The 63,757-nt window shown below is 33.1% G+C and overlaps 1 protein-coding gene across 2 annotated transcripts; it reads left to right on the top strand.

Annotated features, from left to right (window-relative positions):
• Nucleotides 1-3,377: 3,377 nt before the first annotated feature.
• Nucleotides 3,378-48,762, top strand: LOC123699517 (thyroid transcription factor 1-like). 2 transcript variants are annotated; one of them, XM_045646483.1, is made up of 6 exons: nucleotides 3,378-3,629; nucleotides 11,591-11,790; nucleotides 24,001-24,149; nucleotides 25,927-26,022; nucleotides 45,036-45,122; nucleotides 47,065-48,762. In XM_045646483.1, the coding sequence occupies exons 1-6, from the start codon at nucleotides 3,403-3,405 to the stop codon at nucleotides 47,296-47,298; spliced, it is 993 nt and encodes a 330-aa protein (XP_045502439.1). In that variant the 5' UTR covers nucleotides 3,378-3,402; the 3' UTR covers nucleotides 47,299-48,762. The 2 variants fall into 2 exon arrangements, with proteins under 2 accessions (XP_045502439.1, XP_045502440.1); XM_045646484.1 differs by lacking the exon at nucleotides 45,036-45,122.
• Nucleotides 48,763-63,757: the final 14,995 nt, after the last annotated feature.

Here is a 63,757-nt window from a genome sequence, read left to right as displayed (position 1 = left end):
ATAAATGTTATTTTAAGAAAACAAGAATTATTAAAAATATTGTCTGCACTTCGACTAATCTATTCTGACGGTTCTTACAGCGCCAGCGGCACATACCTAGATGGTCGAAAGACGGAAACACTTTTGATAATCAGGCAATTCAAAAGCTGTCACTCGCCAATAAACGCTCACGTTCGACAAGAGCTAGACGCTAGAACATTTCTTATACCTACTAGGTACCTAGGTATTTAGGCACCTTACTTCTAACATCTATTATACACCTATCTACCGACTACGTTTTAAGCTAAGCAGATTGGTATAAGTACTATTATTTAACATAATATAAGAAGAATGGTTTACTTAGGTAAGTACATAATATACCTACATAAATCGCAACCATTATATCACAGAATACTTAATAGTATAGCTAACGCTAGTCGCTATCTAGGTAGGTACCTACTAATATGACACTTGTAGCTACAATCTTGATTATAAAAAATAAAAAGACCGGCAAAGTGTGAGACGGACTCGCGAACCAAATCTGTTTTTTATTAGGTAGGTAGGTATGTTGAAACTTTATTTATATTTTTAATAATTTTTCCTTTATTTGTGCTTGCTTTTAACCAAATTTCAAGATTCTGTATTCACGGGAAGGACCCAGTAGGTTTTGATTCCCTTGTGAATGTCAAAATTTTCGAAAATTTGCCGCATAAACTTCTGTATCTTTTGATTGCGTTGGCTTATAAATTAGATTTTTTCACAGTTTCAAGGGACCGTATATTTGAGTATTCAATATAAATTTCACCTTGATATCTCCACGCGTTCCTCAGAAAAAGGGTCTTGACTCTTGACAGTCAGACAGACGGACAAAAAAGAAAGGGTATCATTTAAGCTATCACCAATTTAATTAGTTTTGTGTTTCTTAAATAATAGGGTTTGTCCTCAAAATAGTAGATCTGTCACCAAAATGTAGTCACCAAACAATGTAAAAACCAGTTCCACAATAAATCACCTAAAATCCTGAGATATAAGGTCTAGTGCCAAATTAATGTTTCTGTATGTAGGTATTATAATAGGTGTGTCCTAATAAGTATTTAAGCAAACTAATTTAAAGAGATCACCAATAAATCATATTATGTTACTAAAAGTTAAAATAATCAATATTTAAGTATTCTTAAAAATAATAGATAACCACTGAATTATCAGCTCTGGTTTAATAGCTGGCTAATGGTTAGCATAATTGTAGATAAAACACTTAAAGTAAAAATAATCAAAATTTATTGTTAAAAAACAATAATCACTGAATAATCAGCGCTGGTTTGGATTTCGAAGGGCGCCCCCTTTTTCTTTTCTGGCCGATAAGCACATTTTTTGCTTCTGGTTGGCCAGCTTTAAGCGTATGGCTAATCCGATAATATGTTTGCACATGTCAATTTTTAAAGCGCGCCAATTTGTCTCCGCCCCTTAGATCATTTTTTGACTAAAATTATATATTGATGTATTAAATTGACAACGAATACTATTAATTTAATATCTGAACGAAATAAAATGTTACTACTGTATTGGTGACAAAATATCAAATAAAAAGGAGTCGCAGTCAGGGATCGATAATCGATTTATTTGGTGACAGATCTACCATTCTGAGCACAGAGCTATTATTTAAGTAACAAAACTGTTATTATAAGAACGAACTTTATATTCATGTAATGCAATATAAGTAATTTTATTGGTTATTGATCTCTTATTATACACATATATTAACATTAATTTGATAATTCATACCTGGGAACAATTTTTGTTTATCTGAGAACGAAAATATTTCGTGGTGATAGATCTATTTATTAGGTGATACAACTTGATGACAAATATAAATTTTGGTGATAGAAAATATAGTTCCCAAAAAGAAACTACACTTTTTAGTTCGTGCCCGTGAATTATGAAAGTTAAACCTAATAAGTGCTTAATATTGCAATTTCATCATTAAGTAACAAATACCTAAATATAAGTAGGTACCCGTTAAATAAAATAAGTGCAGCTAGCTAGGTAGGTACTTAGGTACTAGGTAGGTACCTACTTTGGGCTGCAGTTTCACACTATAGGTGCCTAGGTCGTAGGCACCTAATTTGGAGATATTAATTTGGTTTTACTGCACGCTATAGATATACGAATAACCAAAAAAACATATTTAATCACAAACACAATTCCAATTTTATTTCAAAATCTAGCATGTAGGTACCTAAGTAAGTAGGTACCTACCTAATGTAAAACTTACTGAAATTGCCTCTACAATATTTATATATTAGTTTTTATTTTTTTATTATTGTCAGCGGAAGAATAAACTTCAATGAACCAAAGTAACTTCGCGTTAGTTGCCTGGTAGAGATCACTTGTTTGTGATAAGACACACACTTGCACTTGTCCAATTCACTCTTTATTATAGGGTATGTTCTGTAGGTAAGTGCCTCATTATATTTTAATTATATACCTAGGTAGGTACAATTTAAGAACTTACTTAGATGTCAAACTCCCTAAGGTCACATAGTAGGTACAAAACATTTAAAAGCTTTTTACAACGTTTACTTAGGTAGGTACCCACACAAAAGCTAGATTACTATATTTTTTAAAGCCACATTTCCAACTAACAACATTTTTTTAAATAGGTAGGTACCTAGATACCTATCAAAGAATTGAACAAATCAAATAATTTACATCGAAAGTTGTCTATGTAGGTAGCCTTTTTAAGTTTATTTATATCTATACCTAAATTATTGATCATTTAACTTTATTTACCTACAACACATAAAACTAACTGAAATATGTAAATATCTAAGTCGTTACCTACCGACTTACATAGGTACAATAGGTAGTTAAGTACATGATATCGAAACACCAAACATTATCTATTATGTATACCTAAAAGGTACTTATTATACCTAATACGTATTCGTGTCATATCAATATTAATAATTACTAAGTTATGTCCGTGATAGAGCTCCAACACAAAAACACAGAAAATTGTAATATCACCATACATTAAATACCATAATCACAACAACAATCTATCCCTGCACGTCTACGAACTCGATTCTCATTGTCAGAAACCGAAATAGCAACAAAAGTTCACATGAAACACCGCAGTGGATGTAATTAGCGCGCGGGGCTCCGAGCAGCTCGCGGGTCGCAGCGGCAGCGGCGCGCGGCACCCCCACCACGCGGCCGGCGCGCACTGCCGCTGCGGGCCGGCTGCCGCGCGCCGCCCAGCCGCGCCGGCCAATGGGCGCGCGCTCCCCGCCACGGGGCGGCGCGCGGCGCGCCGGGCGGGGCCCGCTGAGTGGCCGCGGCCCGCGCCAGGGGCTCCGGCGCCACTCTCGCCCCGAGAGCCACTAGAGGCTGAGCCGTCGAGTGGCGTCGAGTGTCGATCGGATGTCCGCGGAGGGCGGCGGCTACTCGCCGTGTCCGGCGGAGGCGCTGCCGGAGCTGAGCGCGGCCGAGCTGGCGATGAGCTTGTCGCCCAAGTCGGCGCTGCTGCAGCAGAACCTGTCCCAGCTCCAGCTGCAGCATTCCACCCCGTTCTCCGTGACCGACATCCTGTCGCCGATCGAGGAGTACCGCAAGTTGGAGTTGGCGAACAACCCGCCGTCCCCATACAGGTGCGTAGATCGATTCGGAGTGGGGCGCCCTCCACCCGCTGATTTTTCGAGTGGGCCGAAGGTCTCGAGAGCACTCGAGCGCGCCTAGTCGAAGGATATAGTTGGTGACGTTTGTTTGTGCAGCTTTATATATTGTGATCGGTCAAGTGATGATGCGATGTGATGTGAGGTCAACGATGTGCTCGCTGCTCGTTACGTGTGGACTTGGACTTGAATGTTTCGCGTTACGTATTGTTAGGGAATGCCACTCGAAGCGACAACGTAAACAAAATATTAACGTGATAGATAAGGAATAGTAAGGGACTTAGGACGCACCCTTGGAATACCCCAACCAGTTACCGCCTACCTAATGAACCTAAATGAATATTATGTATGTATCATCCATTCATATTATTAATTTATGGATTCCAGTTTATTAAAACTTAAAAGCATAAGTTCTTTTAATAATAAATCTAAATTATTATTTTCCTTTTATTTTATAATTTATATTTCAAAATAATTTAAACAAATTACTAAACAGTGCAGTTTTTCAAGATTAACATTAATACAAATATTAGGTATTACCTATTTTATTATTACCTCGCAATACAGAAATATTACAGGCCTAGTAAATATTTTACTTATTAAAATAACAGTAGGTAAATAAGGCGACTCTACAACTCTTAACTTAAAACTCTACCTAACCAAACGGTACCACTTCATCTTAAGTTACGCTACGGCTAAAAGTGTTATGTATTCTAATGGATATATCTACAGGTAGGAATATTTTTCATAATTTATTACCTAACGGCTAACAATAATATGTGTCGGTTTTAAACTCTAACTTAGTATTATCTAATAAATTACCATTTACCTTTTAAAAGAATAGGTTTTTCAATCATAATTTTTAATGTAACGCTTTAGGCATCTTTTTTTATGATTGTAAATAATATAATCAGTTATTTTTTTTAATAATCACATCCTATTACACTAAAGAAACATTCATTCCCACATAACGAATAGGTACCTACCTATACCTAGTTAGAATTTGAAATAAGGAGAATAGAAATAATTCGACAACTAGGTAGGGTCATTGCGCTGGTTTTCGTCCAATTATAGGAGTTGCCAACTTTGTGATACGAAATAAATATTTTGGAGCACCCTTCCTTCAACATATTATATTTTTCTTAAGTCCTTATATAGTCTTCTTTAAGATAATATTAAGTGAAAATAAATCATTTTGATGTATCTTTTAATTTAAATTATTTTCTGCAAAAGTAGGGTAAATGCTAGTTTTCGTCCAAAAAAACTGGTTTTCGTCCTAGTGTAAGCTAGTTTTCGACCACCGTGTAGAAAAAGGAGGGTAGGTCAACTATTAAGTTAAAAATCAATTACAGGTAAATATATACTTTTTTTATTTAACATCACAATTTCTCACTACCTTACAGGTTTAGTTTTACTTGTGGTTTTACTAATAATAATCAATATAACTAGTCAACACTGAGATCTATGTAGCACTTGGCAGTCCTTATAGGCGTTAGTGATGACTGTATAATCATTCGTAATAGAGAAAGGAATGCGTTCCTTACAATGTAAATGAATCAAGTAATAATTACAGGACTAAGAAATAACATCAAAAAACAGAAATATTCATTCTAACAACAAAAATTTTCATTCTAATACTTTGTTTATCAGATGAAACGTACTATACACACACAGCCATATTATAATAATAAGTTTTTGCTACTAAAATAAACTATGCTGCCTTACTGATTATTATTTGGCATTAATAATCGAGAGATCTGGCCCACGTTTCATTAAAATATCAGTTGTTTTGCCGTGTATTCTATCGAGGACCATAGATTTAGGAATCCCTTAATCTCTACAGACTTGTCTTACTGATGCCTTATTTTTCCGAATTGCCGTTAAAGCCTTTACTAAAGATTCTTCAGTGTACGCAGCGTCTTTTTTTCTAGATTTCTTAGACTCCTTCGAGGACATCTAAAAACAATAAGATCTTTCTGAGGATACGTTGAGTACCTAAGTATAATAAAAAAATACTGCATTGGCAAAACAGACCTAGAATAAAAGATGATACTCAAGTGAATGATAATCAAGAAAAATACAGTGTAAGTATTATGTCTGACCTACCCCCATTTATGCTACGAATAATTGACTACTTCACATAAGGAGAATGATACATGACTGAATGAATGACAATATTAGGTACCTACAACACTCTGGCCCTCACCAATTATTTATTAGGAAGATACTGAATAGAAAACTTTTCAATACGTAAAAATAGACGAAAAGTAATGCAAAAGAATAGCTATATTTAATTTTTGTCTACTCCAATACTCATTCATGGACGAAAACTAAAACATTTAAAGCTAAATTTAGTTTTCGTCCACTTCTTTAAATATTTTTTTATTTTGGCAGCACTGACAAAGCAGTGGACGGAAACCAAAAAATCTAAACTAATAGCAATAAAGATCACTTCGGGAGAAACTATTCAGTATTTTAAAGGTCCGATAAAATAAAATGACCCTAACAAATATTCAAGTAGCTGTTTGAGTTTCCGTCCACTTGGACGAAAACCAAATATTTTGAGAATTTGGTAACCTAGTATCCGTCCACTTAATATTTCGAAGAGTATTAAAAAAAAGTATGATAAACACTTATAATTGCGTTTATTATGCTTATAAATAAACATACGTACCAAAAACATTACGTAAACTAGCTAAAACAGTGATTTACATTACCATGAACTTTTCTCGCCGGCAAATTTTTCTCTCGCGCGATGACATCTGCAAGGCACGGATGCGAAGCGGCCACATTTACGTTAATTTTTTGAACTCTCTTCTTGTCAAATCAAATTTTCATGTTGATAGTACTGTTGCTTAAACATTATGGACCGTAAAAAGTGCAAACTTGCGCGGGGAGGTAGGTTTGTATTCAAGTTTTACGCACGTGATTGTAGCAGGTCAGTCAAATGGACGAAAACTGAAGCTGGACGGCAAACCAGCGCAATTACCCTACCACTGTTTGGAAAAATAGATTTTTCTGATTCTTATGAAAATGTCAAATAATATTTCCTGCATTGCTAAATATTTCTAATAAGTAATTTTAAATTCAAAATGAATGAAGGTTCAAAGACCCGACGGGTTTAATTGTATTAGGTACCTACCTACCTGATCTAATTTTAAATAATATCGAATAAAGAACAACGAAAAACATCGTGTTAAATAAAAGAAAAATAAGATAATTTTATAATAAACGAACCGCGTTTAGGTCCTTGATAAAATATTTCCATTCAAAAGTTAACCAAAAATTGTATGCATTATTATATGTTTTATAGTCTGTAGCTAACTATAAACCTAATGGTTTTCTTTTTAATAATGCTGGGTTCCGTTAACGGTTTTATGTAACAAGATGGATGTTTACATTCTTATACTTGTTGCCTAATTGCCTAATGCCTATTTATTGGAAGAGTTTGAAATTCTAAATTGTACATAACTAGCCGCTTGTCCAGACTTCGCCCGAGTTGAAAAGTTAATAAAATAAACTAGATAGAGAAGCTTTGTACCTAATTGTAGGTAATGTATATTTTCTGATCTGGAAGTGCTGATTGACATTTTATACAAACAAACAAAAATTCGAATTGTTCCTCATTCTGATTAGTTTCGAAACATAAATAAATTAGGGACCTAATAATGAATAAGTATTAAGTACTGGATAATATTTCTGGACTATTTCTTAAAGAAATTTTCTTTAGACTTTTCTACTAACATCACCCGTAGGTGAAAATTAGGCATGATTAGGCCCAAAATAATCTTTTACACGAAGCTATCAACATTTCACTAGGCAATTTCTTAAACTGTGTTTAATGTCGCAGGTGGTCTATAGAGTAAATAAAAAGTAGGTACCTAGGTAATAGGAGAAGGTCCTTAACTTAAGAACAACCAATAAAAATAAATCGGCTTGGTGTTTTATCGTGAAAGAACAGACATCCATCGCTTAACTAGATTTGTCAGTTTTCTGTTGTTGTATTGGATTATGGATTACCTACTAGCTTTCCGCTTGCGGCTTCGCCCGCATTTTCAAAGAAAAACCCGCATAGTTCCCTATCTAAACCTATCCTATGTGTTAATCCAAGTTACCTTCTATATGTGTGCGAAATTTCTGAAAGAGTAACAAACACACACACATCCTCTCGCAAACTTTCGCATTTATAATATTAGTAAGAGGTTTACTCCGCCCGCAGCTTTGCGTTATCAAAGAAAAATACGCACAGTTCCAGTTCCTGTGGGATTTCTGGGATACCTAAAACCAATGTGTTTATCCAAGTTACGCTTTGAGTGTGTGATAAATTTCATTGTAATCGGTTCAGTAGTAAGTACATATTTGCGTGAAAGAGTAACAAACATCGTATTTGTATTCTCTTTGGTAACAAACACACACACACACACACACACACACATCCTCACAAACTTTCGCATTTATAATATTTTTCATTCCATAGGTACAAACCTACTTATATACCTTACAGCAATAAACAGCCACCAAATTCTAACTCTTCCTAATACACGGGCTAATTAGGTATTTACCAATACCTAGGTACTATTTACTCAATAGGTAGGTACATATTATTATAGTGAAAATTAAAACGGATAAGAATTGATATTAGATATTGTCTGGAGAAGAAAGTCTGTCTGTCTGTTGTGCTTTGAATTGAACACAAGCCACATTTGGTTCAAAATTTAACCGCTAAGGGCTAATAAGCTTGTTTATCTCGTGGCTATGTATGAAACCATTCTGTCTTTGAATCTTAGTCACAACTCTCAACCATTTAATATTCAGACACAACGTTCCGTACGAATTTTGAATTTTAAATGAGTGTAGTTCTGCGCACGAGTGTGCAAACACTACAAGTGGTGATGGACTCACGCCTGCGCACTATTTGGCAAATGTAGATTTACATCTTGACAAACAAATTTTTTTTTCTGTAGTTATTTACCGGATAAATGGAGGGAACTACTTTTTACCAAGTTTTTGGCTGTACTAAATGATGTTCGCTGTATGCTCAACAGTTTTTTTACGATTTACTTATTCGAATTTTTTTGATACAATTCGAATTTCGTACATTTATTGTAATTTTATGCATTTTTAGGTACCTACCTATGCTTAATAATTTTGTGAGTACATATTAACCTGTGGTATTAACAAAGTCGCTTTCTCTTTTTTGGAGAAAAATATTGAACTGAGATCGATTTTTAATTTTGTGGACTTTAAACCAAAACGCTAAGTCAATAATTTGATTGAATTGAAACACATAATTTTTATTCCATATCCAAATATCTTTTTAATAATTTTCATACGTAGGTACTTTTACTACGGTAGATTCGCGCCGGTCGAAGTTCCCCGATCCCGCCTTCAGTAAATCACCTAGCATGGTCGCTAGCCCCTAAAGGCCTTAAATCTTTAAAATTTTTAGGTTTTGATACGGTTTTTTTTAGATATAATTTATTAGGCGTTAGACAAAGCGGGCGAAGCCGCTAAACTAGTAGGTACCTATAAAATATATTCGGGTTGTTATGGTTTCAAATGAGTCCTCAACAATGATTTAATAACATTAGGTATACCTATGTATAGGTAATAATTGAACTTGTATCAGTATCCCGTACTTGGGTCTTGGTCTAGTAAATAAAGTACCATTTACCTTGTTATTTCATTTTACTCTAGCCGCATGATCTGAAATGAAATAGGTATAGGTATGCCTAATATTAGATAGGTATAATTTACCTGTGGGCTGTGATATTATTATCTACGCGGAAAATATTTAGCTTATTTACTGTAGAGTACTACAGATTCTTTCATTCTTATAAATAAATATTCTGCATATTTAGATAACTCGACACCTACCTACGCTCGTTTCGTCTCGAAAAAATGTAAGAATGACAAATATATAAACATAATATAAAAAGTTACTTACTTCCTCACTGACACTGTTTCTTTTTACAATTCGACTTCTAATAATTTCGACTACTAATAATTAAAATTCGAATAGGAAAATAATACTAATTTATCAAAATTAACACTCCACAATATCAAAGATAACATTTTCACCCAATAAAATTACACACCCAATTAATTCTAAACATTTCCCGCCAATTACATTACGTCAAAATTTCATCACCTAATGTCTATGACACCCCGTCACCATAGATAATAATTATATGTCACAGACTATAGAGTTATCATTAAAAATGGCAGTAAAGCTTAAAATCCTGTGAATTTATCAATTGAATGAAGTGAAGATAGGGTAGCGAGGGATTATATTGTGTAAATAGGGATTAGGCAGATAATCTGGGGTTTTGTTCGGAAGTGACGTGTTGGCGCCGTTGCTTGCGGGTGGCATATTTGGGTCAATTTGCGATGGAATCATGAGTACCTAAAGACAAATGACTGGGAATTTCCTGATCCTTAGTAGATAATTTTTTTTATGAATTAACTTTTGAAAATTGCTGTGGTATTTTTTGATAAAAAGGTTCAATTATTTAACTACACACAAGAGTCGGATAGTTGGTATTTTAGTTTCATAAGCGTAGTCATGACCGAGGATTTCCTGCTCTTTAGTAGATTTTTTTTAATGAATAAACTTTTAAAAGTTGCTAGCATTTTTTCTTTGTGATACCTATATATTCAGGCTTAGTTTTATAAAATCATTTATTCACTATGCATCACCATGGATATGTTATGTGGTTTGTAAAATACCTCTGATTATTTTTATGAATAATACTATCATACATAATCTACATAACATATAATATAATCTCATAGGTGATCTTACAAACCATCCGATATTGGGATTCAACTACCTACTATGAACTCGACCTTCAATAACATGAGAATATTCCTATTCCGTCAGATCTAATAGCCCTATTATTACTTTAAAATCTATATTTGTTTCCATTTTTACTACGAGTATGTTATGAGATCGCAACTCAAGCTTTATCCATTTTTCATTTAAAACTTTAAAAATAATGTGGGTTCACGTTTGATATGCCAACTTTGAAAAACTAACTACCTACCTACTAATGATTTTAACAAGTGAATAGCCAAGATAAATGGCCTGTCTATAAAATAATTTATCTACCTATACCTACTCAAATCAAAATGAAACAATCTTGAATGGATTTTTTTATGACTACTTTCCTACTAACTTCAACATGTTGCAGTTATGTACTTAAAAATAAGTCATTATCCATACTTCTGTACTAAAGGAAAATATTGTAATTATGTATGTACCTATGGTTTTCACGCATAAAGCTCTCAACCGATTTTGATTAAATTTGGCAAAGACAATCTTTAGACCCTGAGAAAGAACATAGGCTACACTTTATTGCAAAATATGTACCACGGGCGAAGCCAGGGTGGACCGCTAGTTCATTAATATAGCACAGGAATAATGTAGATCCCAATACACTGCCCTGTGGTACACTTAAAATGACCGTAGAGTTTGACTGTGTTGATTGTCATATTATAAGTTTGCGAAATGGCAAAAGTGATAGTGTCGAAAGCCTTCATCAAATCAATATCTATTTATTGTCAAGTAATTTATTATAAAGAAATGGCTTACGCGACTATGAACTGCATGTAAGATCTTATCTACCTAGCCAATAACCATATTGCTGAGCCGAAGACATTAAACTTTACGATTTTAAATAAATTTGCAGTCTTCTAATTGTATTATGATAACTTAGACTTAATAATATGGAAGTAGCAGGGTTCCCATGCAGTATATTAGGTACTAGATTTGATAATACCTGAGCTAGTTACGTGAACGTGAAATTGATTGGATAGGATTGAATGGAAAGATCGCTCATTTTCATTTGAGTCTCTGCACACTGTATAGTTATGGTCCATGGTTGCAGCTACCAGAAAACAATCAATACCACATTCTAACCCACAATTTCTTCCAGATCAAACTCATCGGGTAGCAGCATCAACTCGCCGCTGGGGCCAGCAGCCTCGTGCGGGATGGCTGCGAACCCCTACGCCGTGCCGCTGTATGGGGGCGCGCCCGTGCAAGGCTACGGCTGCGCCCCCGCGGACCTGCCCCACTACGGGGACATGCGGGGCGCGAGCTGGTACCCAGCGTCCAATGACCCCAGGTTTGCCAGTGAGTCGGTATTCTTTTTTCATAGATGTATTTTTTTGACACGTGACATTTTTTAGGTGTATATGAATAACAGGTCTAGGACGGAAGTTAGTATAGATTATTTTGTGTATTAGACTTTTATAACGAAAATATGGGGTAAAAGATATGGGTTAGGATCATAAATTGTTTACTTACCTACCTATATGTTTTGTCTTTATGGGAATACCGAATAAGCAAATTACCATACGGGCATTCTGTACCTTCTCATAGCAGGACATAGGCAGATATCTAAAAATTATAATTAATAGGTACATAGTTACATGGTTAGTGGTTACCTATGTTTAGATATCTATTAACTAAATAAATTTGGAACAAAAACAGTCTAACTACCTATGTAAATAATATAAAAAATCACGATATGTAGTAGGTAGTACCTAAGGTTCTTGTTTCTTAAGGTATCAAAATGTCGAACAATTTAATTAAAAAAATATTAAAACAAAAAAAACAAACTGTAAAATTATCAATTTGCCTACCCTATCCAAGAAGATATACATTTAACATTGTTCATTATAATGGCACCATTAATTACATTACAAAAGACAACACCGAAAATTAATGAAATAATGAAATTAATTTTCGCTACTCGCCTCCCTGTCCACGCAAAATGGCGCCGCGTCAATAAATGCGCGCGCACGGAGAGGCTCCACGCTTCTGTAATCACACGTCATATCGTATTTTGTTGCGATGTGAGACTAATAAAGCACGTTCTGCATTTAAATTTTTTTTTTTTGAACTTTTTTCTTTTTTGCTGCCTGCTGTTGCTGGCTGGTAATGACATAATAGATATAATTTAAAAACGGAACGTGAAACGCGATAGAAAAGAGATTATTAAAATGTTACCTGATAAAATTAATATGGGATAAGATTATTGCAAATAATGTACCTCTAGGTACCTACTACTACTACTAAACGGGTTCAAGGTTAAATAAAATGCATTTATTAGGAGGTCTTTTTGTTGGAGGGATAGTTGAAATCCTAAAACATTTCTAACGGCCCAAATACTTAATTTAATACGGGTTTAAATTATCTAGATTTTATTACATAGGTACTACTACTATAATATCTATCTACTATAATATTGTGGGTAAATATAAAAATACAAAAAATCCTCTCTCATTATGACTTCTCTTTCACGGTCAAGCTTTTTCCGTCGATGACGCACGTCGGTACCGGTTTCCAATAAAACAAATGTCTAGATTTTCTTTACTATCGTTAAAGTTCTAGATATTTTACCGCATGACGCAGTTCAGAGAATTGGTAATACAAATGATTTTCCCCATTAGCTAGTAGGTATCTTATCTGTGCCATAAGGCACCTAAAATTTGTCAAATTTTTATAATTCTTGGAAAAGATTATACAAGCAGACACTAGGTTGCATGAAAATTATATCTAGGTATATAAATTTGGCATAGGTAACATTAGAGCTACAAGCATCTTACTATCTGCCTTATTTTGACAAAAACTTCCAAGAATTTATTAATTTGAAATTTTGACAAAAACCCTCCGAGAGTTTATTAATTTTTTGTTAAATAGAGATTTAAATTATTTAAAGCATTTTCAAGTTCTCGATATAATCTTAAATGACGCATACAGCGTACGGTATTTAACAAAATAAATGTCTCAAATTGCGGCTTACCTTTAAGCAAACACCATTAAGCATTAAAATACTACGTGCGGAGCTTCCATCACAGCGACTTTGTAACCTTAGACTAGCCATTCCGTAGATGTAGCAATACAAACATTTTAATTAAATCTCAATGTTTCATTTTTTATAACTTTTCACCGCTGCTTCATTGAAATAAAGATTTAAGGTCACGAAAGCTTTTTAAAAAACGGAGCATAAAGTATAGTAGAATATATTCTAGGTAATTGTGAAGATAACAAAGATTGTACGCGAACAAAGCCGCGAGTTAATTCTAGTGTTCATATGTATAAAGAGAATGCCTAATCGATGAAGTGTCAAAATCAATATACCTAGGTATTATTTGCTTTCAATAAGTAAAGGTTCAACAAACCACACCAAATATATAAATCGGCCTATCGTCATTACTAATACCTAATAAATAGACCGTATTAATGTTAAACTATTGAGAAAATATTTGGCCTAAAAGCGCTCTCAGAAAATCTTAAATATACTAGACTTCTATTCACTTGATAAGCCAAATTAATTTCAGTTAGGAAAAAGGAAAAGTCATACTAAGTTCTTAACAAACAATTTTGATATGAGAACCTCTGATCTAAATAAAAACGTAAATATTTTGTGTTAAGTGATTTGATATGGATAAAAGTAGAACCAGTAGGTACAAAGGAACATAATATCTAAATAACATAGAATAAATAATGTATATTTATTCTATGTTATTTATATATTATATTTTTTAACCTCTATCCTTATAATGGCGCGGTAACTTTATAATAAATGCTTGATGCCACATCTATTCTTTATTCTTTGATCGTAATTTGATATAACTGCGCTCAGTGGGTACAGGTGGCATGGCATTCATCTAATTGATACATTGAGACCCGACGGTGTTTTGTTTCTTTTTTTGTATGAAACCTACTTGATTTTATGCAATTTATCATTACATAGGTACATACTTACCTATCTTATCTCCTACAGATGAGTTGAAAAAAGAACGTGTGTGCCGAGCACACGTGTCAGAAGTGAAACTTCTTTGGCAAGTTTTAAAGTGACCAAAACCATCGCCTTATTCCATGATTTGACGGTATTGCCACAGTATTGCCATGACGCGACCTTGAAATTTCTATTAAAAATACTGTTGAAAAAAAACTAAGTAGGTACCTAGGTAGTCGTTTTTCAGAAAGTTAAAAACCAGTGAAGTTAAAATATTATAATTCATTTCGCCTACTACTTAATCATATGACGTTTACCGTTCATGGTCTACCCAAATCAGAATAGGTATAAAGATGAAGTTGTTGTTTTAAAAGATAAACATTTACAAAAACCTTCGCGGAATAAGATGGAATGAGTTTCATTAAGAAAACTTTTAGCTTCATGCTTTTCTGACTGTCTAGTACCCACTTATGAAGTTATAATTCATCGTAGAGATTTTCTTTAAATTTTCACATAGTGATGATACCTACATATTTTTATACTATTTGTTATGAACTTTTCTCTTATGGTTTTCCTTGCGTTACCTACTCAACGTTATTTATCAGCTGTGAAATCATTTTCAATTTCGTAGGTATTTCAACATTTTTAATTATTATTTTTACAATGATAAATACTTAGTCTATCCTGTCCTAATTTCCAAGTAGTCATTTCTGTCTCTACATCGTTAAAATTTTCAGAAATCAGTTCACTCGTTTGATTATTATATAGGTAGGTTACATAAATACCAAATATTTATTGTGTTCTTAAAATTTAAGAAGCATTAACAAAGTGGATAGACTAGGTACAAATAACTTGTATTAAAATTGGACATGACCTAAACAATACACGAATATTCCGGTTCATTTGTTTATTCTGTTATTATAAAATTATGTATAAACCGTGATGTATTTACACAAATCAATAATAACTTGACAAATCAATTATTACTCACCACTCAAAACCGAATTCAAGATGGCCGAACTCAATACATCTCAAACAAGTCGAAACTTAATCTAAATTTAATTGTACAGAGCACCAGTAGCCAGAGAAAGTTCAAATACACTTATACAAACAATAATCTTAGGTAAGGTCCGAACAGTAAGGGTCGTAATTAGATGATTCTCAAATGTAATAAGTTTTTAAGGTTATTCAAGAAAAAGCCGTTTATGGCCATTGACCGCTGTGAACTTGTGTTCTATAACTAATAAAATATAAATCCTTAATAGAATATGATACTAGAATGAATACGTACTCTTTACACATACAGAGAAATAGAGCGGTCTAGGTATATATATGATTTACAGCTTACCGCTCGCGGCTTCGCCCGCTTTGTCTCAAACCTAATAAATTAAATGCGACTTTGTTTTATACTAAGTATGTCCTAGTGATAGTGAAGAACTTAAATGTTAAAGATACAATGGCTCCTGAGCGATTTCATCCAATCGATCAAAAAAATTACGTATATTCTATCTGTTGTCATGGCTATGGATATCTAGTTATTTATCTAAAGAATGCATAAAAATATGAACTGGATATACACTATTATGCAAATATTATTTTGAAGGTTATAATTTCCTATGAACTAAATAATATCACAAATTACTTTTGATACAAGCAGACTAACAATTTACAAGCGTGATATTACCTTAGATATTACAAACTGAAGGGTCTGAAATAATGTTTATAGTCTGTTTTCTATCTGCCAATCAAATTAGATATTAATTATCTGTACAGCGTTACCAAAACACCGTTGTTTATTACGCCTATAACATTACGAGACATATATAAATATTAGCTATAAAGTATTTTGTTTGTTTAATAATTCTGAGACTATCGTCAGAACAAACACTTTAAGTTTCTTCAAGTTGATTATTTTACGTAATGACTCAAAGTCAGGTCATTAGGTACCTACCTACAATGATATATGAATAAGGTTACGAAACCTTTTTGCTGACTTGGATTTTTTTTATTGTTATCTATTTGTAATTTTGGCTTTATTATTTTTGCTGGAATTTTGTTGATAATGTATTAGGATAAAAGCTTCGCTAGATCCATTTATTGTAATCAATAAACGAGGGTACCTACCTATTAAAAGCTATAGGTACTTTCCGATTCCAAATTTATTAATAATTGAGTAGGTATTTACGATGTCTAATTTCTATTTATAGTTTGTATTCGCTAAAAATTAAATGAGCCTCGTATTCACTACGCGTGCGTTAATCAAATACTTACGAACTCTCTGTATGCAAATCGTTAGTCAATAACACCTCATAAAATCATTTTGACTATAACGCGAACAACAATGAGGTGATAAAAACAAACATCATACTCAGCTCCCACTTATCCGAAGATTAGAACGGTAAGCCAGAGCTAACAAAAAAACAAGCGCTCGAATACCGTCCACCGAATTATTACTACTCGAATTGTTTAACCCGGCGGTCCGAGAGCGCTTCCCTGCGGCACGCCGGACCGCGCCCGGTACCTGTTTATGGGAGTCGTGTAGGCAGAGACAAAATAAGCAATTCCGAACGATCCGTCCTATGTTTGTCCACCACTAGAGTCTTGGCTGAGTAAACATGAGGCCTCACGTCCGCAAATAACTAGAGGTCGATGCAGTCGAAGGCTCCGGGTAAAATTATTCTGTAATGCGATGCATGTGAAATATAGTTGGGCAAATACAACGCTCTCCACTCGAGATACTTCTAACGATCCTTGTATCGGATGTCGACACCTAAATATCGGTGAATGATTGTACTGACACTAACGTAACCAATGTGTTGTGTAACACTAAAAAATCAAGTGAAATTTTGATAGTTATTTAGGTTGATATTTATTTTAATTATGTAATAAGTCTTCAGAGTGCTCAGCTCAGAGTCTTCAGCTGATTATAACTTAGAAGATGTACGTAAAAGCGTTTTAAACTTAGAAACATTTAACTAAATAAATAATCACATTCGCGAAATTTTTAATATTTATTTGTGACAATTAAAATCACCCCTAGGATAAAAGCGTTAAAAACGATTTTTAAAACATTTGAAATTAAATCTGGACCAATTTAACTTTACCTGTAGTATTGCCATATATCAAAGCGTCGGACACACGCCTCGGCTAGTTGAGATTAAAATTGCCAGAGGAAAAAATAAAATGTGTGACATACTTAGTTGCGGTGTAGGCGCGGTTAGAGTGGACACGTCAGACGCAGACGAACGCAGTTTATCTTTGCGGGCTACACTGAGGGAATAGTCCGAATGTTTACCGTTCCATTCCTCGCCCTATTTTTGTATTTAATTTAATATAATGTGGCGATATAATTTATGAATTTTGTTTTCCTCAATTGCTGAGTAAAACTAGTGACGTTGCGGTTTAATTTTTAAAGCTTAATATGTTAGCCTACAAACTTGGAAAGAATGGTACAGGGTACTAAACATCATAAACCATTAGTAAATAGTCAACAGGCCTTGCATTGTTACCAATATTTTTAATTACAACAATAATTGATATCCTCCGGTTTAATAATATGATAGATATATAGATCACTACATAGTATGAAACAAAGTCGCTTTCTCTGTCCCTATGTTCCTTTATATGCTTAAATTGAATCTTTAAACTACGCAACGGATTTTGATGTGATTTTCTTTTAAAGAGAGAGAATCAAGACGAAGGTTTTAGTACCTATGTAACTTATTAGTTATTAGGTTTTAGACAAAGCGGGTGAAGCCACGGGCGGTAAGCTAGTCTATTTATATGACAGTAATTTGCAAAAAACGTGAGCATCCGATCTAATCGTATTAAAATCAGCCCCCGATAATGTGTCCGAATGTTGCCAGTTAAACAAACGTGTCTGGCAAATTGTGCGTGAGCAAACATGGGGAATAATAGATGTATTGTGTTTCACTCCCCCAGCGGGTAACACTCGATCCATGCATTTTATGAGGGCAATTCGGTTATTTTTATAAGTAATTGCATATTTTGTTAAACGATAATCATGCATGTGTGATACTTTATCCAGGTAGTCTAACATTTAAGTGCGTTGTTAGAAATAGATGCATCAGAATATACCATTAGATTATTTTTTAGTATTTACATTTTCACCATCACATTATGCGAGTCACATTATTTGTCAATAATGCAAACAATACACTAAACAGTAGGTATACCTACAGTAAAATGAACTAAATTTTGCATTAAAAAATTTGACGTTCTTTACCCAATTCAAAATAAAAGTTTTATAAAAAGGAAATGTTACAAAATGACATTTACAACAAGCTACTTTATTTTCTCGAGATTTAAGAATACCTGATTTATGATAACTTCTTTCGAAGTCAAGGTTGCATCTTACAAAGTGTGAAATCAGATAGAAGCCCTATCAACTCTCCCCAATGATCTAATCAAATGATATGAGTCAGCTGACAACTTTCCGACGCCCATTAGCTGTAGGTCAATATTAGGCGAAGCCGGGAGCTCAGCTTGTCACGTTCAAGTGGTTACTTATATTAAAGATGCAGTATTTGACACTATGTCGTTTGTGGTACATTTGATATAGGATAGAGTTTTGTAATTATTATTATTTATTGGAGAGCGTATGAAATTCGTTTGACGTGCATATAGGTAGGTACCTACTAAAACTTGCCGTCGGACCCGGTTCCATCCGATGCCATTAGGTAAAATTAATCCCTGAACTTAGGTACTAAAGTTGACATGATTTTAAAAGAGCAACTATGGAGTTTCTTGCCGGTTCTTCTCCATAGATACTACCTTCCGAATCGGTCGTAAATGTTAAAAACTTAGATTAGTAAAAATATGATGACAATTCAATAGTGCTTCTAGAAGGAATTTATTTATTAAACTAGCTTTCCGCCCGCGGCTTCGCCCGCGTTTTCAAAGAAAAATCCACATAGTTCCCGTTCCCAAGGGATTTCCGGGATAAAACCTATCCTATCTCTCAAGTTGGATCGAACTGCACATGGTGTGCGAATTTTATTAGAATCGGTTAAGTGGTTTAGGAGTCCATTGAGGACAAACATTGTGACACGAGATTTATATATATTAAAGAAGATAAATGCTTGAATTTGTTTTTTCTTTATAATCATTGCATACTAGTTATTACTTACTACGCATAGGTAAGTACTATACTAAACGCAAATAAGTCAGTAGGTCAAATCGAACCAAACCACCAACCAACGATCACGATTTAATGATGATCAATCTAACAAAAACATCAAACAGATAACTCGAACAACTAAAAATTCCAAACAAGGGCTACTAAAACTAATTATCCATTACGCATAACGATTAAATCACGCTAGAGGCTTGCTAGAGGGTGTCCAAGAGTGCATTTGATATCAGTGACCAATCGCCGTGAAATTAGTCAGTCGCCCCACAGCAGTGGCTCTGACGTGACTTCGTATTTTATTGTGATAATTCGCTTTGTTGTATTTATTTTACGCTTTAATTGGAAGAGATTTAAAACTATCAAACAATTTCACTATCTTTGGCTTGTTCTTGATAGGCTGTTTTAATTTTTAGACGTTGTTCATACCAAGATATACCTACACTTTTTGTGATACTGACAAGCGAAACGGAACATTTCAGGAAACTGTGAAAGCGCCAAGCGGTCATAAATTTTAAATTAATTGTTATTGATAATTCTTATTCCTTAGTAGGTACCTACCATACCCCTACATGCAAATTTCAAAGTAACTTCGTCCGCGGTCCGTGTCTGTTAGGCTTTCAAAAATCAGCGAAAAAGGAATTTTGATGAGGAACAAAGATGGACCTAGAAAGTATACCTAGGCTTTTTCTAAGTGCTTTTAAAATCCTACAATGTTACCTATGCAGCTTTTCCTTATATGGACCATAATATAACGTTAGGATGATATCCAAAAAAAATATACCTAGTTGTCAGTGCACAGACCCCTGTCCGACCCCATTCCAATTACAGATCTATTTGTTATGAAAACAAGATTGGACCCGAACTGTCCGAGCCACTCTGGAGGTGACGACAGACGAATAAACTGAATACTTGTTATATCATGGTTAGGGAGTAAATTTGATTCGAGGTGCATTTGATTTGAGAAGGTTCTGGGCATTTTATAATACGTGGTTTATTAAAATTAGGAATAGCAAATCAGGACTCTTTCTATTTAGATGTTGCATTCGAAGATGAAGATATTGAGATTTGTAAAAATGAAATTTTGCGATTAATGGAAATAATTATAGATGAACTTTTACAACCTATTGAACTAAATTTACCTCAACAATTTGACCACAATTCAAGTATTGAATGTGTACTTGATTAGTTCGTTATAACGAACAAAACAAGCTAGTAAATGAGGAATAAAGGTTCTTTGAATTAAAATAATGGAATATTGCATTCTTTTGCTAGAATCAAAGTTTTAATTTACGAAAAGCTATTGTCTTTCCAATGAAAGCGACGTACAACTAGGAAGGTATTTCGCATTATTTTAATTTAGTTTTGTTGATACAGTTCTGTGATTTCCTTTTTTTCGTTTTTGAGTAAACCGGTGTTCATAATATCAATTTAAATGTTTGTAAACATCCGTTTACGTATCATTTAACGATTTAACCAACCTCGTTCTATACAAATTCAATTAAATATCCATTAAAAAAGATCGCCAACGATAACAAAATGTCCGCTGCTTCATTGACGTTTCAACAAAAGTTCCACAGAGTAAAAAGTTCGATGCACAGATAACATTCTATACAGCCAAAACAGCCGTGGTCGAACAATGACGTAAGACAGAATGGGGAGTTATATTTTATTGATATTGAAAAGACCCTTTTCGATGCTTGAGTGTTGTGTAAATAGAATGAGAGTTGAATTCGTCGGAGCATAATGTGTGGAATATTGCTGCCGTGCGCGTTTCGACGTTACAATAAAATAATATTAGATCCGTTTAGCAAATATGTAAAACGGAATTTTATTATTTTCACGTTCCTTTTACAACGATTCGGCACAGATACCTAACAAATATTTAGTGTGTGAGATCGTGACGAATTATTATGATATCTCACATATTCGATTGTTTTGGGTGTTCTATGAATATTTAGTTAGACTGTTAGAATCACATTTAAATATACGTTTCATGAATGTGCAAAAATTATGGTAATATCTACATTTGCAATTGTTTCTATCGAAGTAGGTAGGCTAGGTACCTACTTCGATATTATTTGGTTAAGGACCCTAGGAAGTTAGGAACTGCTGTAGCCAAATGGCTTAGGTACTGGACTTAATAATTATTCAAAATTATATTATAGTTTATATGGAATATACAGTCATCAATGAAACTTACAAAAAATCGATTATGATAACATAATACTTCCCTAAATAACTACATAAGTACCTATGAAACGGGTAATAATATCGCAAACCGTAGATAGGTACTGCATCTTCTATACATATAATAAATCTGTAGAAGGGTCAATTCTGTACATTGAAAATATTGAAAAAATAAATAGCAGGGGGTGTTAGTGGATCGATACCAAACCCAAATATGTGATTAAAAAAATTTTTGTCTGTCTGTCTGTCTGTCTGTCTGTCTGTATGTTCAGGCATCACGTGAAAACTAAAGGTTCGATTTCGATGAAACTTGGTATAATTATACCTTATTATCCTGGGCATAAAATAGGATACTTTTTATCCCGGAAAAATACGTACTTATAAAAAAATCTTAATTTTTCTTAATTTTTCCGCGCGGACGGAGTCGCGGGCGGAAGCTAGTACCATTAAACTACCAAAAAGATACAATAATTCGACAGCAGTCACTACTAATTTAATTATTATTAGTCACATATTTATTATTGTAAGTATATCTCCTTACAACAGTGTGTATCTTGAAGGCTGTAGCCGTCGGATGGACGGATCGGAAAATTATTATTTATTACTATAATAAAAACATCACCAATCACCATCAGAATAGAATAATCTTCGTGTTTACAAAATAATATTTGAAATTTATAGAAACAGCAATTATTAACTGGGAATAATATCGCAGAACTTTATAATTAAGCTGTTATTCATTACAAAATATTTTAGCGAAATATCTTATGTTTTACAATCATTAGGTAATAATAAGTAAGTAAGTAAGTAAATAATGGACAAAGTGTTAATTAATACCTATTATTTTATATTTGCCGATATATCATATATCATGCACGTGTTACAAATATTACCTATTTTTATACTTATAAGATGAGCTTGTAACAAAGTTGGTTCTAACCATAAGAATTGTTGGTTAAAAGTCACTTGAATTGCAATACCTATCTATCAATCTTAATATGAGGTAGGTACCTAATACGTATTAGGTATACACTAGCTTCCGCCCACGACTTTGTACGTGCATCCCCGTTTTTCCCCGTTCCCGCAAGAATTTCGGGAAATCCTTTCTTAGGGGACGCCTACGTTATGACATCTACCTGCATGCCAAATTTCGGCCCGATACGTGAAGTGGTTTGGTCTGTGTGTTGATAGATCACTATACCAGTCACCTTTGAGTTTTATATATAGAAGATTAGATATGTAAATTAGATAAGACTTGATGAAAATACAAGGTTACACATACCTGGAATTTCTTGCTTTTTGGTTCATGTAGGTAAACAATAGGTACTTTTTAGCCGTCCAACTAGTATCATGCATTATACATAATATTATTATGTATTGAGAATAAGACGTAGGTATGCACTCGACCGATAATTTTTTTTTTTTATAATAATGTTTGCGTATAATAAAGTATCTATGCAGGTAGCTGAACCTGCCTATACGTACCTATTGTATTAAAAGGCCGTCAACCTTTATCGATTAGCTTTAAACATTTAAAAATACTTATTCAAAATACATATTATTTTCTATACAGTACAACATTATTAAAAACTTATTATGACATCGAATTAAAAAAGGATACCTAGTAATAGAAAAATAGCGGGAAGACACTCTAGTGTCATTATAAAAAATGGCGGAGCATTTAAATGTTGCCACGCGACAATATTAATTTCTACCGACCGTGTTAATTATTTTTTCATTTTCCAATTACTAGGATGAAGTCTTTAATTAAAATGTATTTTTTTATAAATTCGCTAAAAGTTTTAAAATGTTAGCATAATTAATTCTTTGACTGTGCGTTGCGTTTGCAATATGCATAGATAGGTACCTATTTATTAATTACATACTTTTTATGAAAACTGGTTTACGTTATAGAACAGAAGTTATAAGTATCTACTACTAGATAGGGTTAAAAATAGTGCAATTTATTATTTTTTTTGCTATTACATTACCGATTCAGTGTAATCATGGTTGACTGCTGCATTAGATATAGGTTATTATGGTTTAAGTTGGTTGAAGTAGTTTATGTGGAGATTATAAAGAAACAATTAAACTAGGTACAGAATGCTGATAACATTGTCAGTGTATAAAATCAATCAGAGAAACAGATTTGAAGTACATATTATATGTCTTATCTTAGTCAACTTTCCTTTCGTTAGCTTTTCCACAGCAAAAATAGTTACCAAAAAAAGTTTGCGTACCTGAGCGGCTGCTTTAGTTTCCAGGCTGATGACGTCCACCTCCGGGGGCATGGGGCATGTGAACAATATGGGCGGGCTTGCGGCGTGCGCGGGGCCGGACGCGAAGCCCATGCAGTTCCCTCTGGCCCAGAGACGCAAGCGGAGAGTGCTGTTCACGCAAGCTCAGGTGAGGTTATTTTTGCACTTGGTGACGTCACGAAGACGAGATTAGAGGGCTTATGATTGTTAGAGTGCGCTTGTGGATTTTAGGCTACATGTTACAGGTGGCTCTCAAGCTAAATGAATCTACTAACATTTTATTTTTATTTTTTTATTAATGAATTTGATAATTTAATATTTAATAACGAACTTTAGGATTAAATTATTAATTGTAATTCCTTATGCCTTTACGTGTAGGATATGGCTGGACCTCATTATTGTATAACACCTCGTATTGTACCCATGTTCATGGAATAAAATATTTGAATTTGAATTTGAACATGCAAAATCCGCCGTTAGATTTGACAAAAAGCAATAGAGTTAGGTGTTATTTCTTCGTGAAGTAATTTTATATGGAAAACAGAATACTTACTTAAATTTATAAACAAAACAATTAGATACTCATGGTTTTGTTTATTCTAGTCTGAGAATGTTTTTTTTTATAAGCATTTTTAGGAATTATGTATTTTGTGATATTGAACATGCATTCCGTGATAATTTTATTGTTTTGATTTAAAACATAGGTAGACGTAGATACATAAGTACTTAGTAGAAATAGGTACCTAGGTACCTAATAACGAATGAATTATTTACGTTCAATAAAATGTATAAATTCGTGTAATAGGTATTCGTGCCAAATACTTATGTTATTACTTTGAAAATTCAGCAAATGTGTGGGATGGAGCGTGTCACGGCTATAAAAACAGTAACGAATTGTCGCATAAGGTTATAATCGTGCAGTTAATAGCCATCTTTATGTGAGGGGAAGTTTGCGTCATATCTATCGAGTGTAATGCTAGACAATATGCATTATTTACTTTCAATTTTCGTATTTGTGAACCTGATAACATTTTGGTCAATTTCAACAGCTCGAAAATATGCATAACAACAATATTATAAACAATTTGCCACGAAAGTTCACATAGAATGTCGTTATATACCTACGTAACAAGCATTTGTACCAATTTACATTATTAAAACGAGAACCAGAGACAATAGAATATAAAGCGAGTAATATAATATTCAGTGTTGCCTTCAAATTGCGTTAAGTCAGTTTAATTTCCCCACCCTCTACCGCAAGCCACGCCTCTTCAAAGATATACTATATTTCGTGTAATTAATTCTCTTCCCTGAATGTTGCCCGCGTTCCCGCTTCCAGTGGGGTGACGTGTTGCCACCTACAAAATATCTACCTACATTTAGGTAGGTTTGTAGTGTTGTGGAATCATTTGCGATTACGATTGTGGAGTAATGGGTTAAGAGATTTTCTAACAACGAATTGCGAGCGTTAACTTTATTTAAAATGAATTGTATTTCGGATCAATAGTCAATAGGTATCTACTATAACGTCAATGCAATACAATACATACATAGGTACTGAAATTTGCACCTTTTATAGGTCCGTGTTAATAATAAATAACTATTAGGTATTTTATATTAATAATAATTAACATTTTTAAATAATTTAATCTTCAAAATTTAAATCATTTGGTAGTGTAAAACGTATTACACATATCGAATGATAACTGAAAAGATTTCAATGTGTCTCTTGTCGTATGTTGCGCCCATATATTATGGACCTAAGTACTAAAATTGAGTTAATTATTTACAAAAAAACTGATCTAGTCATAATTCATAAAGAATTTACCGTTCAATTATAAAAAAAAAATTCAAATTCAGCACCATTGAACATCCCTTAAAACGCGTAAGCAAAATTAGTTTTTTCATTATTATATTTTGCGCAGGTTTACGAATTGGAGAGGCGGTTTAAGCAGCAGAAGTACCTGTCGGCGCCCGAGAGGGAGCACCTCGCGTCACTCATCCACCTCACACCCACTCAGGTGAGTGATATCGATCAGGGAGCTTGACCTCTGAGTGCGTGACGTCATTGGTTTTGCGTGTTTGGTTTAGTTTTATTAACAGGTGGATCAGATATTATGTATGTTGTCATATCCTAGATATCTTGTACCTTCTATTAATATTAATAGAAGAATTGTTAAAATTATGAATTATGCAAGTTTTCATACCGTATATACAGTAACCATACCTACTATCAATAGATGTTGTATAATATGAGTTTATTTGCTGTTTATAACATTATTCTATATCACTGACAATTATTTGCGAGCGAGAATATCGTATCCTTGATCGTATCTAATTTAGAGGATGAAATATATTTATTATTTACCTACCTTCTAGGAAATTGTTTATGGAAAATGTTCGTTAATTGAAAACTCTCAAATGCACGGCCAAAATGTTATTAGAAAAGTTTTGTTTCTCGTTTTAGAAAACTTTTCATTTAAAAAAATAAAAGATGAAGCAAGATGTTGCGATGAAAATTTATTCATTTAGGTACGTAGTAATAATAGCTCAATGTAATTTATAGGAAAAATTCAAAATTCAAACAAAGAACAGTTTTATTTATTTGGGGTAAATGTATAACTTTTTACCGATTGTAGATAATATTTATTTGTATTAATGTCCCGAAATATTTATTTATTTTTAATTCAACTCGATTGCAATTAACATTCAAAACACCTGAAACGTTATAAACATTATTCTAAATAGTCTATCATCTAATCATCATCTAATCCACCTACACCCTGACAACGCAACTAATTTGTTTTCGCACAATTTGTCACAACCACGAGGGTGCAACAGACAGACAACATAAATCACATTACAATCGCTTTGATAACGCCCGCGGCTCCAATTACGCGATACAAAACATCGATATAACAAAACGCCTACAAGGGCGAACACAAACGCCTCGGGCACAGATAGCGTATGGGGTGCCGCGGGCGCGGAACTTGGGAAACCAGTGTTGGCAACACCGTTATGTCAATTGACACGACATTTTTATTGGCAGAAACAATGAACTAAGTATAGTTAGAAAGGCGAATTTAAATACGTTTGTTATTTTTGAATTAATTAATTTGCTAATATAGGTAAGTTTTCAATTACAATATTAAAATTAGGTATGGTCTTACTCGTCAGCTATTTGTAAGTTATATAAGTAAAGTATAAAAACAAGAAGTCAAGATAATGTTTTAGAATACCTACCTACAAACATTGTAGGTACCTACAGGTCTTATAGGTACAAAATATCTAACAGAAATAATCATTGAATAACTTATATCTGACTAAAAAGAGGGTGTGTGCCTATAGCACCTGTGTCAGAAGTGAAACTTATTTGACTAGATTCAAAGATACCAAATTATCGGCTTACTCCATGACGTGACGGTTTTGCCATGACGCGACCTTGAAATTTTACTCTCAGCGCCTAAATCTAATATACCTACGAAAATATTTGCAGTATAAAATGCGTAGGTAGATAAGTCCTTATTATGCAACAGGGAAGAACCCTTAGGGAATTTTCGCTACATCGGAACATCATTATTATGATATGAAACAAATCTTTTAACTAAATAGGGGCGTTACGTTCAATATTCATGTTTATTTTCATTTTATAATGCTGTTTTTTTCCTTTTAATATTTTACCGTTCAGTGATTTAACCTAACGCTTTTTTCATTCATAATAAATAACTTAGGTATGTAAATAATAATTATGTCTGAGATTAATGTGAAAAGAAAACATTTGAAGTATTGTTAAGCTCTGAAAATGTCCAATCCAATTATAAATTCAAATATTGTAAACAACATTCGAACGTAAATTGATAGTAGATACATAATCAAAATGGACTTCCTTCAATGTAATATTTGAAAGTTGGCAACACATAAGATGCGTTCAGGTTAGCTCGTTATGTTGGGATCTTGTTCACGCATCGCTTACAACACGAAATCTGGGGTTGCTTTGATTCTGGATATTTTTCCTTGTCTGAAAATTTTCGAGTGGTGTCTTCAAATTAGTGAACACATTCCTTTGAAGCCTGCGAGTTGAAATGTGATGTTTGTTGTACGGAACAGTGTTATGGGCATTTCAACGACGTACTTGTAAAATCGATTATATCTAGATATTTTTCTACAAATTTGGTACTTGGATACCTTGTTTATTTTGGTGTTTTTTGTATGTTGTTACCTTTCGTATAAAAAGGTAAATATGATCTCATTTTTATTGAAAATATTGCTTTATAAGAATGGTAATTATAATTAAGATGCGTTATCAAATAATCCGGCTCAACAAATAGTGGGAAATAATGTTTTATTTATCGAACAAAACCAAGTTCACAACCTCCGTCGGAGCGCGGTAGCTGTTATTAATATCTGTCACCGGCACGCGGCCCGATTTCCCACATCGCGCGACCGAAATTCAAATCCTTCATAACAAAGACCCGATAATCTCGGCCGTGTCAATATAAATTTCATAAACGCCGCGCTACCCCAACAAAGGCCGCAAACATCCATGAATAATCTCCATTTTGAGGGTGTCAACACCATTTACGATTTGAATGCGCGCCAAAACAAACGTCAAATGTCAAACGGTGAAGTTAGACAACGGTGGGGTGATGTAATTATACTAACGCTTTGTTAATGTTAATTGTTAATTAATTCACACGGGGATTTGGAGACAGGTTTTATGACCAACCTGTATCAATGTAACGTGAAAAAGTGACAATTACTTCCGACACACAGTATTTCGTACAAATTGCTTTTAAATATAAATAAAATATGTATCATGTAATATAAAAAGAAGTAACAACGCATATTATTTGAAGACCAAATATTACAACAATCTATAATTATTATTCTATGAAATACTTATAACCTACTTTCAACAAAAAAAAGGATAATAGTTGCCATAATAACAGCAAATCATTGCCCCCATTGCATAATCAGCATAAATTAGCCCACTGTAGTGGTCAGTCGGCAACCCTTCCAATCTGTCATAAACATTTGCCAGACGGCAGACCCGACCTCATAACTGTGTTTAATATTTAATATTTTAGATTCGGAATCGGAAATTAGTTTCATATTCTGTGAATTTGATCTACATTATTAGCAAATTATACTATCGGCGCTGGCAACACAGCAGATAAGAAATTATCTCTATAGTAATATTATAAAGCTGAAGAGTTTGTTTGTTTGTTTGAACGCACTAATGTCAGGAACTACTGGTCCGATTTGAAAAATTATTTCGGTGTTAGATAGCCCATTTATCGAGGAAGGTAATAATAGGCTATATTATACCTATCATCACATTATGAAAGAGCGGAGCAATGCGGGTGACACCGCGAGGCACAGCTCACTAGCTGTGCCTCGCGGTGAAGAATAAACATAAAGACTTTTTATTTATGGTAGGTACTAGGTACGTACTTACTGTAAATAAAATGAAATCAATCATCTATTTCCGTGTTTTACCGTTTCCATGGTTGGTATAGATACATATTTTTTAACTACATAATACAAAATTACTATGTAGTTTGTATTTCTATTAAGTTAATAAAATTAAAGATAAGTACATATATAATCCCACCAAAAACATTTTCATGTAAAATGTTACCAAGACGAGCCCATATGACTCGCACGGTGAAAAAGTTATCAGATCTCATGTAGAGCCAAGCTTCTAACACTACACGCCCTAACTCTATAAGGCCTAACTTCACAAACTCTACACCTTAGTCAAAATATGTGGCTTGGCCATTTCGCTACATTCACATCGGCGTAAGGTGAAAAATTAATTCACTGTTCATTACTTTTGTGTTATACAATAGTTCTTGTAGTAACGAACGGCCAAGCCACATATTTTGACTAAGGTGTAGAGTTTGTGAAGTTAGGCCTTATAGAGTTAGGGCGTGTAGTGTTAGAAGCTTGGCTCTACATGAGATCTGATAACTTTTTCACCGTGCGAGTCATATGGGCTCGTCTTGGTAACATTTTACATGAAAATGTTTTTGGTGGGATTTCATTTCTTTTTGTAAGTTGTTTGTAACAAAATTTTATATGTCGATTAATTTTTTTTTTAACAAGGAGTACCTATAGATATATTATATATCTAGGGGAACCAAGTTTTAGATTATTAGATTAGACCTCTAGCGTCATCAAAATTTAATTTAAAATTACAGGTCTCATACAAACTCCCATCCCCTAGTTTAAGGGGTTGGGGGATGAAAGTTACAAGTTTTATAATTTTTTTGTTGTTTGTGTGCTAATACTAGCTTACATACAAAATTTCAGCTTTCTAGGACATTAGGAAATACCTTAAGAATTTTGATGATCATCAGTGAGTCAGTGACGAAATTAGCGTTTTTTAGATATAAATAAAATCTGAAGTATAAAAGCTAATGTAATTAAAACTTAATATATTCAATAAGTCCGCTATTGACAATATATCCTGAAAATTTTGTTGATCTAGCATAATCCAAACCCAAGTTATGAGGGTTCAAAAAAACGTCGAAGCGCTTCGAGAAAAGGTAGGTAGTGCCCGTGCGCTTCGCTGGTTCGCTTGGCTCGTCTTGGCGGGGGCACTACCGTGCCCCCAGATATACCTATTTTAAATTAGGTAAGTATGTTTAGTAAAACTTTACCACGATAGGGTAACATAATGCTAACAGTAACTATTCATTCCCTTGTCTTTGTTTCCAATTAGGTACTAAAGCTAAAATAATAAAGAATCCTATCAATTTAAAGTATTCCAGTAAACGAGATGGACAGATTTATTCACCAGAAAGGATAATTAAATGTCGAGTATGTCTTTATGCCTTGTTAACAAACGGAAATAAAAAATAAGAACACTGTAACTGCTTCGTTTTATTGAATCAGATTGACTGGTCGTTGGGCAATTTGTGGCGCAAAAAGAAAACGAAAGGAGGATGACCACGGGTGGTATGGGTAAAATTTGAGTTGTGCCACGTATTCGTGATATTGTTAATTCCTATTTGTATTTGTAATGATCATATTATGTATCAGTATCACTATTAAGTCTTAATTATACCGGATAAATTGAAATAATATAAAAAGTTTGTGTTTTGAAACATGTATGACCACATATGGAACGGTAAAATACTAATTGTGTCACGTGTTCGTGATATTGTTAATTCCTATTTGTATTTATAATGATCATATTTATCACTATTATGTCGTAATTATACCACATAAATAGAAATAAAAGTAAAAGTTTTTGTTTTGACACATATTATATCTATCTCTCTTGCAAGCGTCCTGCGTCTTATGTCATAGTTTCTATTTGAAATGAATCTTGAACGAACGTAATTTATTTTGAAATAGGTAATGTTTATTACGATTTACTTTTCACATTTGTCTTGTAAATTGAAATATTACCTATGTAATAAATGTAAAACTTAACGTTCATCGTTAGTTTAAACTCGATAAAGTATTTTTTTGAAGTGTTGAGTAATAAAGACAATAGTAGAGGAAAGTAACCAAATATGGAATACCATTTTGTTTTTGGGATATAAAAATAAAACTTCACATAAATTAAATCAGTTTATTGTTTTTACTGATCAGTCATACATCTATAAGTAGTAATTAACAGCCTTTAACCAAATATATCAGTAATCAAATTAAAATCTTACACAAAAAACAAAATCACAAAAGAGTAACCAAATATGGAATAGGTACCCATATATGGAATATAAGCAAAAATCAACATAACAATGACAAAAATATAATGAATATCTTTGAGATCAATTAAATGAATATAACATATTGTGATAAATGAAAGGAGTTACGTAATTAATTGCAAAAGTCACAAATCCAGATCCATCTGGAACAGCACATCATAATGTGTTCAGAGCCCATACAACAAGCATTTATAAATTTATAAAGAATAGAAAAAATTCGATCACGAGGCGGGACTCGAACCCGCATCCTTCGCGCCATTCCGGGGCGGATGCCTAACCAACTCAGCCACTCGTGACTCGCCTGAGCAATCGAATTTATTCTATCCTTTCAGTTTTATGTGTCTTAAGGGACACACCGCGCGCCATCTATTGAGATGATTTAACAACCATCTCAACCAATATGAAGCACTTTTCAGTGAATACAATATTGTAACGATGGAACACGACCTTTTCTTGAATTTATATTTTTTGGTTTTTATAGCATTCAAATGCTTTATAAATATAAATTTATAAAGAATAGAAAAAATTCGATCACGAGGCGGGACTCGAACCCGCATCCTTCGCGCCATTCCGGGGCGGATGCCTAACCAACTCAGCCACTCGTGACCCGCCTGAGCAATCGAATTTATTCTATCCTTTCAGTTTTATGTGTCTTAAGGGACACACCGCGCGCCATCTATTGAGATGATTTAACAACCATCTCAACCAATATGAAGCACTTTTCAGTGAATACAATATTGTAACGATGGAACACGACCTTTTCTTGAATTTATATTTTTTGGTTTTTATAGCATTCAAATGCTTTATAAATATAAATTTATAAAGAATAGAAAAAATTCGATCACGAGGCGGGACTCGAACCCGCATCCTTCGCGCCATTCCGGGGCGGATGCCTAACCAACTCAGCCACTCGTGACCCGCCTGAGCAATCGAATTTATTCTATCCTTTCAGTTTTATGTGTCTTAAGGGACACACCGCGCGCCATCTATTGAGATGATTTAACAACCATCTCAACCAATATGAAGCACTTTTCAGTGAATACAATATTGTAACGATGGAACACGACCTTTTCTTGAATTTATATTTTTTGGTTTTTATAGCATTCAAATGCTTTATAAATATAAATTTATAAAGAATAGAAAAAATTCGATCACGAGGCGGGACTCGAACCCGCATCCTTCGCGCCATTCCGGGGCGGATGCCTAACCAACTCAGCCACTCGTGACCCGCCTGAGCAATCGAATTTATTCTATCCTTTCAGTTTTATGTGTCTTAAGGGACACACCGCGCGCCATCTATTGAGATGATTTAACAACCATCTCAACCAATATGAAGCACTTTTCAGTGAATACAATATTGTAACGATGGAACACGACCTTTTCTTGAATTTATATTTTTTGGTTTTTATAGCATTCAAATGCTTTATAAATATAAATTTATAAAGAATAGAAAAAATTCGATCACGAGGCGGGACTCGAACCCGCATCCTTCGCGCCATTCCGGGGCGGATGCCTAACCAACTCAGCCACTCGTGACCCGCCTGAGCAATCGAATTTATTCTATCCTTTCAGTTTTATGTGTCTTAAGGGACACACCGCGCGCCATCTATTGAGATGATTTAACAACCATCTCAACCAATATGAAGCACTTTTCAGTGAATACAATATTGTAACGATGGAACACGACCTTTTCTTGAATTTATATTTTTTGGTTTTTATAGCATTCAAATGCTTTATAAATATAAATTTATAAAGAATAGAAAAAATTCGATCACGAGGCGGGACTCGAACCCGCATCCTTCGCGCCATTCCGGGGCGGATGCCTAACCAACTCAGCCACTCGTGACCCGCCTGAGCAATCGAATTTATTCTATCCTTTCAGTTTTATGTGTCTTAAGGGACACACCGCGCGCCATCTATTGAGATGATTTAACAACCATCTCAACCAATATGAAGCACTTTTCAGTGAATACAATATTGTAACGATGGAACACGACCTTTTCTTGAATTTATATTTTTTGGTTTTTATAGCATTCAAATGCTTTATAAATATAAATTTATAAAGAATAGAAAAAATTCGATCACGAGGCGGGACTCGAACCCGCATCCTTCGCGCCATTCCGGGGCGGATGCCTAACCAACTCAGCCACTCGTGACTCGCCTGAGCAATCGAATTTATTCTATCCTTTCAGTTTTATGTGTCTTAAGGGACACACCGCGCGCCATCTATTGAGATGATTTAACAACCATCTCAACCAATATGAAGCACTTTTCAGTGAATACAATATTGTAACGATGGAACACGACCTTTTCTTGAATTTATATTTTTTGGTTTTTATAGCATTCAAATGCTTTATAAATATAAATTTATAAACTCGAACCCGCATCCTTCGCGCCCCGGAATGGCGCGAAGGATGCGGGTTCGAGTCCCGCCTCGTGATCGAATTTTTTCTATTCTTTATAAATTTATATTTATAAAGCATTTGAATGCTATAAAAACCAAAAAATATAAAAACAAGCATTTAATTCAACTTTCTCCACTTTCATCCATGGAAAGAAGTCTTGAACAGAACCTCCTGACTCTGCTGATGCATGTATGTTACTAAAAACAAACATTACATACAGTTTTTAAAGAAATAATAGCAAGTTTATAATATTCCATAATTAGACACCGACGACTGTCCATATTTGGATTTTTATACTAGTTCAAACTCTTCTAAATATTTTTCATTTCACAATATTTTAAAGACAAAAGGTAACAAAATGGTGAAATAAACATAATACCGATATATTATACTAAATAGTATAACACTTATCGAAACAAACATAATAGCCGATAATACTCATTTATTACTTACCTTAAAATTTTCTGCACGGCAACAAAATAAAACACGCCTGCTACATGTAAACCGTTCGCGCAAATAATTCGATGGTGTTAGTGCGATATTTAGTACACCAAATGAAACAGAAGATGGTCGAATGTTGCGATTCATACTTATAGTCTTAGAGAAATGAAGGAATTCCATATTAGGATACTATTCCATATTTGGTGACTTTCCTCTATTATATTGTTTTATTTTTATTGTCGCGAACTGCGGCTTATTTATACTTATAAAAACTTTAATCGTTTCTAAAAGTACTAACATCAAGCGTTAAATTGAGCTATATTTCATCTTGACACAATAAGTTTGATTGCGATACCAAGTGCCATAGTCACTTGGGCAATCTCCTTTGTAAGATACTTTGTTACTTTTCTTGTTTATAAAAGGTTTTATGATACAATAATATTTTTGACAAGTAATATAAATAAGAAAATATGAAATCAAACGGACATACCTACTTATCATACCTATCGCGTTTTCCCTACGTCTGTGTGACTGTGTAGCAACAATCAAATTAATTAGAATCGTTATAGGTATACATATTATAAATCGATAAAATTAAAATAAGAAGAACAAACAAACAAGCGTGATTAAATTTAAATATTATGTGTAAATTAAGCTTCACAAACTCATTACCTACTCAACCTTGTAAATGGGATGAGAGCATTTTTTTATTGTTTCGGAATTTATTTTATTTTATTTGAAGGAAAATCACAGGAAAATCGTGTTCACCGTGATTAATTTTGGAATATTACAAGTATATTGTGAGTATATTAGGTACATTTACTACCAAACAATGATATCTTTTTGAAAATGGAACGTAAGCAATAAACAGCTTTTTCAGGCATTTAGGTAATAAAAGAGAGGAAAGCCTGTACCTATTTACAAAAAAATTTTTATATAGGTATTATTGTTTCAAAATAGTCTGTGAAAATAGTAAATACATACAGCGGGTTGAACAAAAAAGGCGCGCATCGTAGGGTGCCCTAATGCTATATTTATGCACTCGACGGACAAGTATCCATTTTGTGAATGAACAGCAATCTGACAGCTCATCATTGTTTCAACTTTCAACTTGCTACCATTATTCCATTCCCGCCATTACGCCCGCATGCGTCGCATCCGGCACAGACTATATTCGTGACCATAGACAATGGGAGGGACTAGAGACAATATCCGCGATGGAGGTCTTTGTCTAACGTTTTTTTAATACATTGTTGAAAATATTAGATAACCGTATTGAATAACCGTTGGAGGACAACAATTATTTATCGATGATATTGATATGGTGTCAATGACTTTTCTGTTATGACAGGATAAGCTATTTTATAGTGAAATTTCTTATTAGCGTTGAGAGTAAAATTTCAAGGTTAAGTCATGGTAGGTAATACCGTCACGTCATGCAGTAAGGCGACGCTTTTGGTTTCTTTGAATCTTGCTAAAGAAGTTTCACTTTTGACACGTGTGCTCGGCACACACTCTTTTTAAACTAGTGGTTATAAAACAGATTATAGACATTTTACACCGCCACGGCCGCGGCTGCTCTGTTCAACCATTACAATAAGCACTAACAAAATTAAACCGAAACCCGACAATTACTTAAAAGGGATAAATCAAAACGCGAAATAGAACTCCCAGGAGTCAACAAGGGGGAGGGGAGGGAGTCGGGAACATCGAAATTTACTTAAGTTAAATAACAGTGCCCCGTGTTTGCTCGTCAAATACGATGCGGTCCGCGCAGTCGTTTATTGCGAATCGTGTTTCTATTCCTACGTAGCTCTACAATAGATATGTACAATGTACTGCGGGAACATTTTCTACCTAGGTAGGTACATGCTTTCTGTTTGGATCTGCAATTTGTTATCCTACATAATTCATAAGTCTTTATTTGCAAAAACATGCAGGTGTTTTTGTACATGTTTCGCCACTACATAACATGCAAATATTAAACATCAATAAAATACAAAATATAATTTAAAACAATACCTACCTACATAGCAATATTTTTCATCCACCTACTATAAAAATATAAAATTATAACTACTATTTTTACTACATCAATAAAGTAAACATCGTAAGTAGGTACCTATAGGTATCTAACATAAAAACTCTATACCTTGTAGGTATTTACGTATCTCTCTATACTAATCATCAAAGTATAGTAATAACTATAATCACAACACAAAAATCATTCAATATAGTAAATAAAGATAGATTTGTACAAAATGATTCAATAACTATCAAATTTGACCGCAATCTCACAACAACAGGTATTGACAGCAAGCGTAATAATTACCTTCAAATCCGCCATTCAACAAAGCCTTTCGGCTCATCTCATAATAGCCCTATAATTTTCCAATAATTCCACTTCATTTTTTTTAATCCCCGTGAGATTTCAATAAACTTCCTGCCAAAGTCTGGCCGCAAATCATCTGCCTACTTTTATAAAAAGTAAAATTGTTTATGGTATCATGCTTTTTTTTTAAACAAACGCATTCATTCATGCAATCAACATGTCAATGTAGATTTAAATATGGAACGTTGATTTGTTTCTGGTTTTTATATTCCCGCGCTCGTGATTTTTTTTTTTGTGTCACAGGATTTAATTCTATAAATAAAAACCTTAATTAAATTACTATAAATTACAATAATTTAATTAAATTACCTTAACAGTATTGATAGAGTGATTATTGTAATTGAAGAAAGTGAATAATATTAATTTAGTACATACGTATACAGGTATGTATTTTTATTAATGTTTTTTTCAGACATGTACTTTTATAAACATTGTTACATTAGGTACATTAAAATGCCTATTCTTTAAGATGCGCAATTTAAAGACTTTCACAATAGAACCTGCGTACAATAACTCAGGTGCATTATCCGTTAGATAAAAGATATTTATCCCATTCATTGAGAATACTTACCGATTCGTGGTTGAGAATTGCAATGCTTTTGCGGTTATTACGCAATATTTTGTTGAATAGATTTCAATAACTAAGTACTGAGATTGTAAATAGCGGTTTGCTTTTAGATTTATTATAGGTACTTACGGCTGTAAAAAATGTTTCTTTCAGAGTTCATGTAAGTTTCTTGATTCTATAATCGTTTTGAAGTGTTTAAAGTTATTGAATGTTATGACGATTCGATTTAAGATGTATGGTTATTAAAATTGATACCTTAGATTTAAAATAACATCAGTAACTAGTAGGTAGGTACAGTACAATTATACTTATGTAACTAGCTTACCGCCCGCGGCTTCGTCCGCTTTGTCTAAAACCTAATAAATTAGGTACATATTATATAAGGTAGGTGTGTCAATTAACGCCCTCTGTTAAATAACGCCCGAACTTCAAAAAACCCACTTATATTCAATAGACCCGCACCGTACCTCACGCACAAATGAATTGCACCAATAGGAACGCGCCTAGCGTGGTTGCGTAAGTCTGGAGTCGCCATCTTTGCCAGTAGCAGCTTTCGTTTCAAGAGCGTTAGACGTGCACTGGCTGTTATAAAAATTTCTTCTAACGAAACTATAAGTTTTCAGTTGTTTTTGAGTTATTTCGGGGATTATTTTATACTTTGGCTTACCACACTTCATATTCTGTAAATATTTTCAAAATGATTTACTTAATTACTTCAAAATTTAAAAAAAATGTCAATAACGCCCAGTCGCGTAATAACGCCCAGTAAACGGACCTTGGGGCGTTAAATTAGTTTTTTTTTGTTTAAAGTATGGTAGAAGATTACTAATATTAACGTTGATTAGTTAAACTAAAATAAAAAAGTATAAAATCGTTACAACTTGAAGAAACAAGTCACTTTATGTGAGTTACGAATTTTATAGTTTTAATACTAAATTTTCTTTCGTGAGCTTCTTTTATTTTTAATAAAGAAATTTTATAACGTGCTTTTTATATTTTACTTAGCAGAGAATTCTATAAGAACGTATTTTAGGCACACACAATTTTCTTTCATAAACGGGCGCTATTTAACACAGTATTTCTATAAACGCCCAAGAAAAGGTTTTTAAAAAGATGTCTTTATGTCATGAAACATAAATAGTTTCACGTTTTAATTGGTATTTTTCGGTTTAGAAAGAAATATCAAATCTACTCGTCGTCTGTTTATGTGCTTTAAAGTAGTTTTAATAAATAAAAAATTAGATTTTTGTTAGGCGGGCGTTAATTACCTCTTTTACCTTACTAACACCTTCCTCTTGAATTACTCTATCTATTAAAAAAATCTGCATCAAAATCCGTTGCGTAGTTTGAAAGATTTAAGCATACAAAGGGACATAAGGACAGAGAAAGCGACTTTGTTTTATTATATTAGGTATGTAGTGAACTTGTAGTGAAGTATACCGTGTCGCGTCGCACTGCTTTATGCAGTATATAGGTAATCTATCATCGCATAATTTATTTACTTCACAATCTACCTAAATCTTAACAAAATATCATCTAAATATCAACCAAATTCAGCAACATAAATGAGTAGGGAACAAACATTTAATCATAAAACTCATAAATAAATATTTATTATCTGTTAATCTCTAATCACAATCTCAAACAATTCAAAATTTCCCCCGCCATAAACAAACATTATTTAAAAAACGTTATAATATCGTTTTGATCATCCTAATCAGTTTATTAATTTTGTAGTCTATGTACATGTTTCACGCTTCACGGGCAAGGGAGAGACGGGGGCGTGTTGGGTGTTGCCCATAGAGTATATATATAGACTATAGATATTATGATAGAGCATAGACTATATTATTATAATAATTATAGATGATTATTGCGTAGGTATTGGAATTCCCGAAAATACCTATCCTACTAATATTATAAATGCGAAAGTTTGTGAGGATGTGTGTGTGTGTTTGTTACTCTTTCACGCAAATACCTACTACTGAACCGATTACAATGAAATTTAGCACACATATAGAGGGTAACTTGGATTAACACATAGGGTAGGTTTTATCCCGAAAATCCCACGAGAACGGGAACTATGCGGTTTTTCCTTTGAAAACGCGGGCGAAAATCTAGTAATCTTATAGTTGCCCTTGTTTTTAGGTACGTTTATTAAATTAGATTGATGACACTTCTCCATGGAGCATCTAAAAGAGTACCTAAAGAAAAGGCTAGGTACCTATAAATAAATAAAAAAATGACGTGTGTCACTCGGGGACTGCCCCGGTAAAGATTGCATGCTATGCCTTCAAGCCACACCTCCGCCCGCCGGAGTGGGGAGCGTGAGGTTTTTTCGTTACGGAATTTCTCGATTCGGTCCCTGCGCTCAAGGCTCGCGATAGAAGCTATGCAATAGCTTAATATAAACATTTACTGATGGCTGAGTGCCTATAAGGTATGTAGATGTAGCTAATGTTTGTAAATATTGCAAAGATTTTTCATGTGAAAGTAGTAGGTAGGTACTTCAGAATATAACAATAGTCTAGCGTTATACTTTGCTATACTTAAGCTTTCCGCCCGCAGCTTCACCCGCGTTGTAAACAATATCCCGCATAGTTTCCGTTTCCGTGGGATTTCCGGTATAAAATCTATATTATGTCCTTTCACAAGTCTAAAACAATCTCTGAATCAATTTCCATCCAAATAGTTTCCGTAGTTTAGAACGAAGAGACAGACATACAGACAGAATAGTTTGCATTTATAATATTGATAAAATTAATATATTATGTAGGGATAATTCTTACCACTCTTGTACTTTGTGTATACTGAATAAATATACATGAATAAATAATACATACTAGAAGTCTGTAACAAACATCTTCAATATGTCTTTTACCATAAAAGCGGTGAAATTGGCTGCATAATATTATCTTCACTACATAGTATAAAACAAAGTAGCTTTCTATGTCCCTATGTCCCTTTGTATGCTTAAAACTTTAAAACTACGCAACGGATTTTGATGCGGTTTTTTTAATAGATAGAGTGATTTAAGAGGAAGGTTTTAGTAGGTATATAATTTATTAGGTTTTAGACCAAGCGAAGCCGCGGGCGGTAAGCAAGTTTTCATTAAACAAATTCTGACCGAAAAAAATAAGTTTAATTTTTATTTATAAAAATATCTATTCCGCGAATAATAAAGTAGGTTCGTATTATTCTCATTCACCTGGAAATACAAAATATAACCAATAAATGGCAACACAACTGTAAAAACAATATTCTACAATGTCGCATTCCGTCACGTTCGTACCATAGTATTTATTACCAGGTAGCAAGGTCGAAAGTTGTTTAACCTAACCTGTATTGACATAAGTACAGATTAAATGAAAGGTATTGATCGTTTGACACTCTGTTTATTTAACGTCGAACACAATATCTCCTTTAATTCTATCTCTAATGACGCGTCACAAATCAGTTGTCAGATTACAAATCGCCAAATCATTTTACATTCACAAATAATGTCTTAACTTGGTGTACCCACGTTCCTTCTGCGAGATATTTTAAATTGGTATTGAATTCAACCTACATTGCTAATTGCTAGCTTTTTTAAGTGCTAAAAATATTATTTTACAAATAGAAAAAAAAAAGTTTTCTTTTGCATTGATTTGATCTTAAAAAGATTTTGATATTTTAATCTTTATAGTATTTAACTACCCTACAGGCTACAGTACCTATACGAAAACGATGACGGAAGCATATTTTTATTAGTTACTAGCTGTGCTCCGCGGTTCCACCCGCAGTGCTTCGCTCCTGTTGGTCTTAGCGAGATGATATACTTAATATTCCCTATAGTCTTCCTCGATAAATGGGCTATCTAACATCGAAATAATTTTTCAAATCGGACCAGTAGTTCCCGAGATTAACCCGTTCAAACAAACATTAAAATATTTGACTCTATCTATAATAATAACATATTTGACTCTATCTAGATGACCACTATTGTACCTAACGTTTAATCACCACTACCTTTTGTTTAATACGCATCATCTTGATCATACCTATATACCTACTTAGATTACAAAATAAAGTACAGATGGAGCATGACAACCGCCCGTCGCCCTTGTCAAAGAAAATACGAAATCAAAAGCAAATACGTCGCTGCACCAGTGCTATAGCGCATATAGTGTCATGCAATACGTCAAAAAGGGTTTGCAATTTTAGTAAAAAAATGCTGTCTTGTGATAATAAAACGCTGTAAAATTTGTTCCCGAAAACAAAAAAAAAGATGAAACATCGTTTCACAGGTTTTCTGTAGATTATTTGGCTGATTAATTTCTTTAAACGAATAATAATTTTACAGATAATATGAAGGAATACAAAACTTCAACGTATGTTGCCAGTATTTTGAAAATGAATTTGCCATTTTTATTGGTAAAACGGTAAAATGGTTAAAAGATCTTCAGGGTAATGCTGTTGGATTTTTCGATCGTGAATGTGATTATTTGTATAGTGCACTAAAGGTTCATGATCATTATTAGATTATTTTAATAAGCATAATTCATTATTTTGTTTCTTTTATAAAGCTTAAAAACGTCATAGTCATTTTCGCTAGCGATTTAATTTATGTGAACTCCATTTAATTAAAAATTGAATATAATTATTTTGTCCATTTAATATAAATTTAGTAGGCAGGTACTTTGGGGCCGTTCAAGTATTACGTGAGCACTGAGCAGATTTCTTACCATTTTTTACCCCCCGGCTCCCCTTGTCATCAAAAGTAAGCAAAGCACTTACCCCCTCCCCCTATGCTTACGTAAACATTTTTAGTATATATTTTTAGTAATAAATGTTTTTTTATATTGTTTTTTTTTTTAAATAGAAAAAATCATGAAAATATTAGGTTAACTGATACACATAGAGTAAATGACAAAAAAAATACAATCAGAAATAAAGAACATAACTAACATAAATAATATTTTCGGAACAATTTTTGGTATAACTTGACAAATGACAACTTTCAATGCTTACAATACATTTAGAATCCAAACAAAACAATACTGATAGATGCTTGCAGCCGGCCGGCACGAGAGTGAATTATTATTAGACAAGTGAATAGCGCACAGTAATTTCCCTAATGCGCGGTAATTCCCCTAATCAGTTCTCAAAGCGAGTGCCTACGCAAAATATTATTATGTATTATTTGCGAGAATCCCCGAAAAAACTTAAATAACTAACGATGACGTAATCATCATCTAGACCCCCCACCCCCCATGTCATCCAAAATAAGCAAAACAGAGACCCCCACCCCCCCTTGGTGCTTACGTAATACTTGAACGGCCCCTTTATATAATAAAATAATTTTTACAATATTATAAAAAAAATATCATAAACCCGAAATTATATTAAAATAAAAATTAAAACTTGACTGCTAATTTATGTGTATAGCCTATGTCACAACCGCCACTAACATAATAATTCAGATGATTGCAATGAAACCTCACATCTCAAAATCGGTCCAACGGTTTATACTGCAGGGCGTGTCAAATAAATATTATACATACATACATAAACTCGAAAAACATTACCCTCTTTTTTCCGTAGTTGGGGAAAAATTTGGGAAATTTTTCAATATCCGGTAACATTACACGCACACAGAAGCACCGTGTACGTACAGTGCAGCGGCGAAATGACAGCACACATAGCTTTATAGAAAATGACGATAAATCATTCGGTTTAGTTCGGCAACGCTCCATCTGTCTTTTATTTTGTAATCTGCCTATATAAATGTCCATAAAACCGCAGATAACGTAATTATTCCTCTTCCACGTCATCTGTCAACACAAATGACACGTTAGGGAACAAAAAATAAACTCGAAATCTCTGCAACAAATGAAGAGCTAAACAAATACGAGAGCATCTTTATTATAATAATTGTGGCTTCATTACTGCAAGTCATGGTTCGCAGGAACGGAACACCTACGCATGTTTACGAAAACACTACATGTGAAAATAAACTCTATGCCCTTTGCATAAAAATACAAATGAGTTTATTAAATATCTGTGGTTTTTCAATAATGGCGCCAAAATTTAGTTGTCATGTTGGAATGACAGCGGGTTGGGTGGCCAGGTTCTATCTTAATTTACCCTATTTATTTGAAGTGAAATTAAGTCGTCTCATAAACATTTTTTGTTTAAAAATTATACTTGTAAAATAAATAAATCTCGGTAAATGTTCTTCAAAATCCAGTTAATAATATTCCAGTAGTCAGAACTAAAGGTGATCGTGGAAAATGTTATGACTAAACCTCAAGTGGGTATAAATCTCAAAACATTAGATAAATTCACCGGCTCGTCAAAAATGTCGCATCGAAACAACAGTCATTTAGAAGCAAAACAAATAATTGAATGGCGCTCTCGGATGAAGAGTGCGTAGAAAGAAACACGGAGCATTATGCACAAGAAGATTGAAAAGAAAGTACTTGACTAGAGAGCGTCCAAGCCTCGGCGGAGTGCAATAAGCGACGCCCGCCGACGGGACCCGTTCATTAACTCTCTCCCACCTAGTGAAGTCATAAATAACTAGAGAAACACGCCATAGACAAAAACGCACGTCATCGCTGCCAACATTCCCACAGTTAACAGGTCTACTCTCTACCAACATAAATAAATAATATCGAATTTTTCCAAGTAGCTACAAATATATTTTCATAACGGATCTATCGGGCAAAATGGCGGATTTGTAACGGAACGATCGTGTACGGCACACATCCATTTCAAAGAATAAACAGAGGAAACTTGTATAAATAATAAATAAAGTATATTTTGCTGCGTTTCGAGTGCGCGTAGACAAAGGCTGCCCGCTTGGGACAAACATGCGCTGTTTATTCTTTCGTCATTAAGGTAGAGTGTTGACTGTGCTGTAGCGTGCACTAGCGCTAATTTCAGAGGTCAGACGCGGCCAGAGGCTCGTGTTGACATTCGCCAAATGGAGATGGAGTTAACCCGTCTGTCACATTTTAAATTACAGCTAGTGTTGCCCGATTTTAAATCTTATTGAACTGATGTTTTTTTATAAGAGCAGAATGGCATAGGCACCCGTATAGTTATCATATAAATTATTGAATGAAAACTTTCATTAATGCAATTCCTGAATTAGTTTACCATATATGAATATATTATTGTAGTTATATGAAATAAATTGTTTACTATCTCATCGTTCTTATTAAAATCAAGATTATTTTACTTCAAGAGCCAAAGTATTTTAGCTCTCAATGGAGAGCTTATATTAAAAACTTTTTAAAAACGCTTTCGCCCACTTATGTTTTATAAAGATCAAGAAAAGAATAAGAAAACCTACGCCACTGCGTCGTGTAATGTATTATATTATGTTTCTGAATAACCCTTAGCGGTTAAACCTTTTCATCGTAATTTAATCTTATTAAATGAAATACTTTTCATAATATTTTATATACATTTCACGCGACACCACGTTAGTACTGAAGCTCTAATTCATGTTTTGTTTCAGGTGAAAATATGGTTTCAAAATCATCGCTATAAATGTAAGAGACAGGCGAAAGAAAAGGCAATGGCGGAACAAAATCAACACAATCAGGTTAGTTTTCTGAATATTACTTTTAGTCTGTTATAAATAACATTTCAGAGGAACTATGTTGTCTTGTTCCAACTTCCAAGTCTGTACATATAGGAGTATCGTAACAGTGTGAAATATTATAAATCTTTGGATATTTGTATCCGTCTTCAATCAGTGTCAATCTACTATTACCTACTGACTTATATATAAGTACCTATTGTTATTAAACTATCTATCTTTCTATAGGTACTTACATTACGTATTGTTATTACAATGCGTTTTCTAAAATATTGAAGGATTATAAAGTCTATAATACCTGCATAACACGATTTAATATTATTGTCTGTACAACATGCATTGTTTACAAATCTTTATAATTACACAAAGCATTCCATTAACCACTCGCTGTAAAACGTAAATTTAAAAGCGATGTGAACATGTGAACTCATTATAACCGTACGTCAAAATTCGTCCATTCAAGATACGGGTCTCACTCCCAAGTCATTTTACATTCTAACGCATCTCAATCGGTACACAAAGCACCCTTTATTATTCAGGTATTGAATAATGAATATTTAAAGTGACGATAAAATCGTGTAGTCAGCGCTAGGTTGGCCTCTTGATTGCGATCTCCCCCGGGATACGGGGCCCGCACCTGAGCTGGCAACCCTGCGAATCGAACTATCAACGTCAGATTTGAATATTTGGTAATTAGGCGCGCTTTGAAAGACCCTTTTGACCAGGATTTTTATTAGACCACCTTTAAATTGCTGAGATGGGAGATTGAGATGAGTGTTTGGCAAAATTTTGCAATGTTGGTAATAATTTTTTGTTAAATTTAGGGTCTTCAAAAATCTTTGTTTTATAATTTTTTATAGACTGTAGAAACCATTTAACATGCCTACTAGCTATTATGTGTATATCTATTATAAGTATCTTATATTCTCAAGAGGTAAAATGTTTTGTTAGACCAATTTTATACATGACGAGAATCACAAGTAGATGGCCCTTAATAATCTATTTATTATGTATTAATTTATAATTTATATTAATATTTCCCTTTTCTCATACTTACATGTTTTTTGCTGAATATAGGTAATACTATATTTTAAATCATTTTATTTATCTATACTTTTGTAATTTGTTTAATTAATTTAACTACGGCAGCGACATCAAATAGACTCGTATAACTACAAACTCCATCAAACAAAATAATCATTATTAAAAACCGATCCTAACAAAAATAATGATATTTGCAATGAAATGGAACGCGTTACCACCCCAACGGCACGTGCCGGAGTTGCCAACCTCCGACGATTGCCTCAATTTGCGCGAGCGGGAACTCCGATCGACTTTTTGATTGTTAACACCAGTAGGCGGCTCTCGACAATTTTGTTGTATAATTTTAATGACGACAGCCCTTCATTTTAAGCCTTCGCTTCGAGTGAATTAATTTTATATTTATATTATTATTACTAGGTTCGGTTCTGTGTTGAACGGGCTTTTGTTATACGTATTGTTTCTTAATCAAGAGAAATAAAATGGAATTCTTTTATTACGTTTCCTTTTTGTAATAGGATTGATTAGGTCAATAAAAAAAAACATGTACATTTAAGACAAATAGTTTTATTTACATCAAATTTAAATTTATATATTCAAGTATATTTGCTAAATTTCCCCTTATGACTAACTAGACACTTACGGTCTTACTAATAAAATGTTATCCATTCGCTATGCAATGAATTAGTCAATTTGCAATAACCTGTCTTGTTTTTATGATTGACGTTTCATGTGAGCAAGAGCAGGACACAGCTATACTAGAAAATGGTAGAAATTTATCCATTGTTCAATTTTTTATTAGTAAGGCCGTTATTATATTTGAGCGCATTCAGCTCTAGTAGTAGTAGTATCTCTACCAGTTATAAAACATATTACACACTATTAACACTCCACTCTCCGGCAGTCATCGTCATCCCCCCGGCGGGTGGCGGTGCCGGTGCTGGTGAAGGACGGCAAGCCGTGCGGCTCGGGCGAGTCGTCCTCGCCCGCGCACAGCCACTGCGCCACGCCCACGTCGGGCTACACCGCGCAGCCCGCGCAGCCGGCCTGCAGCAACCCGCTGGCCTCCTACCGGCAGCCCGCCGCCTACCAGCAGCAGTGCTCCGGCTACCTGCCCCTCCAGGGCCGGGCCTGGTAGAAGTTCCCACAGCTTTACCACGAGACAATGTTCAAGGAGGAGATGTATTTTGATTAGTTGAAACACCTAGAACGGTGTTTCGATGATGTGTTTTTTGTTGAATTAAGTCCGTTTCTGTCTCTTTTAGGAACATTGTCACTGGTAAAGCGTCGGGATAGCGACCAGTGAGTGATAGAACTAGTGGACATTTGTGGACTTTCAAAAGTGAAACCTTGTTGATACCGCAGCCGGAGGAGGGTACTGTAAATAGTAATAGATAAGCACGATTAAGGATTTGACGACTTTCATTTTCCGTTTCCTTTTCTGTAATAGATCGATTGTTTTCAACCAATATTAACGGTATACGTAGATATCAAAATATTGCAGCTTGCGAAATCAGATTTTCAGCAATTGTAAATAACGAAGTAGTTAATTGTTGTGTGAATAGTATAATTTATGATTTACGGTCAGTGTTTTGTGCGTGTGTAGATAGATTCGTGTAAATACGTAGCTAACATTATTGATAGATGAATATTTTAACATCTTGTTTAAGATTATGTCATACTTACAATTTTCATACTTATTTCACTAATAGCGATGAGAAAAGTTGAAAAAATATGACATTTCTGATACTCTGAGCTTCCGAGTTTCAATTGCAAATTAAAAAAGCAAATATTATCATGATACACGTATTTTTTCAACTTTCCTCATATTTTACACATTCTCATATTATAATATACTATCAGAATATTTATTTGTGAGAAATAAATAATTTATATGAATATTTTTTGTTTATTTTGAACCGGTACGTCCAATAGTTGCATTTAATCATTAGAGTTAGTGTAAAATTTTAAACAACGAACCAATCTTTTAATAAATGTTTAGTGTTGATTTTGTTAGATTAGATTTCGTAATTATAACAGACTATGGTCTATGAGCAATAAATAACAATTAAAATATTTGCTAAATGTAGATTTATGTTTAACTAATGATAATTAGGTTGTTTCGTTATCTGCTCCAAAATTCTTGTCTCTCTTTTATTTTCATCATAAAAATTATAGCGTACCTACTTCTAGCTGTTTTTCTTTAATTTTTCTTCCTTGAGATTAAATCTTAGAGCACAAGTTGGTCTTAAAATATTTTCATCTCGTTAAAGACGTCGTCGACTGTGTACTTAATTTTTGTCATATTTATTTTACATTGTAAATAAAGTAGGGAAATTAAAAACATTCGTACCTATCACCATAGGGTTTGGGAGAATCCTAAACTAAAATATTAAAACATAGCAATAAGCTTAACTTTATTAAGTTTTTTAAGTAACGTTTTGTAACTTAATTTATATTTTCCACATTTAGACCGATGTAATTATTTAGCTAGGCTATAGATACGTTATTACGATTACAATAATTATTATAAATAATAGAATTAATAATAAAAAGGAATTTGTAATTATAACGACAAAAGGTGTAATGAATTTCGATTTATAAAAATTAATAAAAATTTACGAGTTTTAAATGTGTTTTTATTCATTTCATAGATAAGATAGATTATTTGATGCAAAACAAAAAGCAAAGTAGCAAAAAAAGCTGATTGATTCCCTTTGTTTGAAGGGAGGTAATTCATCGCTAAACGTTTACCTTTGTGCAAGCCCCTCAACCTTGTAAGCTCATTTTATTGTCTTCAATATTCCCAGATTACCCTATAATCTCTCATAACGTATAACAGTTTATTCCGCATGGCAACATCGCCTTTGTTATACTATACGTCAGTCACGGCCCGCCAAAACGAAATAATAACATGGCGGAACGCGCGCCGAAAAATGTCAAGTCGCCATTCCTTGTTTTGGAATTTAAACTCTTTTGACTGACGATAAAGATGAAAATGGAAGAGATGTGTTCGGTGCTTGGATTGTTTCAAATGCGAGTTGCAATTTCGATAGAACAAAGGTAGGGAATTGTGCACGTGCGCGGTATTAGAGAGGGCAGGCTAATAAAATGGTGGATTAACTCAGAGGGACAGGTGAGGGAGGTGAAATTGAAAACTATTGGCCTCTTCAGAGCGACGTGTTTCATATATCTCGTGTTACAATTTACGTCACTTGAGCGATGTAATTGCATTTTCGTGTAATTTGGCTTGATGGATTTGTTGGTTAAATAAAAATTGAACGAAATGAATTGTTTTATTTGATCTTCTTTATTAGTTATGTTTTTTTAATTTACAGAAAATATATTTCTCTTTCTGGAGGTCTTCATAACGATTGTAATGGAAACAGATGAAAACTTTTAACACATTTTTATTTGCTACTATAAGAGTACTATAAGAGTATAAGTTTCCTAGTAGGTATAAGAGTCCTAATGAAAGTCATTTTTTTTAAATACATACATTTTTATAAATTATACATAACTAGTTATATTGAATGGCAAAAGCAGTCTAGGGAAGCAGCATATTTCGATCTTGTTTTGCCATCTTTTTCAATAGGTACAACCTAAGATAAATAAACGGTACCTAATCCTAATAATAGATACTATAAATGCGAAAGTAACTCCGTTTGTTTGTCTGTCTGTCCGTTTCTACTTCACGCCTAAACCTCTGAACCGATTTGGATGAGATTTTGCACAAAAATATTTTGAGACCTGAGAAGGTAGGTAGTGACTTCGCGGATGTAGAGTCGGGTGAAAGCTAGTCTATTAGGTATGTATGTTACAAACTTACAACTTGCAATTAGGGATAATGTAATTTACCTAACATGTATAGTATATGTATAAAATATTAGGCAACAAACTCACATAACAGTAGGTAGGTATACCGTATAAGATCTTTATAAACTACTAGTTGTGCCCCGCGGTTTCACCCGCATTGCTCCGCGCCATTGTTGGTCTTTGTGTGATGATATATGCCTAATAACCTTCCTCGATAAATGGGCTATCTAACACAGAAAGAATTTTTCAAATCGGACCAGTAGTTCCTAAAATTAGCGCGTTCAAACAAACAAACTCTTCAGCTTTATAATATTATAATAACAGTACGTATAGATTCAAAATTAACAAAGGCCAGCACGTCGCATATCCGCATCGATCAACGATATGCCACTCACCATGTGTCCCTGGTATACATATAGGTACATGAATCTCTGAAATTCTACAACGAATCTCAAAATTTCCACAAAGCTCTTTATTATATGAAAATAATAGAGGAAGATGTCGAAATAGGATTTTTTATTTAGACTATGAAAAAGAGTAAAAAAAGTATAGGATATACCTAATTATTATTCATAACTATAGCTATCTAAGTACTAAAAATGCATACTTAGGCAATGTTCACCTATAAGTACCTATTCTGGCAGATTTGACATGATGATGATCAATGAAAAATGTTATAATATCAGAATAAAATTAATATTCCTTTTTAGAGCACACGAAGATGTACCCATGGCTAAGCTAATAATTAAATCATTTAATCCTACTAATATTATCTATAAATGCAAAAGTTTGTGAGGATGGATGTACCTATATGTGTATGTATGTTTGTTAGGTACCTACTCTTTTACGCAAATACTATTGAACCGATTATAATGTAATTTAGCACACATAATTATAGAGGGTAACTTGTATTAACATATAGGATATGTTTTAACCCGGAAATTCCACGGAAACGGGAACTATGCGGGATTTTCTTTGAAAACGCGGGCGAAGCCGCGAGCGGAAAGCTAGTTTTCTATAAATGACAAGATATAACGATAAATAATATCTAAAAAGAGAAATAGCTTTTTATGGACACTGCTGAAGATATGTTTTAGTTTTTCTTGGTTAAAACTCGCCGCAATAAAAAATTTAAGAAAAAGCTACTTTTCTGGTAGCTTTTTTACTTACGGGCAGAAAAGCTATTCACATTAAAATTATAAAAAATATTGTCAGTGTGATCGATTTAAATATTTCTACAAATTTTAATGAATGTCCAGATTGTCCTCTGTTTTACTGATTGATTCTCTTTATGAATTACGGACTGGTTTATGATCAGTGAAAATATTCAAAATCTTTGAGATACCTAGTCACTCTTCTGTGTCCTGCCAGGTCGAGGTTTTTAATTACAATTTTTATCAACCTTATTTTTCTTGGATTCTACCGGGAAACGAACGCATCCTAGGTTCGTTTCTCGGTGGGAACTAAAATACATACCTAGGTATTATATCCGGCGATAATTGCCCAGATTGAAATTCAAATTCAAGTTAGGAATGACTTTTTTCTGTAGGTATGTACCTAGGTACCTACAGGCGAAGTGATGAATTTTTAGTTTTGTAAAAATATTCAAACTGATTTCGAACCAATGCCGATTTATAGCTAGTAGGTACCTAAATAAAACGCACTTTTAAATAATTTAATCCAAAACGTTACCAATTGAAAATTCCTTCACCAAATAACGATAAAACTACCTAAATATTTTCCATACATAACACGATACTCTCGGTAATAGACCTCGATTTCTGTTATTTTCATAGGAAGTCATAAATAAACCTTGCAAGGGGTGAGGCTGTAAACAAATTTGTCAGCATTGTTAGGGGTTGCCATGAATACAGGGTAAGATTTCCCATTCATGGGGTTAAGACGGTGGGGTTGGGTAAATTGTAATTGCCGGGAAAGCATTTCTGGTTAATGTTTTATGCATTTACTTGACGATGTTTTATCTTTAAGGCCTTAGACGTTTTTATATATACCTAAGCTTTGTATATAGGTAGATATTATTTTATTAGATACATAAATACGGTCTACAATTGATTGTTTGTAGTGTCAAAATAATAGCTTTTTCTGAAGTGCTAGGTACTATATTTGCGCTTATGCTACGATATATACCTATATACGATAATTGTTAAATCTATACTAATCTATACTTAAGATTATAAAGCTGAATAATTTGTTTGTTTGTTTGTTTGAACGCGCTAATCTCGGGAGCGACTGGTCCGATTTGAAAAATCATTTCGGTGTTAGATCATTGAGTTAATATGTAAGTATGTACCTAACTACGTAGTATCTACATATTAATTCAATGTGTTAGATAGCCCATTTATCGAGGAAGGCTTACAGGCTATAATATATCATCACGCTAAGACCAACAGAAGTGGAGCCACGCGGGTGAAAATGAATCCCAAAATGTGTTGGTAAGCGCGTAACTTTAGAACAGCTGAACCGATTTCTTTAAATTCTTTTTTTATTATATTCCTTGAAGTACGAGGATGTTTCTTATGTAGAGAAAACGTGAATATGTACCACGGGCGAAGCCGGGGCGGACCGCTAGTTGTAGATAAAAGATTTGTACCGATACTCTGCACTCTGCAGTAGTCGATTAGTTCCGACTAATCTTCGAGATATTTCGACAGGATTTTCTCTTCTCTAATAGAAACTGTAAATAGTTATCTAAGGTAACTTATATTAAGATTGCGTATAGCTCCATTTGTCTGTTACGCTTTTAGAATTGAAGTGCTGAATCAATAGTGATGTCCTACCTAGGAATTAGGAATACATAGACTTTGTAGAAAGTCTGTTAGGTACCTACTTCTTACCACAACTACGTCTGTAAATAAACTTAAAGATTGAAACGAGGGATAACATTATGGAGAGGTATAAAATTTTTTGAATGATTTTAACTCAAAACTCACCTCAAGTGTCAAAAATAAGTCTCTATTTTAAATTCCGAACTGAATTTGCTTTTGAGAATTATTTCATGCACTCCATTCAGCCAATTTAGCGTTATAATAATAAGTATTTATCAAAACTAAGAACATATTAGAGGAATCTTAAAATATCTAACACGTGGAAGAGGATTTGTTGTATTTTCCACGAGGAAAGTGAGGCTAGCCGCACACACGCAATATTATTGATCAATATTATTGTTGACTATATTGAACAATATAATGGTACCGCACATTATACAATATTATTGCCAATTTTTCGTAATTGAAAACGACTCATTCATCCGCAGCATCTCGATCAGTGTGCACTGTTTTCAAAATGGATAAAAAGAAAAAAGCTATTGCATTGATTGTTTTATTGACTTTATTCAGTAAAACGAGGCATTCAAAAAAAAAAAGATGGATAAAAAAGTGGATGATGAAAAAACCTCAACTAAACCATTTAAGTAAATGTCATAAATGTTCTTTTTCATTGGCAGCTATACTTCCTTGAGTATTTTCTAGTGTCCGTCTGCCCTGAAATCTTACTCTCAACTAAAATATTGACGCACACTCTGCATACGACAATATTATTGTCAATTTCCCTGCCTCCCCCCGATATTGACGAAAATATTTCAGGATTTCCGGAAATCCACAATAATATTGATCAATACATCAATATGGATAGCAAACGATCAATAGGTATTATTGACAATATTATTGCGTGTGTGCGGCTAGCCTAATTGTTCAATACCGCTTGCGATGTACCATGTACCTACCTATTCCCTTAGTATCTAGGTACATAAGTAGTAAGATTGATCGTCATATTTTTCTCTAAAGTAAAAATTATGTTATATAAATGTTAGTTGTTAGCTTCTTGTTTTGTTTTTATTTTAAACGAGCTTTTCGTCCGCGTCTTCGCCCGCGTTTTCAAAGGAAAACCCGCATAGTTCCCGTTCCCGTGGGATTTCCGGGATAATAGGTACCTATCCTATGTGTTAATCCAAGTTACCCTCTATATGTGTGCTAAATTTCATTATAATCGCTTCAGTAGTTTATTCGTGAAAACCATACATACATACATACATACAAACCTTTCCTGTTTATAATAATATTAGTACTTACCTACCTATAGATCACAGTATAATATTGCAAATATGGAACAATTGTTTCGTTAATTCCTAACTAAAACTTGAACTTTATTATAATAATATGTATTTTGTTTTTGGTTTTTATTCGACGTAGAGAGTTTATCTACTCATGTGGTAGAGAACATGCAATCAAAATTCAAATGTGCCTAACAGATATTGATTATTGTGTCATGAAATCATAATGTTATCTAATATACAGCGACGGAGTTTTTATTCTTACCTACTGTATTTTAATAAAATATAAATAATTATGACCTAGCCTCTTTAGCTGCCGGGTTTTTTCTTTTTAAACTTTTTACTTTTATATTATGCGTTGCAGTCTATGGCCCTACAGCATATCCAAAAAATAATGACGTTTATTTTCGCCTTGTTTTAAATTAGCCCTAGAAATGTATTGTTCACTGAATAGCTAGAGTTTTCTCATTTCATCCTGGAGTATTTAATAATGAGGCCATCACGTTAGAACAATGCTAGGCAATTATCCAAGTCGTGTAAGAGCTAACTAGCGAGTTAAATTGGCCTCTCATTTTGTGACAATACCAGGTACCTAGTATACCTAGTATTTTCAAAGATATGCAGAACAATATTAACGCTACATAACTAATAACATAGCTATTGCAGCCGCGCACAAGGTCTGTAATGTCGAGGGGCTCCGAGGCTGACTAATTAGAACAAAAACGCGGGAAAACACAAGTACGCTTGACAGTGAGGCAGAGACAAAGAGCGTCAACTTAACTGTCAAAAAGGTTTTATATCGCGGCCTGCACGAACCGCGTTTCTCGTCCCTAGTTGTATAAAAATTTAGATCGATTTTCCCACAGTAGGCGGGCATTGGCTTGAAAATTTATTTTTTGACGTGTTTGGAATGGAACGTTGCATCCGTTGATTGGGTACGAGCGAATATAGATCTAATTTGTGTTGAGATATGGTACAAATTCGATGGTATTTGGATGATTATAAGCTATTTTGTCGTTGCGTATCGCTGCGTATAGAAGCGCTATCGCGTCGATTGTCTCTGGCACGTTCGGGCAAAGAGGCCACAATCGATAGAGCACGGGCGTGCGTTGTAATGAATTTATTATGGAACTACTGGCATCCTGCGGGTTTACGTGCTATTATAAATCAATTGCACATTTCCTTGCAAATTAAATCACATGAGCGGTAGATTTAATGTTTAAATAATGCCCGTTTATTATAGTTAAAATATGTACATTCGTTTATTTATTTTGTCTTGGATGATGTTGTTGTTGGTTGTAAAATGTAAGGGTATTTGGTATTAGAATATTACATGTAGGTAATGCATTTTTTTAAGATTGCTCAAGTTGAATTCAAAATATAGAGATGCTAAAGATAAAGATGTAGAGATATAAGCATAGGGTGTTGATTTCCTGTGAATTCAGGTAATTTTAAATGGTTTTATGGATGACTAGTGGTCCGCCCCGGCTTCGCCCGTGGTACATATTTCGCAATAAAAGGTAGCCTATGTCCTTTCTCGGGTATCAAAATATCTCCATACCAAATTTCATGCAAATTGGTTCAGTAGTTTAGTCGTGATTGAGTAACAGACAGACAGACAGACAGAGTTACTTTCGCATTTATAATATTAGTATGGATTAGGTTACTCTAGCCTTCACTAGGTAGGTAACTATTAAATCTATTACTGAGTAGTATCTAATAACAAGTAGTAGGCTAACACAAAAACGACTAAACAAACTGTTTTTTAGCACATTTTTTTAATTCACTTTCATTAGAAATAATTAAAAAATTGAAGACCTACAAATAGTAGCTACCCCGGCCAGTACCAGGGCAGACTAGTAACACAAAATATTATAAATTATTGAACAATTAAATATTCGCAACAGCAAGTTATTTGCTTCGTCATGAAGGTTTACCATCTGACGTCTCATTACCACTCCGAGCTGGTGCGAGCGACCACCGACGACTGCCCTTTTTGTATGGGTTCCGCAGAATTTATTTTGTAAAACTTTCCTTATAATGACGGGGTAATTATGCTTCTAGATACTCAAAAGACTCCTTCATTGCTGTGTAATAACTTTACAATAACGAGTCAGGCGAAAGACGCGGGTTCGAATACCGCCTTGTAATCGAAGATTTTCCATTTTCTTTATTATTAAAAAAAATCTTATTTACAATAACACTACAAATTTCTTTGCCGGCTCTTCTCTGTAGAAACTGCTTTCTATACCGGTGGTAGGTAAATGTGTACCTACCTATCTTGATAATTCAAAAGAGCTTCTAGTTGAATGAATGTTTCTTCTAATATAATATTACGAAGTTAGAAATTAGTTTTCCACCCGTAGCTGCGGAGTTGTAAACTTCATGGCATCGTTTGCTCTACACTAGGTATAGGTACCTATTTAAGTAACATCGTGTTTTGTTTCCTTGCCCTGTTTAAGTGGTCTATAATATCTCAGTTTCAAATTTCATGAAAATTGGACATTCGATTTACCTAGGTATCATCAGAAATTAGTTGGTAGACTTTTTAGGTAATTGGTAATAATCGCGTTAGGGTATATATTCTATGATTAAAGTTAGATAAAAGCAGATACCCGGAATCTAAAATCAAAATCTATCTAGATACTGCTTTCCGAATCGGTGGTAAATGTTAAAAATATGTATTGACGTTTCAAAAGTGCTTCTCGAAGAAGTCTAATTGAATAAATAAATGTTTTAGTTTGAGGTAGAGTTTATCTTTAAAACACCATTTACTTTTGATGATATGAGCTTTGAGCTTTATTAACGTAGTGTCAAACCTACCTACGTTTGTTTTACCTAAAGATCTTTGTGTACTATCTATCTGCTATCTACTTTGTAATCCTGTAGGTATTTTGTATGCCATAAAGAATTTTTCATTCATTCATTCTACCTATAGGTAAGTATAGCTAGAGCTTTTGTGTCCTATCAGCTTAAACTTTATTTTACTTGTCTTCGGTTATCACACTCAGGACCTCACAGATTAAGGACCACTCGATTAAAAAAAGTTTTGTGAAATCTGATAATGATAATAGTTAAAACAATATCGACTGTGTGACAACTGACAGTTGTTTTCATTTAGCATTCAGCTAATTTCGATCATCAGTAGAAAAAGAAGGATAACGAGTACCTAGGTACTTACTTACCAAGTGAATAACTAGATTATAGATAGGTATTCATTATAATATTTTTTAAATGCATTTACCTAGGTATTTTACTTTTACAAGATGCAATAAAGCATAATATCTTATAGAAAAAAACATATAGAGATAAACGACCAAAAGCATCTTGCCTGCGCATCCCTAAACGAACATTCAAGATGACTTGTAAAATTATCACTCTTCAATAAAATACCTTTTATTTTAATCTATTCTCATTCACTCTGTATTATATTTTGACAAGCCCTTAGACGCCATGACAGGTGGCCCTATTAACAGCGTACCAGACACGATTTGTTTTTTTCTCAATGTTTGTAATAATTAATGAGTAAATATTTGATATTTTAAGAGGAGAGAATATTTAACAAACTTGAGATGAGATACTGTTTCTGTCTGGATATTTAACTACTAGTATTTTTAACCGACTTCATATTAAGTATGAATGACGCTGAATAGATTACCTACCTATATTAAGTATATTTCAGATTTCTGAATTAAATAAAAAAGACGAGATTAGTACAACACTCTAATCTCTACTTAAAGCTCTACGTTTGTCTGTCTGTTTGTTTGTTGTTTGTCGAGGTAAGAAAAAGATGATTTTTATACTTAGTTCAAAATATGCGTATTTTTAAGCATAATTTGCATTGATAATTTATCACTTTTCCATACCTAGTCAGCTAAGCTTCAATATTGTAAACTGTTCTTATATTTATTTTTACGTATAATCGTCCTATAGGTACCTAAAATAGGTAAGTTTTACATATATGGTTGGTCTTTATAATTTAAGGGATCCTGTTTCAGCCAATAATCAATACAAAGAAATGCCACACACATTCAATAAAATAAAATTGAAATTTCACAAATCTATTTCAAAACGCAACTTCCGCCCACTCTCGCAAAATGGCGCGCGATCCAGCTCCGTCACGCTGGAACCCGCTTTAAAAAAAACCTTACTTTTTTTCAGCCTATTTTACCTACAAACGATGCTAATAAATGTAGTATAGGTCAATTTTTTGTAGTCTTATTAGTTACTTAGAAAACATCATTGATATCGTTCGAAGTAAAAAATATAAATAATAGCGTGTTGATTAGTTTTGGAATGGGTTCCAAATTGATTGTAGTTTATTGTAGTGGCAAGAAAATTCTTTATTTGCGTTGTTTTATCTCAAATTATTGCAAGAAGGTCACAATAACAAGATTTTAAAAAATAAATAACACTTGTTCAAAAACTACAAACGATGCTAATAAATGTAGTATAGGTCAATTTTTTGTAGTCTTATTAGTTAGGTACTTAGAAAACATCATTGATATCGTTCGAAGTAAAAAATATAAATATTAGCGTGTTGATTAGTTTTGGAATGGGTTCCAAATTGATTGTAGTTTATTGTAGTGGCAAGAAAATTCTTTATTTGCGTTGTTTTATCTCAAATTATTGCAAGAAGGTCACAATAACAAGATTTTAAAAAATAAATAACACTTGTTCAAAAACTACAAACGATGCCAATAAATGTAGTATAGGTCAATTTTTTGTAGTCTTATTAGTTACTTAGAAAACATCATTGATATCGTTCGAAGTAAAAAATATAAATAATAGCGTGTTGATTAGTTTTGGAATGGGTTCCAAATTGATTGTAGTTTATTGTAGTGGCAAGAAAATTCTTTATTTGCGTTGTTTTATCTCAAATTATTGCAAGAAGGTCACAATAACAAGATTTAAAAAAATAAATAACACTTGTTCAAAAACTACAAACGATGCCAATAAATGTAGTATAGGTCAATTTTTTGTAGTCTTATTAGTTACTTAGAAAACATCATTGATATCGTTCGAAGTAAAAAATATAAATAATAGCGTGTTGATTAGTTTTGGAATTGGTTCCAAATTGATTGTAGTTTATTGTAGTGGCAAGAAAATTCTTTATTTGCGTTGTTTTATCTCAAATTATTGCAAGAAGGTCACAATAACAAGATTTTAAAAAATAAATAACACTTGTTCAAAAACTACAAACGATGCCAATAAATGTAGTATAGGTCAATTTTTTGTAGTCTTATTAGTTACTTAGAAAACATCATTGATATCGTTCGAAGTAAAAAATATATAAATAATAGCGTGTTGATTAGTTTTGGAATGGGTTCCAAATTGATTGTAGTTTATTGTAGTGGCAAGAAAATTCTTTATTTGCGTTGTTTTATCTCAAATTATTGCAAGAAGGTCACAAAAACAAGATTTTAAAAAATAAATAACACTTGTTCAAAAACTACAAACGATGCCAATAAATGTAGTATAGGTCAATTTTTTGTAGTCATATTAGTTACTTTTTGTAGTCTTATTAGTTACTTAGAAAACATCATTGATATCGTTCGAAGTAAAAAATATAAATATTAGCGTGTTGATTAGTTTTGGAATGGGTTCCAAATTGATTGTAGTTTATTGTAGTGGCAAGAAAATTCTTTATTTGCGTTGTTTTATCTCAAATTATTGCAAGAAGGTCACAATAACAAGATTTTAAAAAATAAATAACACTTGTTCAAAAACTACAAACGATGCCAATAAATGTAGTATAGGTCAATTTTTTGTAGTCTTATTAGTTACTTAGAAAACATCATTGATATCGTTCGAAGTAAAAAATATAAATAATAGCGTGTTGATTAGTTTTGGAATGGGTTCCAAATTGATTGTAGTTTATTGTAGTGGCAAGAAAATTCTTTATTTGCGTTGTTTTATCTCAAATTATTGCAAGAAGGTCACAATAACAAGATTTAAAAAAATAAATAACACTTGTTCAAAAACTACAAACGATGCCAATAAATGTAGTATAGGTCAATTTTTTGTAGTCTTATTAGTTACTTAGAAAACATCATTGATATCGTTCGAAGTAAAAAATATAAATAATAGCGTGTTGATTAGTTTTGGAATTGGTTCCAAATTGATTGTAGTTTATTGTAGTGGCAAGAAAATTCTTTATTTGCGTTGTTTTATCTCAAATTATTGCAAGAAGGTCACAATAACAAGATTTTAAAAAATAAATAACACTTGTTCAAAAACTACAAACGATGCCAATAAATGTAGTATAGGTCAATTTTTTGTAGTCTTATTAGTTACTTAGAAAACATCATTGATATCGTTCGAAGTAAAAAATATATAAATAATAGCGTGTTGATTAGTTTTGGAATGGGTTCCAAATTGATTGTAGTTTATTGTAGTGGCAAGAAAATTCTTTATTTGCGTTGTTTTATCTCAAATTATTGCAAGAAGGTCACAAAAACAAGATTTTAAAAAATAAATAACACTTGTTCAAAAACTACAAACGATGCCAATAAATGTAGTATAGGTCAATTTTTTGTAGTCATATTAGTTACTTTTTGTAGTCTTATTAGTTACTTAGAAAACATCATTGATATCGTTCGAAGTAAAAAATATAAATATTAGCGTGTTGATTAGTTTTGGAATGGGTTCCAAATTGATTGTAGTTTATTGTAGTGGCAAGAAAATTCTTTATTTGCGTTGTTTTATCTCAAATTATTGCAAGAAGGTCACAATAACAAGATTTTAAAAAATAAATAACACTTGTTCAAAAACTACAAACGATGCTAATAAATGTAGTATAGGTCAATTTTTTGTAGTCTTATTAGTTACTTAGAAAACATCATTGATATCGTTCGAAGTAAAAAATATAAATATTAGCGTGTTGATTAGTTTTGGAATGGGTTCCAAATTGATTGTAGTTTATTGTAGTGGCAAGAAAATTCTTTATTTGCGTTGTTTTATCTCAAATTATTGCAAGAAGGTCACAATAACAAGATTTTAAAAAATAAATAACACTTGTTCAAAAACTACAAACGATGCCAATAAATGTAGTATAGGTCAATTTTTTGTAGTCTTATTAGTTACTTAGAAAACATCATTGATATCGTTCGAAGTAAAAAATATAAATAATAGCGTGTTGATTAGTTTTGGAATGGGTTCCAAATTGATTGTAGTTTATTGTAGTGGCAAGAAAATTCTTTATTTGCGTTGTTTTATCTCAAATTATTGCAAGAAGGTCACAATAACAAGATTTTAAAAAATAAATAACACTTGTTCAAAAACTAAAAACGATGCTAATAAATGTAGTATAGGTCAATTTTTAACCGACTTCAAAAAAAGGAGGAGGTTATCAATTCGGCCGGTATATTTTTTTTTTTTTTTATGTATGTACACCGATTACTCCGAGGTTTCTGAACCGATTTACGTGATTCTTTTTTTGTTCGATGCGGGATGGTGTCGAATTGGTCCCATAAAAATTTTATTCGGATAGGCCCAGTAGTTTTTATTTTATGAGCATTTTTGTCTGTAGGTATTTGTAAATTTTGCAAGTGCAAGTTTGAAGTCGGTTGTTTTTAACGCAGTTATTTGTAGTCTTATTAGTTACTTAGAAAACATCATTGATATCGTTCGAAGTAAAAAATATAAATAATAGCGTGTTGATTAGTTTTGGAATGGGTTCCAAATTGATTGTAGTTTATTGTAGTGGCAAGAAAATTCTTTATTTGCGTTGTTTTATCTCAAATTATTGCAAGAAGGTCACAATAACAAGATTTTAAAAAATAAATAACACTTGTTCAAAAACTACAAACGATGCCAATAAATGTAGTATAGGTCAATTTTTTGTAGTCTTATTAGTTACTTTTTGTAGTCTTATTAGTTACTTAGAAAACATCATTGATATCGTTCGAAGTAAAAAATATAAATATTAGCGTGTTGATTAGTTTTGGAATGGGTTCCAAATTGATTGTAGTTTATTGTAGTGGCAAGAAAATTCTTTATTTGCGTTGTTTTATCTCAAATTATTGCAAGAAGGTCACAATAACAAGATTTTAAAAAATAAATAACACTTGTTCAAAAACTACAAACGATGCTAATAAATGTAGTATAGGTCAATTTTTTGTAGTCTTATTAGTTACTTTTTGTAGTCTTATTAGTTACTTAGAAAACATCATTGATATCGTTCGAAGTAAAAAATATAAATATTAGCGTGTTGATTAGTTTTGGAATGGGTTCCAAATTGATTGTAGTTTATTGTAGTGGCAAGAAAATTCTTTATTTGCGTTGTTTTATCTCAAATTATTGCAAGAAGGTCACAATAACAAGATTTTAAAAAATAAATAACACTTGTTCAAAAACTACAAACGATGCTTATAAATGTAGTATAGGTCAATTTTTTGTAGTCTTATTAGTTACTTAGAAAACATCATTGATATCGTTCGAAGTAAAAAATATAAATAATAGCGTGTTGATTAGTTTTGGAATGGGTTCCAAATTGATTGTAGTTTATTGTAGTGGCAAGAAAATTCTTTATTTGCGTTGTTTTATCTCAAATTATTGCAAGAAGGTCACAATAACAAGATTTTAAAAAATAAATAACACTTGTTCAAAAACTACAAACGATGCTAATAAATGTAGTATAGGTCAATTTTTTGTAGTCTTATTAGTTACTTGTTGTTATTTTTTTATAATTTCAACTAATAATAAAACTACAAACGACACGAAATCCAAGGCTCATAATTGTTTTGAATATATTAACTTAATGAACACTAAATTTTTTGTTTTTTATTGCTTACAGGGGTTTAGCAGCCACTACAAACATATGAGTTTAGCTACAATCAACTACATTGTTTGTAGTTTTTGAACAAGTGTTATTTATTTTTTAAAATCTCGTTATTGTGACCTTCTTGCAATAATTTGAGATGAAACAACGCAAATAAAAAATTTTCTTGCCACTACAATAAACTACAATCAATTTGGAACCCATTCCAAAACTAATCAACACGTTATTATTTATATTTTTTACTTCGAACGATATCAATGATGTTTTCTAAGTAACTAATAAGACTACAAAAAGTAACTAATAAGACTACAAAAAATTGACCTATACTACATTTATTGGCATCGTTTGTAGTTTTTGAACAAGTGTTATTTATTTTTTTAAATCTTGTTATTGTGACCTTCTTGCAATAATTTGAGATAAAACAACGCAAATAAAGAATTTTCTTGCCACTACAATAAACTACAATCAATTTGGAACCCATTCCAAAACTAATCAACACGCTATTATTTATATTTTTTACTTCGAACGATATCAATGATGTTTTCTAAGTAACTAATAAGACTACAAAAAATTGACCTATACTACATTTATTGGCATCGTTTGTAGTTTTTGAACAAGTGTTATTTATTTTTTTAAATCTTGTTATTGTGACCTTCTTGCAATAATTTGAGATAAAACAACGCAAATAAAGAATTTTCTTGCCACTACAATAAACTACAATCAATTTGGAACCCATTCCAAAACTAATCAACACGCTATTATTTATATTTTTTACTTCGAACGATATCAATGATGTTTTCTAAGTAACTAATAAGACTACAAAAAATTGACCTATACTACATTTATTGGCATCGTTTGTAGTTTTTGAACAAGTGTTATTTATTTTTTAAAATCTTGTTATTGTGACTTTCTTGCAATAATTTGAGATAA

Source organism: Colias croceus, chromosome 18, assembly GCF_905220415.1.
Source record: "Colias croceus chromosome 18, ilColCroc2.1".
In the NCBI taxonomy this organism is placed as follows: Eukaryota; Metazoa; Arthropoda; class Insecta; order Lepidoptera; family Pieridae; genus Colias; species Colias croceus.
The sequence above is the reverse complement of the archived record's forward strand: the minus strand, read 5'-3'. Positions and strand labels throughout refer to the sequence as shown.

Coding starts and splice junctions, on each gene's coding strand:
- LOC123699517 (XM_045646483.1), top strand. CDS start 3,403: ATGTCCGCGGAGGGCGGCGGCTACTCGCCGTGTCCGGCGGAGGCGCTG. Junction 11,791..24,000: donor CAATGACCCCAGGTTTGCCA/GTGAGTCGGTAT, acceptor CGGCTGCTTTAG/TTTCCAGGCTGATGACGTCC. Junction 45,123..47,064: donor AACAAAATCAACACAATCAG/GTTAGTTTTCTG, acceptor ACTCTCCGGCAG/TCATCGTCATCCCCCCGGCG.